Genomic DNA, 72089 nt, shown 5'->3' on the forward strand with positions numbered 1-72089 from the left:
AAACCCTATCATAAACTAATTAAAACTCAAAACATGGAGTTAGGACTTACCAACACTATCCTCTTGTAGCTAAGAACAAGGAGAACAACTTTAATTCTTGCTCCAAGGTTTGATTCACAAATCTCCACTCTCAAATTTCACTTGAAATCAAATGGGTTTTTAAGTTTTGAGAGAAATTAGAGAAAGAAAATGAAAAAGAAATGAATAAAAGAGGATAAGTGGCTGAGACTTAAAGTCTCCATCAGATCTATACGCGAAAAGAGGATTTTACTATTGAACCACTTATTTTAAAAACAAAATCCGGAACCAGTTCACCCAGTGGGTAGCGGCGTGGCCCCAATTGTCGCGGCGCGACAATTAACGTATTTTATGAGCTTTCTTAAATCATTCCTGACTCAGATTCTAATTACTGGTCGTGGCGCAGCCATCTTCTCCGCGGCGCGACATATAAAGGAAAACTCGACCCTTCTTATCATGCCTCCTGACTCTGGTTTGAGTTCAATGTCGTGGCGCGACAAAGGCTTCCACGGCGCGACAATTGCCTTCAACTGAGCCATTCGACAACTTGCACAACTTAACGATTTATTCAACTTGTACACTTTGTTCACGCTTCCTATGCACGTCTAAACTTCATCTTTTAGTCTCACGAGACTTAACATCGACAAGGACTCATGCATATACCTATACATGCATATATTCTAAACACACATATATATATACATACATATTCGTATATATATATATATATATATATATATATATATATATATATACACACAATAACTAACACTTAGGTCTTTTAATCATATAAATGCACAAGTTATAAGCGTACTAATAATTAAGTTTGTACCTTTAAATATGTACGGGAAAAACGGGATGTTGCATATGAACATAGTTAATATTCTAAGAAAGAAATGGAAGTAGCATGATCTTGATTTGTCAATTTACTAGAAGTCACGGGAAAGATAGAAAATATGTTCTTGATATGTTTATAGATTAGATAGAATGTAAGAGTCGTGTAAAATGGCACATGATGACGTTATGGTCTGTGAATCATCATGTTTCATTATAAACTCAGCATGATTTACTGTAATATAATCATGTTGATCAAGTGTCATTATATTATACTAATTCATGCTTCAATTTCCAACACTACTTCAAAAACATTCAAATTTTGATTCGAATTTTTCAGAATTTAGAAACGAAAATAGTTTCCTTTCTGATGTAACGCTGATAACGCGAGAAGATAAATGATTTCGGATAGGAATAGTTATGAAATTATCTTCAGAAATATCGAGGATATTTATAATGAACGATACGATGATATCTTAGAATTTCTAATATCGATGGATGATGAAGAAGATTTGTTCGTAAAGGTTTAGAGTCAGGAGCAAGGTATTCGTTAATAACTTCAGTAGATATTGAATCATTTGGATTCTTTGAAGGCAGGTTTAGTCTTTATGATTTGTCCACAGCCTCCTTCATGGTTTGCTCAATTCTTTTTCCAATTCCAAACCTTCTTTTGAGCTTTTTCAACACATAATTCTTTATCATCAAACTTTTGGCTATTAAGGTCGTTTACAATTTTTGCTGCTTCATTTAACTTTTTCAATATTCAAAGTATTGGTTCATAGACTGTGTGCTTTTCAGAATTTCAGAATGGAAGGTCATAATTCTAATGGATAGATGTTATATGTATACATATAACTGTTGATGTAGACATGCTGGGAGATTTCAAAACACTGATTGCTGATTTCTGGTAATTGATGTGGTAATTCGTTTGTTTCTAACAAATTTTATTTTGTCCAATATTTTCTTCATTATGCCACTTGTTGGATTCTGATAAATCAAAATCCAAATATGAAATTGAATAAAAATGGTTATTTTGCAGTGAACGGATACGTATATCGGTGGTTGTAAATATGATAGTAAATAATTGTTGAATTAGATTTGAAAGAATGTACAGTGTAACTTATTAATGTAAAATATAAATATTCCTCGGGTATTACCTACCCGTTAAAATATTTTCACCATTAACAGTTTGTACCAAAAGAATTTTTAATTATAATCTTTATGAAAATATATATACATATATATTTTATTCAGATGTAATCATGGATTTAATGAGTTAATATGATATTAACCTCATTTTCTTTTCGGTTTTGAGCTAGAATAAATAACCTCTAAGACTTTAGAGATTACATAATCGCCGCCTAATAGTTCTCCAGTGAAGTTATGAATCAATACTTCATCGTTGATTCTTATTAGTATTCCTTGATATCTATGGTGCGTACGACGTTGATGCTCGAGGTACCGATTGTGATGTCGAGGTGTGGGATGCGGATGTTGCTGTAGCTGGTAGGTTTTGCACTATATTCTCCAAATTGATTACTCGAACACGAAGCTCGTTGACTTCTTCCATTATTCCGGGATGATTTTCGGTCGGAACTAGTGGATGAATAAGGTTTAGAATTGTGGATAGAATATAATCGTGTCGAGATACTCTGGAGATGAGGCTAAAAAAGGTGTTTCGGATAGGTTCGCCGGTAAGTACTTCAGGTTCCTCGCCAAGAGGTGAATTCGGTTGATGGAAAGGATCACCTTTTTCTTGTCTCCAATGATTAAGTAGACTACGAACCCATCAGATGAATTGGGGATGGCTGATTGGTTGATTCATTCTGGTGATGCTGCTTCCGGAGTTTAGGTGAACATCCATATCGGAATAGCTACCAGGTTCCGAAGAACTTGAACTAGTGGCGAGTTCCATTTCGTACGATTGAGTAAAGGGTTTTTCGATATGAAATGATTTCCGGCTATCGAATGGCATTCTAGTTACATAGAATATCTATATATATATAGAATAAAAGATTTCGTAGATTACGATTATAGAGGGATTATGGAATATGCCAGGCAAAGTTTACAGTAACAGATACGCTAAGATATGAATTTTTGTCTATACACTATTTATGCAATCAATGCAGTAAGATGTGTGTAGACTAAGAATGATAAACAGGTAATTTCCTAAGGATGATAAGCAGATGATTTTCGACTAGAAATGATAAGCAAAACTTTTGACATGCAGACACGGTCGAAGTCCAGACCCACTAATGCATCTGAACAACTACCAGTTAGACACACTAATACAAGACCTGGTTCGCTAAGACCACCGCTCTGATACCAACTTTAACGACCTGTCCTAATCCATCTAGACGAATACATTATATTTGGTTACATCGCGAGGTACTTGACCTCTATATGATACATTTTACAAACATTGCATTCGTTTTTAAAGACAAACTTTCATTACATCGAAAGTTGACGGCATGCATACTATTTCATAATATATCCAACTATAATTGACTTAATAATAATCTTGATGAACTCAACGACTCAAATGCAACATCTTTTGAAATATGTCATGAATGACTCCAAGTAATATCTCTAAAATGAGCAAATGCACAGCGGAAGATTTCTTTCAAACCTGAGAATAAACATGCTTTCAAGTATCAACCAAAAGGTTGGTGAGTTCATTAGTTTATCGTAATCAATCATTTCAATCATTTTAATAGACCACAAGATTTTCATTTTCATTTCTCATAAATATACATCTCATACCAGGCATTTCACAAACTGCATAGAGATAAAAATCATTCATATGGATTGAACACCTGGTAACCGACGTTTACTTTTGTAGTGACCCGAACTTTTCCATGTTTATATATATTAATTGAGATTGATATTTACATGATTAAATATTTCCAACATGTTAAGCAATCAAACTTGTTAAGACTTGATTAATTGAAATTGGTTTCATATAGACAACTGACCACCCAAGTTGACCGGTGATTCACGAACGTTAAAACTTGTAAAAACTATACGATGACATATATATGGTTATATATATAGTTAACGTGTTTTTATTATAAGTATTTATCTCATTAGGTATTTTAACAATGAGTTATATACATAAAAATGAGACTATTAATTTAAGAACTCAAAAACGATATATATAACGATTATCGTTATAACAATGTCTTACTAGGTACATATGAATCATATTAAGATATTGATACACTTGGTTAATTATGTTAAATGATAAGTAAATATATTATTAAGTGTATTAACAATGAAATACATATGTAAAAATAAGACTACTAACTTAATGATTTCGAAACGAGACATATATGTAACGATTATCGTTGTAACGACATTTAACTGTATATACATCATACTAAGATATATTATATATCATAATATCATGATAATATAATAATTTAACATCTCATTTGTTGTAATAGACAATGGGTTAACAACATTCAACAAGATCGTTAACCTAAAGGTTTCAAAACAACATTTACATGTAACGACTAACGATGACTTAACGACTCAGTTAAAATGTATATACATGTAGTGTATTAATATGTATTCATACACTTTTGAAAGACTTCAAGACACTTATCAAAATACTTCTACTTAACAAAAATGCTTACAATTACATCCTCGTTCAGTTTCATCAACAATTCTACTCGTATGCACCCGTATTCGTACTCGTACAATACACAGCTTTTAGATGTATGTACTATTGGTATATACACTCCAATGATCAGCTCTTAGCAGCCCATGTGAGTCACCTAACACATGTGGGAACCATCATTTGGCAACTAGCATGAAATATCTCATAAAATTACAAAAATATGAGTAATCATTCATGACTTATTTACATGAAAATAAAATTACATATCCTTTATATCTAATCCATACACCAACGACCAAAAACACCTACAAACACTTTCATTCTTCAATTTTCTTCATCTAATTGATCTCTCTCAAGTTCTATCTTCAAGTTCTAAGTGTTCTTCATAAATTCCAAAAGTTCTAGTTTCATAAAATCAAGAATACTTTCAAGTTTGCTAGCTCAGTTCCAATCTTGTAAGGTGATCATCCAACCTCAAGAAATCTTTGTTTCTTACATTAGGTTATCATTCTAATACAAGGTAATAATCATATTCAAACTTTGGTTCAATTTCTATAACTATAACAATCTTATTTCAAGTGATGATCTTACTTGAACTTGTTTTCGTGTCATGATTCTGCTTCAAGAACTTCGAGCCATCCAAGGATCCATTGAAGCTAGATCCATTTTTCACTTTTCCAGTAGGTTTATCCAAGGAACTTAAGGTAGTAATGATGTTCATAACATCATTCGATTCATACATATAAAGCTATCTTATTCGAAGGTTTAAACTTGTAATCACTAGAACATAGTTTAGTTAATTCTAAACTTGTTCGCAAATAAAAGTTAATCCTTCTAACTTGACTTTTAAAATCAACTAAACACATGTTCTATATCTATATGATATGCTAACTTAATGATTTAAAACCTGGAAACACGAAAAACACCGTAAAACCGGATTTACGCCGTCGTAGTAACACCGCGGGCTGTTTTGGGTTAGTTAATTAAAAACTATGATAAACTTTGATTTAAAAGTTGTTATTCTGAGAAAATGATTTTTATTATGAACATGAAACTATATCCAAAAATTATGGCTAAACTCAAAGTGGAAGTATGTTTTCTAAAATGGTCATCTAGACGTCGTTCTTTCGACTGAAATGACTACCTTTAAAAAAACGACTTGTAACTTATTTTTCCGACTATAAACCTATACTTTTTCTGTTTAGATTCACAAAATAGAGTTCAATATGAAACCATAGCAATTTGATTCACTCAAAACGGATTTAAAATGAAGAAGTTATGGGTAAAACAAGATTGGATAATTTTTCTCATTTTAGCTACGTGAAAATTGGTAACAAATCTATTCCAACCATAACTTAATCAACTTGTATTGTATATTATGTATTCTTGAGATACCATAGACACGTATACAATGTTTCGACCTATCATGTCGACACATCTATATATATTTCGGAACAACCATAGACACTCTATATGTGAATGTTGGAGTTAGCTATACAGGGTTGAGGTTGATTCCAAAATATATATAGTTTGAGTTGTGATCAATACTGAGATACGTATACACTGGGTCGTGGATTGATTCAAGATAATATTTATCAATTTATTTCTGTATATCTAACTATGGACAACTAGTTGTAGGTTACTAACAAGGACAGCTGACTTAATAAACTTAAAACATCAAAATATATTAAAAGTGTTGTAAATATATTTTGAACATACTTTGATATATATGTATATATTGTTATAGGTTCGTGAATCAACCAGTGGCCAAGTCTTACTTCCCGACGAAGTAAAAATCTGTGAAGGTGAGTTATAGTCCCACTTTAAAAATCTAATATTTTTGGGATGAGAATACATGCAGGTTTTATAAATGATTTACAAAATAGACACAAGTACGTGAAACTACATTCTATGGTTGAATTATCGAAATCGAATATGCCCCTTCTTATTAAGTCTGGTAATCTAAGAATTAGGGAACAGACACCCTAATTGACGCGAATCCTAAAGATAGATCTATCGGGCCCAACAAGCCCCATCCAAAGTACCGGATGCTTTAGTACTTCGAAATTTATATCATATCCGAAGGGTGTCCCGGAATGATGGGGATATTCTTATATATGCATCTTGTTAATGTCGGTTACCAGGTGTTCACCATATGAATGATTTTTATCTCTATGTATGGGATGTGTATTGAAATATGAAATCTTGTGGTCTATTATTATGATTTGATATATATAGGTTAAACCTATAACTCACCAACATTTTTGTTGACGTTTTAAGCATGTTTATCCTCAGGTGATTATTAAGAGCTTCCGCTGTCGCATACTTAAATAAGGACGAGATTTGGAGTCCATGCTTGTATGATATTGTGTAAAAACTGCATTCAAGAAACTTATTTTGTTGTAACATATTTGTATTGTAAACCATTATGTAATGGTCGTGTGTAAACAGGATATTTTAGATTATCATTATTTGATAATCTGCGTAAAGCTTTTTAAACCTTTATTGATGAAATAAAGGTTATGGCTTGTTTTAAAATGAATGCAGTCTTTGAAAAACGTCTCATATAGAGGTCAAAACCTCGCAACGAAATCAATTAATATGGAACGTTTTTAATCAATAAGAACGGGACATTTCAGTTGGTATCCGAGCGTTGGTCTTAGAGAACCAGAAAATTTGCATTAGTGTGTCTTATCGAGTTTGTTAGGATGCATTAGTGAGTCTGGACTTCGACCGTGTTTTCTTTAAAAATGATTGCTTAACATTTTTGTTGGAAACTATATATTTTTAACATATGAATATTATGTGATATATTAATCTCTTAACGTGTTTGATATTATGTAATAGATGTCTACCTCTAGAACAAGTCCCATTGACTCACCTAATAATAATGAAGAGTGAAATGTAAATTGGAATGATTCGTGGACTGATTCACAAGTTCCCGAAGAGGAACCGGAAGAAGAGTCGGAACCGGAAGAAGAATCGGAACCGGAAGAAGAATCGGAACCGGAAGAAGAAATAGAACCGGTGGGGGAAATAATAAAACGGTTAAGTAAAAGAGAATCCTCAACCAACCGACCAAGGTTAATTATGGTCAATGGTGTTTCCGCCAAGGAAGCAAAATATTGGGAGGATTACCAATTCTCCGATGAATCGGATTCCGACGAGAATTCCGATGATGTTATAGAAATTACCCCAACTGAATTTAAAAAGGCAAAAGAAAATAATAAGGGAAAGGGCATAAAAATAAAGAAATCTAATTCCAACCCCGATGAACTTTATATGTATCGTCAACCCCCGAAGTCCTTAAGTTGTAACAATGACCCGGGAACCTCTAAACCACCAGGTTTTTCAAAACCAATGTGGACAACGACGGCTCGTATTAGGGGAACATCATATATCCCTAGAAACTTGGCAAAACGCACCAAAACCGAACAAGAAGAAACGAGCGAGTCGGAATAAGATAGTTGTATTCGTGTGGTGTAATATATGTAATATATTGTGCTTATGCTTTATGATATATGAAAAAATTGCTTGTATTAATAAGTATTTTTTTTTTATGAATCTAACTCTTGTCTATTTTACAGTATAAAAACACAAAATGGATAGACAACCCAATATTTTAAGAGACCTACCCGGAGACATGATTGATGAAATCTTGTCTAGAGTCGGTCAGAATTCCTCGGCACAACTATTTAAGGCGAGATCAGTTTGTAAGACATTCGAAGAACGTTCCAAGAATGTCTTGGTTTATAAGAGACTTTCGTTTGAAAGATGGGGGATATCACATTGGGAAACCCATAAGTTACGATGTGTTTACTTTGACGCATATATTGCGGGGAACCCAAATGCTATTTTACGCAACGGGTTAAGAAATTATTTTGACTCAATATATCCGAATATTGGACTTCGTGATTTAGAAAAAGCGGCTAACATGCAACATAAAGAAGCATGCTATGCTTACGGGTTAGTAATGTTCGCTTCTCACCAAAGTGAGAAAAAGAACATCGGGCTACAGCTATTAAACAAAACGTTCCCACAAGTGACGGAGTCGGTAATTGGGGTAAGAAATGAGGTTTTTAGATTGTTACGGGACTGTTGGACATTACGTAACCCTCGTCCCTTTGACGACATTACAACACGCTGTCTTATCAACGGCCATAACGGTTATGTTCCACAAGACCAAGGATGGGAAGTAGTCCTAGTAAAACCAGAATGCATGACTTGTTTCTGGACGTATGAATTACGTGTCTTTATTGCCTTTGCCGAACGACTTGTGTACTAGCTAGAATTATCTTCACAACTATCTTGTATCGAAGTTATTGTGTGCTATATTTCATGCTTTATGTAAAATAAGCGGTATTGTAAGTTTGTAAAATATTGTATAAAAGTTTGAACGCGAAATATTATTATAATCAGTTTTTCATATAGAATTGTAGTAGTTGAATTGTATATTAGCTACTAAGTATGAACTTAACGGGTAGGTACTACCCGAATTTAAACTTATAAAACGCTAATATGAAGAAAAAGCTTTTATAAATGAGTTCATATTATGCTACGAAATACTATTAACTACTCTTAATATTCTGTATGATTAACTTGTTCCATTTGACTATTTTGAAGGAAATGGCACCGACTACTCGACACACCGTGAATATGAATGAAGAGGAATTCCGTACTTTTCTAGCTTCAAACATAGCCGCAGTACAGGCTGCGCTACATACCAACAATAACCTTGGATCTAGCAGTACAGGAAATCGTGTAGGATGCACCTACAAAGAATTCACTGCCTGCAAACCTTTGGAATTTGATGGAACCGAAGGACCGATCGGATTGAAACGGTGGACCGAGAAGGTCGAATCGGTGTTTGCCATAAGTAAGTGTACTGAAGAGGACAAAGTGAAGTACGCTACGCATACCTTCACAGGTTTTGCGTTAACATGGTGGAATACCTATCTAGAGCAAGTGGGACAAGACGATGCATACGCACTACCGTGGTCAGCATTCAAGCACTTGATGAACGAGAAGTACCGTCCCAGAACCGAGGTCAATAAGCTCAAGACAGAACTTAGAGGGTTACGAACCCAAGGATTTGATATTACCACGTACGAAAGACGATTCACAGAATTGTGCCTATTGTGTCCGGGAGCATTCGGAGATGAGGAAGAGAAGATTGACGCGTTTGTGAAAGGATTACCGGAAAGAATCCAAGAAGATATAAGTTTACACGAGCCCGCCTCCATACAACAGGCATGTAGAATGGCTCACAAACTAGTGAACCAGATTGAAGAAAGAATTAAAGAACAGACTGCTGAAGAGGCCAATGTGAAGCAAGTCAAAAGAAAGTGGGAGGAAAACGGTGATAAGAATCACCAATACAACAACAACAGCAATTACAACAATAATCGCAACAATTATCCCAACAATCGCAACATCAATCGCAACTACAACAAACGGCCCAACAACAACAACAACAACAACAACGACAACAACAGCAACTACAACAATCATCCCAACAACAATAATAACCGCAACAACAACAACAATCAGAAGCAGCTATGCCAAAGGTGTGAAAAGTATCACTCGGGGTTCTGCACCAAATTTTGCAACAAGTGTAAAAGAAATGGTCATAGCGCGGCGAAGTGTGAGGTCTACGGACCAGGGGTTAATAGAACGAAAGGAACAAATGGTGTCGGAACGAGTAATGGCGGAGCAAGTAGTGTCGGAGCAAGTTATGCCAATGTAGTTTGTTATAAATGTGGAAAACCGGGCCACATTATTAGAAATTGCCCGAACCAGGAGAACACGAATGGACAAGGCCGCGGAAGAGTTTTCAATATTAATGCGGCAGAGGCACAGGAAGACCCGGAGCTTGTTACGGGTACGTTTCTTATTGACAATAAATCTGCTTACGTTTTATTTGATTCGGGTGCGGATAGAAGCTATATGAGTAGAGATTTTTGTGCTAAATTAAGTTGTCCATTGACGCCTTTGGATAGTAAATTTTTACTCGAATTAGCAAATGGTAAATTAATTTCAGCAGATAATATATGTCGGAATCGAGAAATTAAACTGGTTAGCGAAACATTTAAGATTGATTTGATACCAGTAGAGTTAGGGAGTTTTGATGTGATAATCGGTATGGACTGGTTGAAAGAAGTGAAAGCAGAGATCGTCTGTTACAAAAATGCAATTCGCATTATACGAGAAAAAGGAAAACCCTTAATGGTGTACGGAGAAAAGGGCAACACGAAGCTACATCTTATTAGTAATTTGAAGGCACAAAAACTAATAAGAAAAGGTTGCTATGCTGTTCTAGCACACGTCGAGAAAGTACAAACTGAAGAAAAGAGCATCAATGATGTTCCCATTGCAAAAGAATTTCCCGATGTATTTCCGAAAGAATTACCGGGATTACCCCCACATCGATCTGTTGAATTTCAAATAGATCTTGTACCAGGAGCTGCACCAATAGCTCGTGCTCCTTACAGACTCGCACCCAGCGAGATGAAAGAACTGCAAAGCCAATTACAAGAACTTTTAGAGCGTGGTTTCATTCGACCAAGCACATCACCGTGGGGAGCTCCTGTTTTGTTTGTCAAGAAGAAAGATGGTACATTCAGGTTGTGTATCGACTACCGAGAGTTGAACAAACTTACCATCAAGAACCGCTACCCACTACTGAGAATCGACGACTTATTTGATCAACTACAAGGCTCGTCTGTCTATTCAAAGATTGACTTACGTTCCGGGTATCATCAAATGCGGGTGAAATAAGATGATATTCCAAAGACTGCTTTCAGAACACGTTACGGTCATTACGAGTTTATGGTCATGCCGTTTGGTTTAACTAATGCACCAGCTGTGTTCATAGACCTTATGAACCGAGTGTGTGGACCATACCTTGACAAGTTTGTCATTGTTTTCATTGATGACATACTTATTTACTCAAAGAATGACCAAGAACACGGTGAACATTTGAGAAAGGTGTTAGAAGTATTGAGGAAGGAAGAATTGTACGCTAAGTTTTCAAAGTGTGCATTTTGGTTGGAAGAAGTTCAATTCCTCGGTCACATAGTGAACAAAGAAGGTATTAAGGTGGATCCGGCAAAGATAGAAACTGTTGAAAAGTGGGAAACCCCGAAAACTCCGAAACACATACGCCAGTTTTTAGGACTAGCTGGTTACTACAGAAGGTTCATCCAAGACTTTTCCAGAATAGCAAAACCCTTGACTGCATTAACGCATAAAGGGAAGAAATTTGAATGGAATGATGAACAAGAGAAAGCGTTTCAGTTATTGAAGAAAAAGCTAACTACGACACCTATATTGTCATTGCCTGAAGGGAATGATGATTTTGTGATTTATTGTGACGCATCAAAGCAAGGTCTCGGTTGTGTATTAATGCAACGAACGAAGGTGATTGCTTATGCGTCTAGACAATTGAATATTCACGAACAAAATTATACGACGCATGATTTGGAATTAGGCGCAGTTGTTTTTGCATTAAAGACTTGGAGGCACTACTTATATGGGGTCAAAAGTATTATATATACCGACCACAAAAGTCTTCAACACATATTTAATCAGAAACAACTGAATATGAGGCAGCGTAGGTGGATTGAATTGTTGAATGATTACGACTTTGAGATTCGTTACCACCCGGGGAAGGCAAATGTGGTAGCCGATGCCTTGAGCAGGAAGGACAGAGAACCCATTCGAGTAAAATCTATGAATATAATGATTCATAATAACCTTACTACTCAAATAAAGGAGGCGCAACAAGGAGTTTTAAAAGAGGGAAATTTAAAGGATGAAATACCCAAAGGATCGGAGAAGCATCTTAATATTCGGGAAGACGGAACCCGGTATAGAGCTGAAAGGATTTGGGTACCAAAATTTGGAGATATGAGAGAAATGGTACTTAGAGAAGCTCATAAAACCAGATACTCAATACATCCTGGAACGGGGAAGATGTACAAGGATCTCAAGAAACATTTTTGGTGGCCGGGTATGAAAGCCGATGTTGCTAAATACGTAGGAGAATGTTTGACGTGTTCTAAGGTCAAAGCTGAGCATCAGAAACCATCAGGTCTACTTCAACAACCCGAAATCCCGGAATGGAAATGGGAAAACATTACCATGGATTTCATCACTAAATTGCCAAGGACTGCAAGTGGTTTTGATACTATTTGGGTAATAGTTGATCGTCTCACCAAATCAGCACACTTCCTGCCAATAAGAGAAGATGACAAGATGGAGAAGTTAGCACGACTGTATTTGAAGGAAGTCGTCTCCAGACATGGAATACCAATCTCTATTATCTCTGATAGGGATGGCAGATTTATTTCAAGATTCTGGCAGACATTACAGCAAGCATTAGGAACTCGTCTAGACATGAGTACTGCCTATCATCCACAAACTGATGGGCAGAGCGAATGGACGATACAAACGCTTGAAGACATGCTACGAGCATGTGTTATTGATTTCGGAAACAGTTGGGATCGACATCTACCGTTAGCAGAATTTTCCTACAACAACAGCTACCATTCAAGCATTGAGATGGCGCCGTTTGAAGCACTTTATGGTAGAAAGTGCAGGTCTCTGATTTGTTGGAGTGAAGTGGGGGATAGACAGATTACAGGTCCGGAGATTATACAAGAAACTACCGAGAAGATCATCCAAATTCAACAACGGTTGAAAACCGCCCAAAGTCGACAAAAGAGCTACGCTGACATTAAAAGAAAAGATATAGAATTTGAAATTGGAGAGATGGTCATGCTTAAAGTTGCACCTTGAAAAGGCGTTGTTCGATTTGGTAAACGAGGGAAATTAAATCCAAGGTATATTGGACCATTCAAGATTATTGATCGTGTCGGACCAGTAGCTTACCGACTTGAGTTACCTCAACAACTCGCGGCTGTACATAACACTTTCCACGTCTCGAATTTGACGAAATGTTTTGCTAAAGAAGATCTCACTATTCCATTAGATGAAATCCAAATCAACGAAAAACTTCAATTCATCGAAGAACCCGTCGAAATAATGGATCGTGAGGTTAAAAGACTTAAGCAAAACAAGATACCAATTGTTAAGGTTCGATGGAATGCTCGTAGAGGACCCGAGTTCACCTGGGAGCATGAAGATCAGATGAAGAAGAAATACCCGCATCTATTTCCAGAAGATTCGTCAACACCTTCAACAGCTTAAAATTTCGGGACGAAATTTATTTAACGGGTAGGTACTGTAGTGACCCGAACTTTTCCATGTTTATATATATTAATTGAGATTGATATTTACATGATTAAATATTTCCAACATGTTAAGCAATCAAACTTGTTAAGACTTGATTAATTGAAATAGGTTTCATATAGACAATTGACCACCCAAGTTGACAGGTGATTCACGAACGTTAAAACTTGTAAAAACTATACGATGACATATATATGGTTATATATATAGTTAACATGTTTTTATTATAAGTATGTATCTCATTAGGTATTTTAACAATGAGTTATATACATAAAAATGAGACTATTAATTTAAGAACTCAAAAACGATATATATAACGATTATCGTTATAACAACGTCTTACTAGGTACATATGAATCATATTAAGATATTGATACACTTGGTTAATTATGTTAAATGATAAGTAAATATATTATTAAGTGTATTAACAATGAAATACATATGTAAAAATAAGACTACTAACTTAATGATTTCGAAACGAGACATATATGTAACGATTATCGTTGTAACGACATTTAACGGTATATACATCATACTAAGATATATTATATATAATAATATCATGATAATATAATAATTTAACATCTCATTTGTTATAATAGACAATGGGTTAACAACATTCAACAAGATCGTTAACCTAAAGGTTTCAAAACAACATTTACATGTAACGACTAACGATGACTTAACGACTCAGTTAAAATGTATATACATGTAGTGTATTAATATGTATTCATACACTTTTGAAAGACTTCAAGACACTTATCAAAATACTTCTACTTAACAAAAATGCTTACAATTACATCCTCGTTCAGTTTCATCAACAATTCTACTCGTATGCACCCGTATTCGTACTCGTACAATACACAGCTTTTAGATGTATGTACTATTGGTATATACACTCCAATGATCAGCTCTTAGCAGCCCATGTGAGTCACCTAACACATGTGGGAACCATCATTTGGCAACTAGCATGAAATATCTCATAAAATTACAAAAATATGAGTAATCATTCATGACTTATTTACATGAAAACAAAATTACATATCCTTTATATCTAATCCATACACCAACGACCAAAAACACCTACAAACACTTTCATTCTTCAATTTTCTTCATCTAATTGATCTCTCTCAAGTTCTATCTTCAAGTTCTAAGTGTTCTTCATAAATTCCAAAAGTTCTAGTTTCATAAAATCAAGAATACTTTCAAGTTTGCTAGCTCACTTCCAATCTTGTAAGGTGATCATCCAACCTCAAGAAATCTTTGTTTCTTACAGTAGGTTATCATTCTAATACAAGGTAATAATCATATTCAAACTTTGGTTCAATTTCTATAACTATAACAATCTTATTTCAAGTGATGATCTTACTTGAACTTGTTTTCGTGTCATGATTCTGCTTCAAGAACTTCGAGCCATCCAAGGATCCATTGAAGCTAGATCCATTTTTCTATTTTCCAGTAGGTTTATCCAAGGAACTTAAGGTAGTAATGATGTTCATAACATCATTCGATTCATACATATAAAGCTATCTTATTCGAAGGTTTAAACTTGTAATCACTAGAACATAGTTTAGTTAATTCTAAACTTGTTCGCAAATAAAAGTTAATCCTTCTAACTTGACTTTTAAAATCAACTAAACACATGTTCTATATCTATATGATATGCTAACTTAATGATTTAAAACCTGGAAACACGAAAAACACCGTAAAACCGGATTTACGCCGTCGTAGTAACACCGCGGGCTGTTTTGGGTTAGTTAATTAAAAACTATGATAAACTTTGATTTAAAAGTTGTTATTCTGAGAAAATGATTTTTATTATGAACATGAAACTATATCCAAAAATTATGACTAAACTCAAAGTGGAAGTATGTTTTCTAAAATGGTCATCTAGACGTCGTTCTTTCGACTGAAATGACTACCTTTACAAAAACGACTTGTAACTTATTTTTCCGACTATAAACCTATACTTTTTCTGTTTAGATTCACAAAATAGAGTTCAATATGAAACCATAGCAATTTGATTCACTCAAAACGGATTTAAAATGAAGAAGTTATGGGTAAAACAAAATTGGATAATTTTTCTCATTTTAGCTACGTGAAAATTGGTAACAAATCTATTCCAACCATAACTTAATCAACTTGTATTGTATATTATGTAATCTTGAGATACCATAGACACGTATACAATGTTTCGACCTATCATGTCGACACATCTATATATATTTCGGAACAACCATAGACACTCTATATGTGAATGTTGGAGTTAGCTATACAGGGTTGAGGTTGATTCCAAAATATATATAGTTTGAGTTGTGATCAATACTGAGATACGTATACACTGGGTCGTGGATTGATTCAAGATAATATTTATCAATTTATTTCTGTATATCTAACTGTGGACAACTAGTTGTAGGTTACTAACAAGGACAGCTGACTTAATAAACTTAAAATATCAAAATATATTAAAAGTGTTGTAAATATATTTTGAACATACTTTGATATATATGTATATATTGTTATAGGTTCGTGAATCAACCAGTGGCCAAGTCTTACTTCCCGACGAAGTAAAAATCTGTGAAGGTGAGTTATAGTCCCACTTTAAAAATCTAATATTTTTGGGATGAGAATACATGCAGGTTTTATAAATGATTTACAAAATAGACACAAGTACGTGAAACTACATTCTATGGTTGAATTATCGAAATCGAATATGCCCCTTGTTATTAAGTCTGGTAATCTAAGAATTAGGGAACAGACACCCTAATTGACGCGAATCCTAAAGATAGATCTATCGGGCCCAACAAGCCCCATCCAAAGTACCGGATGCTTTAGTACTTCGAAATTTATATCATATCCGAAGGGTGTCCCGGAATGATGGGGATATTCTTATATATGCATCTTGTTAATGTCGGTTACCAGGTGTTCACCATATGAATGATTTTTATCTCTATGTATGGGATGTGTATTGAAATATGAAATCTTGTGGTCTATTATTATGATTTGATATATATAGGTTAAACCTATAACTCACCAACATTTTTGTTGACGTTTTAAGCATGTTTATCCTCAGGTGATTATTAAGAGCTTCCGCTGTCGCATACTTAAATAAGGACGAGATTTGGAGTCCATGCTTGTATGATATTGTGTAAAAACTGCATTCAAGAAACTTATTTTGTTGTAACATATTTGTATTGTAAACCATTATGTAATGGTCGTGTGTAAACAGGATATTTTAGATTATCATTATTTGATAATCTACGTAAAGCTTTTTAAACCTTTATTGATGAAATAAAGGTTATGGTTTGTTTTAAAATGAATGCAGTCTTTGAAAAACGTCTCATATAGAGGTCAAAACCTCGCAACGAAATCAATTAATATGGAACGTTTTTAATCAATAAGAACGGGACATTTCAACTTTAATGTATAGAATATCCCCACAGACATCTCGTCTGTATAATAATAATCTCGAAGTACTAAAGCATTCGTACCCCGAATGGGACTTGTCAAGGTCCATAGATCTATCTTTAGGATTCGCGTCAACTAGGGGCCATTTTCCTAAATTCTTAGGTTACCAGACTTGAAGGGCGATATTTGATTTAGATAATCTAACCATATAATGTAGTTTCGATTACTTGTGTCTATTTCGTCAAACATTTATAAAAGCGCATGTATTCTCAGTTCCAAAAATATATAGTGCAAAAGCATTTAAAAGGGGAGTAATGAAACTCACGATACAATATTTTGTAGTAAAAATATTCATACGACGATACTGAACAATGCAGGGTTGGCCTCGGATTCACGAACCTATATCATTTGTATATATATTAAAACATGTAATCGTAATCAAATATATATATATATATATATATATATATATATATATATATATATATATATATAGTTATGTATTATGATTAATATTTATATATGATTTTTATTAATACTTATACTATATTATAATGTTTATTTGATATATGATTTAATTAACGTTACATCAATATAAATAATATTATATTAGTTAAACCATAATATTATGTAATATTAGTATACATAATTATATTTTTATATAAATATTTTATGTTTGCAGAAATTAATAATTGTAATAATATTAAGTTAAGGATAATAATAATAATGATAGTAATAATAATAATAATAATAATAATAATAATAATAATAATAATAATAATAATAATAATAATAATAATAATAATAATAATAATACTAATAATAATGTTACTTTTAATAATGAAAATTTTTATTAAAGACAATGATAGTTTTTAATGATAACAAAATAATAATTTTAGTAGGAATGATACTTTTAATAATAATAGTAGTTTTTAATAAAAAGGTAGGTTTATTAGTAATGATAATGATAATAATAATTATAATACTTATGTCGGTATTAATAATACTAATAATTATAAAATGATACCAATACTAATGAAAATAATAATAAATTGTATTATTTTCATGATAATAATAATAATAATAATAACCCTAATCATAATAATATTAATACATATATTAGTAACAATAGCTATAATACATAATGTTAAATTTTAACAATAATGAACATATTAATAATACTTTATAGCAACAATAATAATAATAATAATGATTATGATATTTATAATTATGATAATATTAATAATAATGATAATTATAATACTAACACTAATAATAGTTATAATTCTTATAGATATAAATGTGATAATAATTATAATCATAATACTAATAATAATAGTAATAATAATAATCATAATAATAACAATAATAATAATAATAATAATAATAATAATAATAATAATAATAATAATAATAATAATAATAATAATAATAATAATAATAATAATAATAATAATAAAAGAATAAAAGATTATACCCTTGTTGAAAGCTTTTTATAAAAAGATTACCCCAGCCCGGGCTCGAACCCGTGACCACTCGCTCACCCGCACACCCCTTAAACCATTTCTCTGTCTTGTCATATCTGATTAAAACCCTCACCCAAATTTACTTAACCCTTCCTATCTGTTATTCTATTTCTTCATCTCCTAAATCGATCAGAGACCAAAAACAATAAACCAATCCTAAAAACAATTTAAGTGTTATTTTACAATGCTAACTGAAACAGAAATCAACTGGATGTGTTTGAAATTAATTAAAACAAAAAAAATAAAAAAAATAAAAACTGGAAAAGCGTATTATGAACCCGTATGAACTCAAACTTGATTTTTGATTTCTAGATGTTTTCAGCTCACGATTCCTACACAAGATATGTTTTAAATCCCTCATGGAAACTTTTTGGATAATCAATTTCATCAGAAACATAAAAACGATTGCGAATTTTCTCAAGAACAATTTGGTTGACTTTTTGAAAACAAACTTTGACTCATAAATTTGGATTCGTTAATGGAAATTGGAAGTTGTAAATTTGCAGATAGCTTAAACAAAATATTCTTAACAAGACCACATTTATACTTTTTGAAATATATTTCGAATTCAAGCATTTTGGAAAAATAAAGCAAGAACAGAGGTAAAGAGTTCGTTTTGAACTTTCTTGGTTTTATTCACTCGAATGAAATATGTAGTAGGTTTAAATTGATAAGGAAAATAAATAATTGAATGGTTTTCTTTCCTATGTCGAGTTTAAACACTTGTTTATAGTGAAAAATCGACAACAGCCGATTTCAAGTAGACAAGAATCTAAAAAAATATATAAAAGAATTAAAAGCAGATGTTGACTGCTAACAGATTTGTTATCGTACTGTGATTGAATTCGATCTTAAAATAAAATCAAAGGTATGAGACAAAAGAAAAAATATTCGATCGTGATGTTAAACAAGAATTGTACTGGTTCATGACTTTTCCCAAATTATTTAATTAAAATAATATTAATAATTAATAAATATATTATTAATTATTATTATTATTATTATATTAATAATAATAATTAACAATGCCACTAAAATCATAAAATGATAATAGTAATATTATTAATGATAATAAAAATGTTAATAATGATAAAGGTTTTAGTTACTAATAATAATATTAATTTATAATAATGATAATAATATATAATAAAACAAGTGATATATAAAAAAAATATCAAGTTACATGTATTCTGTTTTCATATTAGAATAATGATACTAAAAATGATAATGTTAATAAGTTTAATAATAGTAATCATAATAAAAATGATGTCACTAATATTATAACTAATACTAGTAATAACACTACTTATAAAAGAAATGATATTACTAATAATATTTAGAATAAATTGTATTACTTTTATAATAATGATTCTGAATGGTAATGGTAATAAAAATTTCTAATATTAATCATAATATCAAAAGTTAAAATTTTACTACTAGTTATAATAGTATTAACCATGATAACAATAATATTAATAATAATAATAATAATAATACTATAACAAATTAAATGTATCGTATTTCATATTATAATCTTTATTAATATGTATAGTACTAATATTGATATTAACAATAATGATGAAAATAATATAACAACTATAATTCAACTTGTAATTACATTTAATTTATTAATTATGTAATAATTATATTATATATGATATGATAATTTTTATTGAATATTTAATATTTATATATTTCATATTTCTTTCAATATAATAGTTATAAAAAGAAATCATATATATATATTCATATATAGGTTTATATTATATATATATTTATATATATATTTATCCTAATAGAACTTAATTATTTTATTTATTATTTTTACATTTTAATTCTATTGATTCATTTATATTTTATTATTTTCAATACCCTCATTTATATTTATTTAGATATATATATATATATATATATATATATATATATATATATATATATATATATATATATATATATATATATATATATATATATATTACAACACTTGTTCGTGAATCGTCTGGAATAGTCAAAGGTTAAATGGATATATGAAATAGTTCAAAACTTTCGAGACTCAACAATACTGACTTTGCTTATCGTGTCGGAAACATTCAAGATTAAGTTTAAATTTGGTCGGAAATTTTCGGGTCGTCACAGCCTTAACATATTTTTAACCGTTCAATTAATCGACCGTTAACCGACCAAACTTTTCTTCACTTCCATTTTTTCACTATCGTTTTTATTCCTTTATTTTTTAAACGTTCAGTTAACCGACCAATAACCGTTTTTTAAACGTCCAATTAAACGGTCGTTAACCGACCAAAACAACCCCGCAACAAACAGTGGCGGAACTTGAATCCCGATACATATGGGGCGGGTGTAAAATTTTAATTAGTACATTTAGTTTTAAAAAAAAACATTCATGTTGGGCATAAGATTGGTTTTTGTATCGGCATCAACATCTCTTCTTGAACTCTATTGATGGTATGTGGTTATGGGTTGATGAAATTCCTTTGATTGGCAATCAATGTCTCGCCCACAGAACATACCTCGATGCATTGAAACATTTGGCGGTTTTGTAATAGTTTCATCTTCAAGGACTCTAATTTCAGTAAGTCTCACATCATTGATCGCATTTTTGTTTCAAGTTTCAGTTGATTGTTTATCGTTTTCATAAACGTAGTATTAATTTGGTGGAGTGGTTACAACGCCTTATGAACTCTCTGTAATTTTGTTTTGCTAGCTCATCGCTAGATTTAAATAAAAAATTTGCCGCCATTTCAAAAAAAATATGTGCACGTATAGATTAAGAACTTTAAGTGCAAGAGAAATAATTTAAACTCTATTTATTTAAGTGAATAAAAACACTGGGGTAAGTGTAAGACAAATAATTTGGTTGCATAAGTTTATATATTGGCATAGTTTTTACTTGTTATCGTTGTAATACATCTATCTATTCCTCACATAAAGCGTGAGGGACCCAGCTGAGTTGTAACATCAAGATTAACAACACCAGCAAATTACACGTGTCTTGCCTCTCTTATTTTCCTTTATTTATTTATTATTATTTTTTTTAAAACGACATAAAGACACGTGTCCCATACTCATTCCACATTCAACATGTTTGTTCTTCTTCTTTCATTTTTTATTCGTCGTGTTCACCCTTTTCTCCTCCATCTTCTCTCTTACTACCACACCACATCTCACCGTTTTCTCCTCCGGCAACCATAAAGTCAGAGATCCTGGTTTTTTACGCAAAAAAAAAAAAAAAAAAAAAAAAAAAAAAAAACAAAAACCTCTTTCTTCCTTAATCAAAACAAAACTTCTCTCTCTTTCATTCATTCGTTGCTATTTCATCCACTCGTTGCTATTTCATCCTCAATTAGGGTTCCAATTTATTCTCCAATTAACAAATAAAACTAGAATACAATTGCTCAAGAAATTCACACAGAAAAAAACGCGACATAGTGAGATTCCTCTATTCATCTTCATCTTTATCGCCTTAATATAATCGATCGATAGGGTATCCCTAAATTATCCGTCATAATTTTTTTCACAAAACGGTACCAATTATATAACATTTGAGCGAGTCTGTGTTCATCAGTTATCCCTAATCCACCACAAAATCCAACCATATTCATGTTTTTCTTTATTGTGTTTCTATTACATCCAATGATACGCTTTTCAGAAAACATCGAACGATTATTCAATTCAAACAACCATTGATTTAATCTGTGTTTTTAGGGTTCTGCGGCATCCACGATTTGAGAACGGCTCAATTCAAACAGATTTGTAAACCGATTCAGTAAAGGTATGTGTAAAACGTTTTTTTGATTTCCAATCCGTACATTAAGAAACACACGTGGTTCAGTTTGAGGAAGATGATGGAGATTTAAAACGGACGATTGCAGAACAGGACGATTCAGTTGAGGTATGTTTTAAACGTTTATAAGATTTCCAAATTTATACATGAACAAACATTCATTGTTCTTATCCTGTTGACGATGATGGAGATTCAAAGAGATTATTTAAACCTATTGATTTTTTAAAGCTTGCTGAATATAGATGTCTATTACGTTACTTAATTTCATCTTTGCGTTATGAACAGTTATAAGGCTAGAAATACTATAATTGGTCACTGTAAAGAGTATATTAAAGAATGCGCTTATGCTGAGAAGTTAGGGTTCTGGTGTAGCCTATATTACTACCAAATTAGGATTTTAGTAGTTGAAAACCAAGTTATTTGATAGATAATTGGGTGTGTTAATGTTTGTGCAGAGCTAAAACAAATTTTAAGCTATAGTTGATATATTTGATAGATAATTGGGTGTGTTAATCTTCTATCACAAGTTTTGTTTTTAAAGCTACTTAGTTTATAAGTTTTTTTCTTATAAACATCGTCTAGCACTCCGTATCTCTTCTATTTTTATGGCGTTTGTCAAAACCAAGAGGTCAAGATCTTTCTTCAAGAAGTTTCAAGTTCAAAAAGACAAATGTGTACAGATTTATAATTTATGTGTCATTATGGCTACTGATCTAAGTGTAAGTGGTACATTATGAAGAGAATATTAAAGAGTATATTAAAGAATGCGCTTATGCTGAGAAGCAGCCATATACTGAAGGTTAAGGTAACTAAAGAAGGTTTTTTCAAGTTATTAAAACCCAAGACCTACTGATAGACCTGTTTGGTTCTAGGTACCACCACTCAACCACTCAACCACTCAACCATGAATATATGTATATCTATTGATCTGTCAATAATTTGAATGTCTACTTTGAGATCTTTTTGTTTGGTTATGTTCGTATATATCTTTTGATGAACCTATCGTACAGATTTAGTCAAAGTACTAACTTGCAGCTCCCATTCCATTCCCACCATAGTGCATGAATAAGGAATTCAAATTTCAGACAACTCTTTTCTCAACGTTGAACTTGACGATTGCAATATTTTGTATAATCATGGTGGACCAATCTCGAATTTAAAGTCTTCTCCTCTCTGAATCATTAGTTTGACTTCGTATTTTTTTACATTGGAATTCCCATGTTTTTTCGTGATTTATAACTGACTGATATATACGGTAATGTCGACTGGGTGAATCAATGTCAGACTTCGTAGTTTTCAAAAAAAAAAAATTTGAAGTTGAATTTTTATGAATAGTGTTCGTCGAATGTTTGCGTTAAATGTATTAGTAGAATATAGTATATCATATGTTTATTAAATTAATGCTATTGTTGCATTTTGTTGTAGGTCAGCTTCGATATTTCCTTCAACGGCTTTGTGTACTAAGTGCCTTTTATGTTTTTTTATTACTTTTCTGCACTATTTAATTACTATTTGTCGTAGTAATTTTTTATGGTATTCGAATGTTTAAGATGGTTTATGAGAAGACGATGAGGCTGCTCTAGAGATGGCGTCTTTGTCTTCGAGACAAATAGCTGTTAGAATGTCGTAACACTAGGGAAAGTGGGAGTTCACATCATATCTTCTGCTGCTGTTGTAGCTGCTTCTCTTTATTGCTCAAGATATTTGTGTCTATATTACCTTTGCACGGTTAATTTGGGTCATTATTACCTCTGTGTAGCTGAACTGGGTCAATTTTACTGCTGCATTTCGTTAGAATAATCATGGACAGCCTAAAAAATGCAAAACACCTTAGAAAAAATGAGAAAGAAATATAATTTGTATACATAACTACTTAAGCTTGAAACTTTAGACACTAAATAAGCTGGACATCATAAAAATTAACACTAAATAAATTTTTATAATACTAAATAAATTTTTTATAAAATTTTCATAAAAATTAACACCAACTTTAGAGCATAATCTCTCTTTTTGTAAGTTGGCGGAACTCTATTGATTTTCATAAAAATTTAGACACTAAATTTTTATAAAAATTTTTGTAGTGTTAAATAATATGCTATTGATTTTTTCGTCTCTATTATGTGTAGAATTTGAGCTATATCCAGTACGCTGTCAAGTAACTGAAGTAACAAGTGTCGCGTGTGGAGCTGATTTTACGGTTTGGTTGACTTCCGTTGAAGGCGCTTCTATACTGTACGATCAATTTATTTACTGAAATACTTGATTTCTTTGAATAAAGATATCAATTTCAACCTGTCAGCTTAAAATGGGCTGATTCGGGCCAAGATTTATCTCTAATGGGTCAAATGAGGGGGTCAAATTGGCTTCAAGTTGTCAATAGTTAATGTCAATCCATAAAATCCCTTAAAGTTGTTTATGGTTAAAAGTTGGATCGTCACCGAAAATAGTAAAGTTTTTTAAATCATATTCGAGACAAAATATATCTACAAAAGGTCAATTATTTGACTCAACGTGTTTATGCTCTTTGACCAAAATAACAGACACAGTGAATTATTTGTACATGGCCTTTTTGCATTTTTTTATTATAGTGTTAGATTTTTTTTTCATTGTAACTGCAAGCTGCGGATCGATTATAAGTTTAGAGTATTTTTTTATTTATTTATATTTAGAACTGCTGGTCTTCCACAGTATGGTCAACTTGGACATGGAACTGATCATGAGGTATACTAAGTAACTATATTTCTCACGTTTCTATATTTGTTTAGAATATTTAATTTTAATTTCTAATACCTGAGTGAAATATTCAATACAAACTTAATTTCAGGTCAGCATTATTGTTGTTGTTACCTTTCGGGTCAAGCTTTTGTTGTTGTATTATTGTTACGGGTCAACTTTATCGTTATTTTTGGAATTTGGGTCAAGATTGTTGCTGGTTCTGTTTATCGGGTCAAATTTGCATACGTATCAGAGTTTTGGGTCCTGGTGTTATGTCGATGACTGATTGGGTTGTTATTGCATCTGTTCAACTGAGATGGGTCAATATTATCATTGAAATTGTAATTTGGGTCAAGATTTTTTGGTGATGAATTATATCGGGTTTATATTTGGTGTTGGATCTGTATTTTGGGTCAACTTTGGTTGCATAATGAAATGTTAGGTATTTATTGCTACTTCTCTGCTGATATGGGTCAAGGTTGCATGTATGATTTTGAGGTGGATCAATTTTGGTTCTATAATGATACGTTTGTGATTTGGATCTGCCTTAATGGTTAACTGAGGACATCAATGTATATTTATAATTATGGGTATCAAAATGGTATTGCAATGCTCAGTTTTATTTTTTTATGATTATGAAGGCAGTATGTATTGTTTGTTAGTGAATTTTTGCACTGATCCATTCTCATTGAAGTGGGTTGAATCTCAAGTGGGTTGAATCTACCCTTTCAAAATAATAATAACAAAACATCATTTTCCCGGTTACAGTAATAACATATGTTGTAAAACTATTACGTTATGTAAAACTATTTAAGCAAAACTATCGTGCATTGTAATTGTATACACTAACGTTACGTTTATGATACTAATGTGAACAATTGAGAATTATCTGATCAAGCATAGAATAGAAGTGTCGGGTTCGGTTCATGCTTATCAACAAAACACAAAATTTATTAAACCTCTAGTGAACCTAAAAAAAACAGAATTAGGTTGTTACTATAATATTATAAGCTTTTATCATCAACATATTTGAATTCTGAAAAATTAATTATGTTAAGAAGTAATCCATCTTTATAAACCGTTACTCAACCTTGTGTGTATACTCGAGGTATTTATTCATAGATTTTCTTATGTTTTCTCAATCAGTCATCACGAACAAACATGGTAATGCATGGGATGAACTTAGTGAGGCATTAAGGGAAAAGAAATTAGAGATATTAGAGATAAATGAAGAGATGAAGAAAGATTCAGGGAGGAACAAATGGTCATATAGAGCTTTAAGAAGTAGTGCACTTCGTCCAACAATGGCTATGTTAAAATCTACTAATAACATATAATCTCGGCGCACTAAGTTTCACATGATCTGATTTATCATACCGTTAATTGATATAACATTATACGTTTCCAGTTTGTTTGATTAAGAGTCGTCGTGCAACGCACAGGCTCTTAAAGGCTAGTATAACTATGTACAGCAACTACTCATCAATACTTAGCAATTAAACATAAATTACCACTACTAATCATCCCCACATTTCAATCTCAAAACATAAATACCACAACAATGATATAGGATGGTGGTACCCCAAAAGTTCAATCTTCACAGATAAATAAGATGGTTGTGTTTATAACTACTTTTAAGCCACCATTCATAACTGCGTTAACCAGAATCAACCTACTGTGATGACTGGAGCCCATGTGAAAAGCTAGCTCTGGTTATTCCCAATCGAAAGATGCAGGTACTAAAAATGTAAATTTCCCACGATACATCAAATGATTGTGGTAACAGGTTAGATTGCACAAACGATACCTGCAACCTGCATTTCCCCTAAATGCAACAAACAGCCACAATTTAAAGATAGATGTAAAGACAACACAGAGATTCGACTACTAATATGACCAATAAAACTATGCCACCATCATACACACCGAATATCTTCATGTATCAAACTGTATAACATCAACAGGAACTAGAGATGACTCTATATGTCAAGTTACAAAAGACACAGGAAACAACATACTTTGTTAGGAATCTTTACCATGGTTGAGTCTCTTCTACACGACAACCATTATCCGCTGCTGCTGCCACTTCCCCCTCTGCTTCAACCTCTTTGTTCATTCCATTCTCCTTACCTGCATCAGCCAAATTACCTTTCTGCCCCTCTTCAACAGGGGGGGTGACAGTGGCATTGCCGCCATCATTCTCCGCCTTATCTTGATCATGCACGTCTGGCATTACTTCTTTTGCAACTTCTGTAGTTCCTGTTCCACCAACAATTTCAGCCTTATCTTCATCTTGTGCAACATGGGTTTCTCCTTTGTTGTTGTCTTTGGTTTCACTGATATCAACAACAATTTCAGCCTTATCTTGATCAACAAAGGTTTCTCCTTTGTTGTCGTCTTTGGTTTCATTGACATCAGCAACCTCGCTTACAGGCTTAGCGTCTTCCTCTGACAAGGGTATTTCTGAAGTTCCATCCTTCTCAGCTTTTTCCTCAGGGGCGTTTTTGTCCTTTTCTTCTTCTTTCTGGTTATCTTCTGCAATGGTTTTTTCAGGAGCTTCAGTTTTTTCAGCATCATGCATTTCAACGTCTTTTTCAGTGTTGTTTTCTTTCTCTGGGGTTTCCTCAGGTTGAGGTGGTTGTGGTTCTTCTTCTTCCTCCTTTTGTTTCTTCTTTGAAGAAGACCTAGCCCGTTTCTTGACTGGCTCTGGCTCAGTTTCAGGTGGTGGAGCAAGCTTTACTTTCTCAACAATTCTTGAAGACCGTCTTGGAGTTTCACCAGTTCCCCAGTCGAATTCTGAAAGTTTGGGGCCACCAGGGTGTGCTTTTAGGTACTGATCTAGCTGTTTCCTGGTGGTGATCTCTTCCCCTGTTGGTGCGGTGAACACAATCTCATTTTTCTTTGGTGTCCCTGTTTTCTTTGGCAAGAACTACATGCATACAAGCCAACGGATTAGCAAGGTGTGAGAATGTCATAATTACAAACCACATAATTAAGAGCCAACAGTAGAGTAAATAGAGCATGAGCGAGCATATATGATATATCCTCACAAAATGAATAAAGAAAAGACCTCCCATAAATTCAAGTGATGAGAAAGGTAGCAGCAAATAATGAGCCATTCAAGCATTCAGCCCCAAGTAGTTGTACATTGTGCATACTAATAACAAAAGCCCAATAAAAGAATCGTGAAGGGAAGATAACTGCTGTAAATGAATCTTAACTATTTCACCTGCTCAGGATCTTATTTATTTAGTTTGTAGCGTAGGTTTTGTAGTTTAAATCTATAGCAAGCAAAGTAATAGTAATTAGTTTTGCAGAAAATTAATAAACGGATCAGATTATAACCTTACAATCTATAAACCAAGATAAACAAGATTTATATCTCACATGCTTTCAGAGTCATTAGTAAATATTTTGTTCACATTCAAATAAGTGCACGGGTACTGATTCTATTTGACTGCCTAAACAGTCGACACACTATCAAAATCATTTCTAGATCAATGGTACTCAACAAGTAAACCTTATTCATTTTCTCCTATAAATCCTTTTATAACTTATTACTTATCTAATCGAAAATAACCACCACTTCCAAGCTCCCTAATATAAAATGCTTTGGATTTTACAACAAACTACTCTAGTATCTGAATCTTTCTTTAAGGTTCCTTGAAGAAACAAAGGCCGTTCCCACTAACAGGGAAGAGCAAATCTAGAGTAAAAGACTCCCTTCAACTTCAAGCTTAATCTGTAGTTCTCAAGGAACAAAAACATACTTCAAGTAAGTGCAAATTCTCCTACACACAAAAGATGAATTCAGAACAATAAATCTGTCACCAGCTAACACACAACCAAGAATCGCTTATCTAAAATCCAGTATTCCATAAGTCACCCATTTACCATAACCCATAATATATAACTCATCTGACTTCACAATGATTCATCTACACAGATAAGAACTTTCAAGCTTATATTGGAAGCTAAACAAACCCCAAAATATTGAACAGTTAACACACTAGAAGCCTCATTGAAATCCTATCAAAACGGAATACGTACCCTACTAGGAGTGACTTGTATACTTAAACTGCAGATTCAACTGATACCTATTCAAAATGTTATGTGCAGCATTTCTTATGTCGTCAAACTTCACTGTATTCATCAAAGCAAGAAACACCGACACCTAGGATGAAAGAATACCCCACAATATGATTAAAGTATAACTCTAGGTAGCTATAAATGTTTTCAATCCTCTAAGCTACTAACAAACAGTAGCCAAATTTTCATATAAGGCTTTGCATACTCAATCATTCAATCGCACTTGCATAGACTCTCTTCCCATAGGAAGAACGACTAAGAAGGCCTCTATATTATAAAATAAGTAAAGTTCAGATAAATTATTGCTTAGAGAATAAACTAATAAAGCCAAATAATATTGCTATAGGAGCTAAAATATATAAAAATTTAAGTTGAAATAATAATGCAATACATGCAGTCAAATCAATTTTAACGCCAACACACAATACAACTACCTCAAATAACATGTTACGACTCTGAAGCATATGATGTTAATTAACAGGAAAACGACAATTACAGCAAGCTGCAGTGGCTTTGAAGGACATATGCTATATCAATGACATGATAATGAAAACACATGACCTAGAAAGCTGTTTCAGAACTACATAAATCTTTTAAGACAGAAAAACACGAACGCCATCCAACTCTACCTTCACAGAGCTCTGTTTACTCACGTTTCAGTTATTACCTTATAAAGCTTCAGCATTCACAAATTGTCTTTAGGATGTCACAAAATGTCTCTCAGACATGAAGCTGTGGCCTTAGTCACATCACTACATAAAACTTTTACTGTCACGGGAATATTCATAAAGCAGAATGATTTCAGTAGCACAAGTCAGAATAAGGTATACATGAATCTTTATTAATTCACAAAAAGCCAATTTAATTTTGAAAGACACTGTACTTGTGATTGTATTGGGTTAGACGGTGATAAGAAGCACCGATAAAATCTCATCGTTTCTTTTCAACTTATTATTTGAGGAACTTGATGTTATAAGGACTAACTTTACTACTCCCTCAATATCAAAAATGAACACACTACTAGAGTTTCAAATATGTGGTTTATAGTTAAAAATTAATAAAAATTCTGCATCTAATCTAATACAACATATAAAGCTATATATTTTTAGTAAAACTATAAAAGTTTTGGGTAAATATTGAATTTTTTATAATTATAAAAAAAAAATTAATAAATAAATAATAAATAAGTTGAGAAGTGAACTTGCAATGACAGATGCTAATACCGTATCTTTTGTAAATTACCCAAAAAACTAAATCAATGTAGCCCAAAGTGAAACAAAGAAAAAGGAACTGTGTAAGATAGCATACCTTCCACTACATGATTAAGCACAATTATTTTAACTTCAATGGCAGTGATGGATTTTATTTCTAGTAGAATAAAGTAGAGAATCAAATGATCACATCATTAAATATAATTGTAGTGACTGTTGAGCATTGTTTGATAATGAGAGGCAGAAGACTGCATTATTTGGTTAAGGGGAAGAAGAAGCCTTGTTTAGCCAGCCCATATCCACGATGTAATAAAAGCCTCCATACCAATTAAACTGCAAGAAAACTCATACAAACAACATGCATAATATGAACAACAATAATATGAAAATAGCATTCCCTGTCTGATCATGCAACACTTTTTTTTTTTGGATAAGCATCAGGAAGAGACACCCTTGTAAAAATTAAGTGCAACTGCTATGAAGCAAAGTTAGAATTTACCATATCAAAACAAACATAATAACATTAAAACGTTAAAAAACCTACATAGCACTACCAAATCTTTTAGAGAGTCAATATCACTAATAAGTCAAACTGGTGTCACCTTATCAATGAGTTAACATTTTCATCTTAAATATTCTAATAATCCATATTCCTTATGCAACCACACAGTCCACCTTAGGTCATGTTGCACCTAGATAACTGGTCTCCAAGCGACTTAACATTACAACTTGCAAAACATAAGTGCTCACCGCCCTATACACTTTTCAACTTCAATTTAAATGATGGTGAGCATACTGATTAATTGGTCATGCTGTACCTCAACTAAACCACCAACAGTTTTTCCTTAGTGCAGTAACATGCATCTAGTCATCATTATGTATACCCTAAGAAAAACAACATAGAGTATGAAAACTCCAATTCCATTCCCATCCATTATTGAAAACGTCAAAGCCTACATTTGTATTTGCCTTGGTGAATCGAAAACACTTTTTAGAAATACTTCATGGATCTAAGTAAACTAGAACATGTTTCTTTGACTCACAAGTTAGCACTAGAACAATTAACGATTATTGTAGCCTTTGATTTTGTTAGGTTCATACACGGAAAGCCATTACTCTATGAGTACTCCTAAAAGTTAGATCCGTGTTCACAAAACTTGACGATTAAGCAAAGAAGTCATGAACCCCAACTTGAAGATCGTAAATGTACCAGATCTACTATATAACCTGTCATTAGTTTATATATTAAGTTAAGAAAAGATCATTAACAATTATCTTCTCATTAATTTTATATATGTTGTGAAGCAAAAGCTATATTTACGAAGTGATAATTGTTTAATGTTAGCCAATAAAACTCAAACGCTGTTCGCTAAAAAAAACATTAGAAGTGTCATTTGCTGCACAAAATATAGTCAAGGTTAACATTTAAAAAATAAGGCTGCAGCAGAAAAGTAATTAAAAAGGTAAGTCAAAACAAGAATTTCAAAATGACGTTATTGTTTTTGTGCTGCACGACATAAACAGCACATAATTGAAGATAAAAAAAAAAAAAACTTGACTGCTATATAATTCAGTTAGAAAGGGAAAAAAATCAACTTGTTTTGTCATATCAGGAACTGCGTATATATTAGCGATTACCAAGAGACTCTCACTTCAAATCAAATGTATTTATTATAAATACTTCCGAAAGAGAAGAAAAAAAACAATCGAACACAAATTTTTTGCAGTTCACTAATACGCAAGTTAGTTTTTCCAGCCTGAAGGTGGCTGATTATTGAAAGGATATATAGGGCTCATGTAAAGTAGAAAAGTTGTCCAAATGATCTCTCGGAGATATATATTTGACGATAAAACCTCAAATTTGTCAAAATATAAATTTAACGCAGTTATGCTCATAAACCCTAACTTTGAAACTCAGAAAAAAACCCAAAAAAACGAGCGAAAAGTTCGACTTGTTGTACAAGTTAACTAGACCTATAGCCCAAATCTATAAACTTCTACAAAAAGTAACGAAAAACCTACAATGATATAGCAAATTTAAACAAGATAGCTGAGTTAAACCTTAATTTCCCCAAATTCAATATAACAAGCTCTACAAACCCTAATCACAAAATTCCAACGAAAAAAAAAATTCCCCACAATTAACTCAAGTTTTGTTTAAATTAAACTACGAAATAACTCAATTCAAACATTTAAACAAGAATTCGACCATAAAACCCCAAAAATAATCACCAAAACAGAACTTGCATACAAACACGTGTATGTACTGTGTACATGTTAAAATTAAAACTAAAATAAAGGAGAGAGAGAGAACCATCTTCTTCCATCCAGAGGGTGCAGGAAGCTCCACTGAAACAACTTCATCGTTGGCCATTTTTTGATGGAAACCTAGCAAGTTACGAACATAATATAATATTAATATATATCACTATAATAACATGTGAATAAATTAACATATTAATAAATATATATGAGCAATTAATTAGTGAATTTGTAAGATATTAACGTAAATAAATTGTTGAAATTGAGACTCTGTAGAATCGAGTATGATTTTACCTTTGCTTTTCTCTCTCACGTCAAAGAACTTGGATTTCGTTTTTGCGAAATTTTGGGCGTTTGGGAACTGAAAACTATACATATAACCGAGAAAAAATAGATACAGAATATATAGACAGTTTTCATCCCTTTAATTTAGGTCAATGACTTATTTGGTCCCTACACTTTCTTGATCATATCTTTTTTGATCTAACTTAGACTATCCAGTATCCACTTTATTCATACTTTAATAGTGTAAACAAATTTTATACGACCAGTGAACTTGGATGAATGTTTTGAGGGGGCGAAGTTATTTACGCGTAAAGCATATACTCCGTACCACGTATATAGTAAAATTGAATGATATTATCTAACTTTAAGCCTTGCTATAAATTAGTCGTAGGTAAAGTAAACGAACTTACGAGCTAGGTTCATATTACTACTGTACATATTACGTTAAAAACATACATTATTAAATGAAAAGATGTAAGAGTATAAATTATGAGAAAAACAAAATCAAAATATTTACTCGGTAAAATATATATGTACTCGGTATTACAGAGTATTATACATTCATATAGACAAGTATATATAAATTATACCATATACCCTATGTATGAAGAAAATGACAATTCAGTAATTCAGAAAGTACTTTTTATTACTTTCTATCGCGCAAAGCGTACCCGAAATGCTTTAGGTTAACTGTTTGGCCCGCACAGAGTGAAGAATACCAGAGGCACAACCTTGAAGAAAACTGTCTCCCAAAATTTGAACCCGCACCTATTTTTCAAGGATACGAATCAAGAACCAACTAAAACTTTTTAACACTCAACCTGTCAACCAATAATTTGGTGATAAAAATAGGGAAAATGGCACCAAAATGCATTGAACTTTCATCAAAATCCTATTGTATGCATTCAACTTTCAAAAATTCTATTGTATGCATTCAACTTTATATTTTCTCATATTGTATGCATTTAACCTGTTATAACACGTTACCTTCTAGGTCACCTTCTAAATATTTACATCTTTAGTCCCTCATATTTGTAAATTCTAATTTCATTAGTCCTTCTATTAAACAAAACATTTATATCTTCATACATTCATCATCTTCATCTTGTCTAAACTCTAAAGAAAGGACTCACATTATAATGCTTATGAGACCCATAAGGCTGTCCAATAAGATCACCGAGATTTAAATCCACCATCACCTGTTACAATGCCAAAGATTAGAAAAATTCAAAAATAGAGAATACAATTGAGCATCGGTAGGAAGCTTAAGTTAAACATGAGAGCCATAGTTGATTGCTTTTAGGTCCTATAAGTGCAAACAGGCATGTGTTGTTACTAATGTCTTCAATTTCTACAACAACAACAACAACACACCCAATCCCATTTTGTGGGATATAGAGAGGTGGAACGTAGACAATCCTTCCTCTACCCTAGAATAAAGTACCTACAGCAAAAAATATGTACCTACACTCCCAATATAAATATTTTATAAGAAGATCATTAGATGCTGAATATATATTAATATGTGTTTACTCGTATAATATCTTTTTGGACAAGTTAGCAAGTATAACATCAATATTAAAAAAAACCTATAATACCATATATAATAAATGTGAAACGACGAATTAGTAAATACAAAAGAGTAGTTACATACTTCCTGAGCATTTCAATGATACTTCCAGTTGTTGATGGTGATACAACAAGTGTAATAGCGGTTTTCTGCAAAATCAGTAACACTTTTAAGTCTTAAAAACTTTTGAAGCAATTTATAGAAAATATAGGGGAATAATATTACCATGATCCATGCATGTGCAATATCAGTTGTTCGAGCAGTTAGAGTTACAAAGACAGTGTCACATCCTTACAAGATTCAGTAACATTATTACATGAACTTCGACAAGAGTTACTACCACGAATAGCTCAACAGCACATCTAAATTAATACCTCAAAGACTTACCCTTCCTTCGGAAAGTGCTTTAAAGTTTGCGGTACTTTGGTTGTGAAGAAATTGAATACGATCTTCTCCGCTGACTTCAAACCAATTGAAAGGGTTTAAAAGAAAGAAGATTTAGTAAGTTACAACATATTACAGAATACTAATACAGATCGGAACTAGTCCTAAAAGAAATGAGTTATATGTTCTTCTGCAACTAATGTTCAGGAACCAATCTTAAAGACATTCATCATTTTGTTGTAGTGCATCAACTTGACCAATAAAACATGTATATAAATCCAACAAAATGATCAATATTACACACTTATTTATGGATATATAATTAATATATAATTTAGACAAGATGAAGATGATGAATGTATGAAGATATAAATGTTTTGTTTAATAGAAGGACTAATGAAATTAGAATTTACAAATATGAGGGACTAGAGATGTAAATATTTAGAAGGTGACCTAGAAGGTAACCTGTTATAACAGGTTGAATGCATACAATAAGATAAAATATAAAGTTGAATGCATACAATAGGACTTTTGAAAGTTGAATGCATACAATAGGATTTTGATGAAAGTTCAATGCATTTTGGTGCCATTTTCCCATAAAAATATAAGCTTTTTACCGCTCAACTGAGGTTTCAAAACCTGCACCTGTTATTTTACTTTAAGTTTAATTAATAAAATATACAAGTTTTCTATATTTTTATTTAATTACCTCTACACAATCAAAACAACCCAATAAATACTAACTTAAAATAAACGTGTATGTAAATTTATAAAATATATCTATTACTCTCTTTGTCTTAAAAAAAGAGAAAATAATATTTCACATTAACACATACACACACACACACACACACACACACACACACACACACATATATATATATATATATATATATATATATATATATATATATATATATATATATATATATATATATATATATATATATGTGTGTGTGTGTGTGTGTGTGTTTCTATATGTTTCGAAGTAACTAACCTTTACTTAATATAATTCTTTTTAACAGCAGTTTTGGATTATCCAGTGGGACTAAATCACCCACGTGTTCATCTCTCACAGTTGCATAACCCGCTCCCATTTGCTGTCCTGGAGGAAACCCGGATCAAATCGAGGGCATTGCCCCCGCAACGCGATGTGCGAAAAGAACCCTTGGGTGGAATTCAAGGGTAAAGGGACAACCTTGTGTGCAATGATGCACTCCACGAGAGTTGAACTTCTGACCTCTTACTAAGAGAGACAGACTACTACCACTTGAACTACAACACAAAGTTACTTTTACTCAATCATTACAAAAAAAATTAAAAATAGCGCTTCATTATTGATGGTGTTGTATGTAGAGAACGGATTTATTTCTCACACACACACACACATACATACATACATACATACATACATATATATATATATATATATATATATATATATATATATATATATATATATATATATATATATATATATATATATATATATATATATATAGTAGTGGGATCAAATGAGAACTTTTTTGTGTAAGAACCCTGAGAACTCAAAAATACACTGAAATTCGAGCAAAAAGAGAAATTCGAGCAAAAAAAGGGAAATTCGAGCAAAAATGGGACACGGGCGAACAAAAAAAGAGCAATTCGAGCAAAAAATGGGACAAGGGCGAACAAAAAAGTGATATTCAAACAAAAAAAAGGGTGGCGAACAATTTTGTGTTCTACATTTTTGATAGTCGAGCAAAAAAATGTAGAACACACGGGTAGTCGAACAAAAATGCTGATATACGAACAAAAATGTGTTCTACATTTTGAAATTCAAACAAAAAAAAAATATTTGCTCGACTATGAATTTTTTGTTCGTCCGTGTTTTTGATTTTTGCTCGAATTTCTTTTTTTTTTTGCTCGCCCGTGCACCTTTTTTGCTCGAATTTCAGTGTTTTTGGAGTTCCTAGAGTTCTCACACTAAAAAGTTTTCAATGGATCATCTCCATATATATATATATATATATATATATATATATATATATATATATATATATATATATATATATATATATATATATATATAAAGTCAGTAGGATGGAAAGAGGTTTTTGGAGTAGTGCTAGATGAGATAAAGCAATATCTAGGATGGAATTACATAAGATACATACCATACAAGTTTTTTGAAAATATACCACGTTCTACAGGAATCACATTTGAATAACACACAAACAAGTACTTTCAAATTAAACAAACCAAACATACACCAACAAATTATCATTGCAAAGTATACCACCGTAATCGCCAACTAGACTCTAACCTAAAAAACAACCTAATCGGAACTAAATTATGCAACATGAAACCCACTTCACAACCTTTTCAGACAAACGACCTCATCTCAAAATCCATATAACATAAAAGATGCCATGAACATGCATATTTGTATTTGTATGATAATAGTACAAGGGTTATAAATAAGTATACGTAAAAAAAAGATAAGTGGAAAATGTAAATATTTGAATGTTTGAGGGTACGTGAAAACAAGGATCGAATTATGAGGGTCTTGATGCGCCCACTCTAAAATTTCCAAACCCTAAAAATGAAACATTTGTATAGCATAAAACACTTGTCACCTTTAGAATTAAAGAGAAACTCTTTTTACACCAATGGATTATGGATAATAAAACAATTGTCTTTATTAAAATATCGAAGTCGAAGTTATACATGAAAATAGAAATTATTATCCTGTTAACATATTGTGTTTTTAATATATATAACTTAAAAATGTGAGCCACTGTTATAAAAAAAACTCGATTACTTCTCGATTAATCACTGATTATTCATTTATAAGAATAATCCGTTCCAATTTTTCATAATCCATTTAATTAATCGATCAACGTCGATAGTGGGTCAATAACGGATTTGTTGATCAAAGTTCGTCAAAGTCAAAATTTATCAACATTTTATAATGAATCTAAACTAAACTTTTTGAGTCTTTGAACAAAATTAACGATTTTAAACTATTATATTTAAGTTTATGTTTATAGTTTTCTTCTATATTTACACATATGATTTTAAAATTTATTATTTAAATGTATAAAAAGTACAATCCGATTTACTCCTTCCAAAATCCCACCTGATTAATCCACGAATAACGAATTTTGCAATCTTGATGTGAGGTTTAACTAGTTTAATGTATATATAGAATTGAATTACGCGAAATTTAGATAGATAATAAAATAATACCAAATGTACAAGTTAGACCAAACAACAAACGAGCAATAATACTACTCATTAGAAGTGGTGGTAACGCAAACAAAGCCTAGGTGGCATGTGAGTTGGATACACTAACGCTGCTAACACCAGTTGACTCGATGTCAGCGGTGACAATTTTTTGGCATTAGTCAGTTGCTCAACGGAGGAAGAATCTGGCGTTACATAATATTTTAAACCAATCACCATTCGACATGGATATATTCATATTATTAATTTATCTTTTTCTTACCTAATTTCCAATCATATTTTACGACATTACTCAACTCGTATTTAACACTTCACCACTATTTACCTTCACTCCATGACATTGCCGTGTCACCATCATAAAATCAATATTCTTCAAAAAGTGCATCACCTCACCTGACTACACCTTACTGTCACTTGATGTCACGGTTGAAGATGATCTAAGCAAAAGCAAAAGTTGATATGGTATTTTGTTACTCGGGTATTGGGACATATGTTTAGAAACTAATTAAGAGTATTATTTTAAACATCATTATCAATTTATCATGTTCATACTTCAATTTTGTGATTCGTCCGAGTGAGGACCATAAACATTGATCAGAATTAAATCATGATCGATATCTTTCCATTTTCTTTGACTGCGATGAAAGAATCCCTTTTTACCACTTGACTAGCAGCAAATGGATTGGAGTCCCAAAACAATAATGACCCTCACGAATTTCCGTTTGATATTTTATACGGGTAACTAAAATCAGAGTTGCTGCATAGTTTTTCAATCCAATTATCATAAAAAGATTTCTTTTTTGTTTCATGTAACGTGATTATGTTAGGTTTTTCTTTTTCACATAGCTTTTTAAACCAATTTAATTTGTCATTTTCACACTTCTCGATCCTCATAATATTTAAAGAAATAATCCTCATTAATAAGATTACTTATTGAATCACGGATATAAGTAGGAATACAGAGGCGGAGACAAGGGGGGACATGGTAGTGCTAAGCCTCCCCCAATGTCTCTTATATATATCTAATATACTACTAAGTCCAAATACATAAAGAGTCCTATTATACATTGAATTTTGCACAAAATATATCTCAAGTAAACAAACACTAGTATATTGATTAAACAAGCATATTATACGTCAATTACATCTAATTAACAGAGTTAGTATATACATTGCATTTTAATTTCAATTTATGTTTTATCATTACTTTACAGAGCAATTTAAACTTCTCTCCGTATATGAATTAGTCAATTTTTATATTAGTTAATTTCACTTGTAAACTTTCCATTTAATTTTTCTTCTTTAAAAAATTTCATTTTATGTAACAATTGTGTTTGTTTTATGTTTATTACATAAGATAAGATAATCTTAATCATAAACATTTTTTTATATTAGATGTATTTTTCTAATAACAATTGTTGCTATTAATGGAGTGTTACCATTTTATGATTAGTGAGTAAAACTTGTTTGATTCTTTATATTGAAAGGGAAATTGATGATATAATTATTACAATTGCTTTTACTTTCAATAAGCGTGAACACGTTCAACTATTAACACAAAAGATAAGAGTTTTCTAAAAGATGTTTTATTTTATTGTAAGTTATATGAATTATATGAATAGTTATCTGAACATAACTAACCTTTTTTAACTATTATCGATAAATTAGTTCGTAATAAATGCATCTTTGTGTGCATAATTAACTAATTTTCATAGATTAAATTTGATAACATTAATATATTGGTTCGGCACATATATTTAAACTATCTAAAACGGTTATGATTGTTAACTTATTTTCTCAATATAATATTTTGTTAAAATTGTTAAATAAAATTGTTATTGTAATTAGCTTAACTGTTGGCTGATGTCACAGCTCACTAAACTTGTGGCTCTACCCATTCAGCTTGTAGTCTAATTGTGAGATATTAACTCAAATTCGAAAGATCTAAAAATTCCATGAAAGTTTTTGTAGAACTCTCTCCTTAATTCATCTTTAAAATTATGTGAATACTCAATGGATTTCTCTAGAATTATATACATATTTGAAGTTTCTAATACCTTGATCCTAGTCATTTATTTTTTTTAACGACGATTTTTTGGTATCAGTAGATCATTTCTTTTAACGAACCTCATCATTTGCACGTAACACACATGTTCGGGCGGAAACCTGAACCTGATCGACGGTAACCGGGAACATATCCATTCGGGCAGTGTTCCAGAGTAGAGGTCCATGAACGAATCCGGTAAAACTTCCCTATAGGTTCAATATATACCACCATTATTGATGTTCAATTGTTTTATAGAAAATCATGTCCTCCCTAAGGATCGAACCCATGACCTCTCCCTATCCCATGACACAAAGTACATGGGAAGAACCGTTGGGCTCTGCCTGCAAGTTCTGATCCTAGTCATTTATGTCATTTAATCTAATTCATCCATTATTTAGTAAGAGTAGTATAAATATGGGTAACCTCATTTGACATAACACGTATCCAATTTCATGTATTTTTTCTTGTAAAGTTCTTTGAATCAATATAAGTACTTTTCTTTATTCTCATTTGTTATCTATTGGTTACTTAAATCGTCGAAAGGTCCGTATAAGGTTGACTTAGTAGTGACTAGATGTCGCACGAGGAGATTATCGAGATAAGTTTGTGACATTTTGAGTCCCCATCATCATTAAAACCTAGCTCCGCCATCCTAAGGAATACCTCAAGGTTTGAAGGAGACCCGTTTGGACAATTGATAATGCTAAAAACGAACATATATTTCATAGCATTATTCCTCAAGAAAGACAAGCTTTTAGTTGCAATTGTTCTATTTACAAGTGATATTCGTTTAAATAATAAAAGGTGAAGACAAAAGACAGATTCGACGAATTGAAGACGCAAACGACCAAAAAGCTCAAAAGTACAAAAGACAATCAAAGAGGTTCCAATTATTGATAAGAAACGTCAAGAAATTACAAGAGTACAAGATTCAAAACGCAAAGTACAAGATATTAAATTGTACGCAAGGACGTTCGAAAATCCGGAACCGGGACCAGAGTCAACTCTCAACGCTCGACGCAACGGACTAAAAATTACAAGTTAACTATGCACATAAATATAATATAATATTTAAATAATTTTTATAATTATTTAATATATTATATTTATTTAAAACCGTCGGTAAACAAAGAGCCAAACTCCTCTGAGCTGTAATTTCAAACTCCGCGACTCGCGGAGTTTGAAGGCAAAATTGGCCGCGAGTCGCGGACCCCCAAAATGAGAAACTCCCTATAAAGCCAACCGAATTCTGAGCATTTTTATCATCTTTTTCTTCTTCTCCTCATTCATACGTAAAATATATATATATATATTTTTAATTTATATTTTAATTTTAATTATAATTCTAATAATAAGGGTATGTTAGCGAATGTTGTAAGGGTGTAAGTCGAAATTCTGTCCGTGTAACACTACTCTATTTTTAATCATTGTAAGTTATGTTCAACCTTTTTACATTAATGTCTCGTAGCTAAGTTATTATTATGCTTATTTAAAACGAAGTAATCATGATGTTGGGCTAATTACTAAAATTGGGTAATTGGGTTTTGTACCATAATTGGGGTTTGGACAAAAGAACGACACTTGTGGAAATTAGACTATGGGCTATTAATGGGCTTTATATTTGTTTAACTAAATGATAGTTTGTTAATGTTAATATAAAGATTTACAATTGGGTGTCCCTATAAATTACCATATACACTCAATCGGACACGATGGGCGGGGTATTTATATGTACGAATAATCGTTCATTTAACCGGACACGGGAATGGATTAATAACCACTAGAATAATTAAAACAGGGGTGAAATTATGTACAAGGACACTTGGTATAATTGATAACAAAATATTAAAACCTTGGGTTACACTCAGTCGACATCCTGGTGTAATTATTAAACAAAGTATTAAAATCTTGTTACAGTTTAAGTCCCCAATTAGTTGGAATATTTAACTTCGGGTATAAGAATAATTTGACGAGGACACTCGCACTTTATATTTATGACTGATGGACTGTTATGGACAAAAACCAGACGGACATATTAAATAATCCAGGACAAAGGACAATTAACCCATGGGCATAAAACTAAAATCAACACGTCAAACATCATGATTACGGAAGTTTAAATAAGCATAATTCTTTTATTTCATATTTAATTTCCTTTATTTTATATTTAATTGCACTTCTAATTATCGCATTTTTATTGTTATTGTATTTAATTGCACTTTTAATTATCGTACTTTTTAATTATCGCAAGTTTATTTTATCGCACTTTTATTATTCGCAATTTCATTATCGTTATTTACTTTATGCTTTAATTTAAGTCTTGTATTTATTTTTAATATTTTACATTTGGTTTTAACTGCGACTAAAGTTTTAAAAATCGACAAACCGGTCATTAAACGGTAAAAACCCCCCTTTATAATAATAATAATATTACTTATATATATATATTTGTATTTTTATAAAAACTAATATAGCGTTAAGCTTTGTTTAAAAAGATTCCCCGTGGAACGAACCGGACTTACTAAAAACTACACTACTGTACGATTAGGTACACTGCCTATAAGTGTTGTAGCAAGGTTTAAGTATATCCATTCTATAAATAAATAAATATCTTGTGTAAAATTGTATCGTATTTAATAGTATTTTCTGTAAAAATATAAGCTATTTTATATACTACTCTGCTAAGACATCAAGTATTTTTGGCGCCGCTGCCGGGGAGTCTCTTAAAAGCCGGAAGCGTAACGCTAATATAAAAAAAAAAAAATTTATGTATTTTTAAGATTTTGTTAAATATTTAAGTTTTATAAAGTTTCTTTATTTTTATATAAGTTTTATTTAAGTATTTTGTTTTTATTTAAAAACATATAAAAAAAATATATATATAAATCTAGTTTTAAGATTTTTATTTATAAAATTATAAAGTAATTCTATTTTTATTTAAGTTTTAAATATAAGTTTTTATTATACACATATTTTTTTTTTATAAACAGAAAAAATTAAAAACAGAAAATAAAAAAAAATAATAAATAAAGAAAAACGCGTTGAATTTAATTAACCTGTCAGTTGGAAACTGGAACCCCGCGACTCGCGGGGTTTGATGCCTTGAATACCGCAACTCGCGGAGTTTCTCTGACGCTGACAGAAACCCTAATTCAGTATTAATTACGAGTAATTATTAATAATTATTATTTTAAACCCTAATTAATTATTATTATTATAATTAGTTTTATTATAATTAGTTTTACTTTTTATTTAATTTGTTTTATTTAGTTAAATTAGTTTAATTAAATTGTAAAATTAGTAGTTTTATTAAATAAATAATATAAAAAATAATATTTTTATAAAAATTGTACTTTTTACAACTTTTTGTATATTTTTATATTTTGTCCCTTTTTAATCGTTGTAGCGTAATATTTGTATTTTTAGCTCATATTTAGTTTTAAACTTAGTTTTTGCCATAGTTATTTTTACTTCTAGATTTTTAGGCTTTGCCGTAGAATTCCTTAAGTGCTTTTTCTTTAGACTAAGATTTAGGTGCTTTAGAATTTTGCGACGCCTTTTTAAGTTTTAGTTTCTTTTTAAGTTATTTCCATTTGGGATATAGTTTTTCCAGTAAGCTTTAATATTTTTAGACACCTTTTACTATGTACCAATTATCATTCCAATTAGTTATCTCAATTTGCGATTATAATTTTAAGTTAGTTGTAGTAATAAGGTTAGGTTAGTCAAGTATTTTTAAGTTTTATAAGTTTCTTTTATTTTTCCGTCACCTTTTATTTTTCAACCAATTTTCTTTTTCGACCTTTTCCGACGAACTCTTTTTCTTTCTTATTTCTCGCTATTCTAGTTTTAGGACATAGATTTTTATTCTACTTCTTATCTAAATTTTCTTAAAATTACGAAAATTTATTTTAAGTGGTTAAATTGATAGACATCAAAATTTTCTGGTTCGTAGTAATAGTTGGATTTGTACGTGGACCGGGTTATTGGAGCCAAACAGTCCTCAATTATATTGAGACCAAACGAATCCTGCCCCTCTGCTGCATCTTTTGGCTATTCGAAACGTGGGCAAAATCAGAAAAGTCTATTGAATGGATAACTTATTATAATTTTTCTTTCCTTTTAAAAACTAATAGGATATTCAGTGAATGCACCGAGTAAGACGTTCACCACCTTTTGTACGTTCACCACCTGTAACTAGATCAAGACATTTAGCAAATATTACTACCGTTGATTTTTCTATAGAATCGTCATCCAGTCGACCAAGTACTTCAGTTCAAAATTCCGATAATCCATTTTTTGAACCCGACATCACAATTGAGAATCCGGAGAATATTCAGGAACGATTCGTAGATCCTGAACCACTAAACTTTCCTCCGGAACCACCAATCATTCAAACAGAGATTGTTGAGGAATGAACCATTAAATCAGAATCATCTAGTGATACCGATTCAACAAATTCAATTATGGAGAATCTGGAACCTTTAAGTATGGAAGACCGAATGAGAGCTAAACGCACTGGTCAAAGTCACGCAATTACTCATCCAGACATTAATGCGCCAGATTATGAAATCAAAGGACAAATTCTACACATGGTGACTAATCAATGCCAATTTAGTGGTGCGCCGAAGGAAGATCCAAATGAACATCTACGTACCTTTAATAGGATCTGCACACTATTTAAAATCCGAGAAGTGGAGGATGAACAGATATATCTCATGTTATTTCCCTGGACTTTAAAGGGAGAAGCCAAAGATTGGTTGGAATCGTTACCTGAAGGGGCGATTGATACATGGGATGTTTTGGTTGACAAATTTCTTAAACAATTCTTTCCTGCATCTAAAGCCGTAAGACTTCAAGCAGAAATTGTTACGTTCACACAGAAACCGAATGAAACTCTATATGAGGCATGGACTAGATATGGAAAGTTATTAAGAGGATGTCCGCAACATGGTTTAGACACCTGTCAAATAGTACAAATATTCTACCAAGGATTCGACATCACTACAAGAAAAGACATAGATATAGCAGCTGGTGGTTCTATTATGAAGAAAACCGAAACTGATGCTTACAAAATTATTGATAACACTGCTTCCCACTCACATGAGTGGCACCAAGAAAAAGATATCGTTAGATCATCTAAAGCAGCTAGAGCCGATTCTAGCCATGACTTAGATTTCATTTCCGCAAAGATAGATGCTGTCGAGAGACGAATGGAAAAGATGACTAAAGATATTCACTCAATACGAATTAGTTGTGAGCAGTGTGGAGGACCACATTTGACAAAAGATTGTCTCAGTATTGAATTAACAATGGAACAAAGAGAGAATATTTCATACATAAACCAAAGGCCTGGAAATAATTATCAGAATAATTATCAACCGCCAAGACCGATTTACAATCAAAACCAGAATTATAACAGAAATATTCCATACAACAACCAACAAGGTCCTAGCAATCAACAAGTATCCAATAATACTTACAACCAGCAAAGACCTAATTTTCAAAACAAACCACCACAACAAACCGATGATAAAAAGCCGAATTTAGAAGATATGATGACGAAGCTAGTTGAAACTCAAACGCAGTTTTTCACATCTCAGAAACAAACTAATGAACAAAATGCTCAAGCATTTAGAAATCAACAAGCTTCTATTCAAAATCTGGAACTAGAAGTAAGTAACCTAGCAAGGTTAATAGGTGAAAGAAAACCGGGAAGTCTACCTAGTGATACAAATGCTAACCCCCGAAATGAAACAGCTAAAGCCATTACCACAAGAAGTGGTACAACACTTAAACCACCTGAAATACCTGTAACTTCTGATGAAGCTATTCCTACTCCACAAGAACCACAACCTGATCAAGATAAGGAAAAAGAACCGGTAGTTGAAAAGGTTAATGAAGATAACACAGTTAAGGCTAAACCTTATGTTAAACCATACCAACCACCACTTCCTTACCCGAGTAAAATGAAGAAAGAGAAACTTGAAGCCGAGCAATCCAAATTCTTGGATATGTTTAAACAGATAAATGTAAATCTTCCTTTCATTGATGTGATTTCAGGAATGCCTAGATATGCTAAATTCTTGAAAGATCTAATTTCAAATAGAAAGAAAATGGAAGAACTCTCGGCTGTTACTATGAATGCTAATTGTTCAGCAGTGCTATTGAATAAGATACCAGAAAAACTATCTGATCCAGGAAGTTTCACAATTCCATGTTTTCTGGGTAGTCTTAGTTCAATAGAAGCATTGGCAGACTTAGGTGCTAGTATAAATCTAATGCCGTATTCACTATACGCTAAACTAGACCTTGGAGAATTGAAACCAACCAGAATACGCATACAACTAGCCGATAGATCAATAAAATATCCTAGAGGGATAATGGAGAACATGCTAGTTAAAGTTGGTACTTTAGTATTTCCAGTAGATTTTGTTGTTCTGGACATGGAAGAAGATTCTCAAGTTCCTCTCATATTAGGAAGACCATTCTTAAACACGGCTAAAGCAATGATAGACGTGTTCGGTAAGAAATTGACCCTAAGTATAGAGGATGAGAGTGTTACCTTTTCAGTTGATAGAGCAATGCAACAACCACAATCTGCAGATGATACATGTTATTATATTCAAACTATAGATGCACATGCAGAATTATTAGAAGAATTTCCAGAATTACAAGGAACAGGAGAATGTTCTTTAGGAGAAGGTAATGAACCAATTGATGAAGCTGAAATGTTAGCTACACTTATAGCTAATGGATATGAACCAGCAACAGAAGAAATTCAAATGCTAAAAGAAGAAGACAGATATCGATACAAATCATCGATAGAAGAACCTCCGAAATTAGAGTTAAAGCCACTTCCAAACCATTTGGAATACGCTTATTTACATGGTGAATCTGAATTACCTGTAATAATATCGTCTTCTCTTACTGAAAATGAGAAATCACAACTCATTTCTGTGTTGAAAGCTCATAAACCAGCCATTGCATGGAAGATTCATGATATTAAAGGAATAAGTCCTTCGTATTGCACACATAAAATCCTTATGGAAGAAGGTCATAAAACGTATGTGCAACGCCAACGAAGACTAAATCCTAATATGCAAGATGTAGTTAAGAAAGAGATTATTAAACTGCTAGACGAAGGTCTAATTTATCCAATCTCTGATAGTTCATGGGTAAGCCCAGTTCAATGCGTGCCTAAGAAGGGTGGCATGACTGTCATTACAAATGAGAAAAATGAGCTTATTCCTACTAGGACTGTAACAGGATGGCGTGTATGTATTGATTATAGAAAATTAAATGACGCCACCAGAAAAGATCACTTTTCCTTACCTTTCATAGATCAAATGTTGGAAAGATTAGCCGGAAATAGTTACTATTGTTTTCTAGATGGATTTTCCGGATATTTTCAAATTCCAATAGCACCCGAAGATCAAGAGAAAACCACATTCACGTGCCCTTATGGTACTTTTGCTTACAAACGCATGCCATTTGGACTTTGCAACGCCCCTGCAACCTTTCAAAGGTGTATGATGGCGATTTTTCATGACATGATAGAAGAATGCATGGAAGTATTCATGGATGATTTTTCAGTCTTCGGTGATACATTTGAATCATGTCTAGTTAATCTGGAACGAATGCTTCTTAGATGCGAACAATCAAATCTAGTACTTAATTGGGAGAAATGCCATTTCATGGTTAAAGAAGGCATCGTTCTTGGTCATAAAATTTCAAAAGAAGGAATTGAAGTGGATAGAGCTAAAGTAGATGTAATTGCTAAACTTCCACATCCCACCAATGTTAGAGGAGTTAGGAGTTTTTTAGGGCATGCCGGTTTTTACCGACATTTCATAAAAGATTTTTCTAAAATTGCCACTCCTATGAATAAACTCCTAGAAAAAGATGCTCCATTCATCTTTTCAGATGAGTGTATCAAATCTTTTAATATTCTTAAAGAAAAACTCACTAATGCACCGATCATGATAACACCAAATTGGAATCTACCATTTGAACTAATGTGCGATGCAAGTGATTTTGCAATGGGAGCTGTTTTAGGACAAAGGATTGAAAAACGATTTCAACCTATATATTATGCTAGTAAGACGTTACAAGGAGCACAAACTAACTATACAACTACTGAAAAAGAACTCCTTGCTATTGTCTTTGCTTTTGACAAATTTCGATCATATCTCGTTCTAGCAAAAACGGTGGTCTATACCGACCATTCTGCTCTTAGATACATATTTTCAAAACAAGATGCTAAACCAAGATTAATCCGTTGGATCTTACTCTTACAAGAGTTTGACATTGAAATCCGAGATAAAAGAGGAGCAGAAAATCTCGCCGCTGATCATCTTTCTCGTCTTGAAAATCCCGAATTAGAAGTTCTAAATGAATCGGCCATACAAGACAACTTTCCTGATGAATATCTATTGAAGATAGATTATAAAAAAATTCCATGGTTTGCAGACTATGCAAACTATTTAGTATGTGGATTCCTTGAAAAAGGATTATCGTACCAAAGACGAAAGAAATTCTTCAGTGATATAAAACACTATTTCTGGGAAGATCCACATATGTTTAAAAGTTGTCCCGATGGAATAATACGCCGATGTGTATTTGGAGATGAAGCTAGTAAAATATTAAACCATTGTCACACAGGACCAACAGGAGGGTATTATGGGCCTCAACTAACAGCAAGAAAAGTTTATGATGCTGGATTCTATTGGCCTACAATTTACAAAGACACACACCTTCTTTGCAAATCCTGGGATGCTTGTCAAAGGGCCGGAAAAATAAGTCAACGTGATGAAATGCCACAAAATGTCATCCAAGTATGTGAAGTATTTGACATTTGGGGTATTGACTTTATGGGTCCATTTCCAAAATCTCATAATAATCTATATATACTCGTAGCCATTGATTATGTATCTAAATGGGCGGAAGCACAAGCTCTCCCAACTAACGATGCACGAGTTGTAGTCAACTTTTTAAAACGTCTTTTTGCAAGGTTTGGAACACCGAAAGCTTTAATAAGTGATCGGGGTACTCATTTCTGTAATAATCAACTTGAGAAAGTTCTTAAAAGATATGGAGTAACTCATAAAATCTCCACCGCATATCATCCACAAACAAGTGGACAAGTTGAAAATACCAACCGAGCTTTAAAACGTATTCTAGAGAAAACCGTAGGATCAAATCCGAAGGAATGGTCCATTAAATTGGAGGATGCACTCTGGGCTTTTAGAACAGCCTACAAAACTCCAATTGGAACCACACCTTTTAGACTTGTTTATGGAAAAGCATGTCATCTTCCAGTAGAAATTGAACACAAAGCATTTTGGGCTTTGAAGACATGTAATCTTGATTTACATGAAGCCGGACGTTTACGATTAAGTCAACTAAATGAATTAGAAGAATTAAGACATGAAGCATACGATAATTCGTTAATCTATAAAGAAAGAACGAAGAAATGGCATGATAAAAGAATCAGAAGTTCAAAAGAATTTAAAGAAGGAGACAGAGTTCTTCTTTTCAATTCACGATTCAAGCTATTTCCTGGAAAATTGAAATCAAGATGGTCTGGACCATTCATAGTCAAAAGAGTTTTCCCATACGGAACGATAGAATTAATAAATTCAAATGGGATTGAATTTAAAGTTAATGGTCACAGAGTTAAACATTATATAGATAGTCCGATGGAAGTCGACAACGAAGTTAATCACAATTTCGACACCACAGCTAACTAAGTGTGGGAAGAATTAAGTCTTTAAAGGATAATATGTATTTCTGTTAGAGTTAGATTATCTGTTTTCGTGTAGTTCTCGAAAATGGAACCCGAATGGTCTTTCCCTAGCAGACCCTAAAGAACTAGTCTTCTCCCCCCATTCTGAATTTTTATTTTTTTAGGTTTTTACAAAATGAAGACTGCCTGTGAACTAAACCATGGTCTAATGCTACACGCTTTGATCACTAAAAGAAATAATGACATACTACCGAGTGAAATAGTATCAGTAATCAGAGAAAGAATGGACGGAGTTAGAAAAGAATCCAGATGCGAAGATAATAAGTTACAATTTGGTAAAGGAAAATCAAAATCCGTAGCGAAAAGAAGAGCACGACACCTAGAAAGATGTCACAAATGCGGAAAATGGTCACATGGAGGTAAATGTTCAAATAATCAAACCTATTCAAATACCGAATTTGTTACTTTATGCAGAGACGGACCGTTCATATGTTTAGAAGAAAAGACACTGAATGCTCGAGGTTACGCCTATGTAGCCATGGAAAACCAATTAAACCGACTATCTTATGAATGAGATAGATCATATAACTAAGAAATCTGTTTCACAGGTAAGTCTGTACAGTTTTTTATTTTTTTTTATTTTATTTTTAACCTTTTGATAATAAACGCTAATTTGTTCGCTAAAAAGTATTAAATTGGTATTGAATAAAATTAGGTTTGGCGACCGAAATTATTGATATCATTCAAAAATTTATTACATCACTGCGAAATTTAACGTTTATTCTTAAGGTATAAATATCTTTAATCAATCAACCCAAAATATTTCAAAAATTCGTCATGAGTTAAATTAGGTCTTGGAACCGAAATTACTTTACCGAAAAGAGGGGCGCATATTTTTGATAATATTTGATTGATTAAAGTGGGATAAAAAGCCAAAAAGATTTTTAATTTTATTTTTACCATGTTTTTAAAATTAATATTTAAATCTTAAATTAATATTGTAAACTTTGTAAAATCAATATATTTAAAATTGTAAATATTTGAAAAATTAAAATAAGTTTGGTGTGAATTTATAATATGAATTTTTAAATTAAGTTTGGTGTGAATTTTTAATTTTTAAAAATATGAATTTTTAATTTTTAAAAATATGAATTTTTAATTTTATGCATTTCAAATTTTAAGTTTGGTGTGAATTTTTAATATTAATTTTGAATTTTATAAAACAAAAATTTACTTTATCTCATTAAGTTAAAAATATGATTTTTAAAATTCGTCGTAAGTTGAAGACTAGGTCTTTGAACCGAAATTGCTTTACCCAAGGGAGGGACGAGAACTTTTAATATCATTATTTTTAATCTTATTGAATTAAAGTATGCCAAAAACATTAAAAAAAGCCCAAAAATCTTAGCTTTTAAAACAATCGCTACAAAAAGACAAATTTTAAAATTTTGTCGAGGGACGGACTAGGACATCAATCCGAAACGACCTCGTCCTAAATAACAAGGTAAACAAAATTTTAAAATTAATTACTTAATTGTTTTAATTCGTTTAAGTTAAAAAAAAAAAAAAAAAAAAAGCAAACTCCGCGACTCGCGGAGTTTGGAGCTTTAATCTCCGCGACTCACGGAGGGGTCGGATTACAGAAAAAAAAATAAGAGCTGAAACAGCTCAGTCCACACAACCCACAACACAAAACACTGCGAACATACTACCGCAAAAACCCGAAAAATACACCCCAAAATCACAATTTTTAACCGTTAATCACCAAATTTTTTACTAAAATCATGTTGAGAAGGATGCTATCTAGGAATTACTCAAGAAAAACGGTAAATTTCTACACCTAAACACCATTTAATCTGAAATTAGTGTTCTTGAGCAATTTTTTCCCCAATTTGATTTTGATGCTTTTTAGTGTAATTAGGCTTAAATTGTTTATGTATTATGCTTGTATAACCTAGATTGATGCTGTTTAACATGATTAGAAGCCTTAAACTTCAAATTTTGAGTAATCTAGGGTTTGTGTTCTTGAGCAAATTTGGGGCTTTTTGATATAAACAGGTTATGGCCAATTTTTGTCATGAATTGTTGCTAAATTAAGTAGTGTAACATATTTAGGTAGTTAAATGATCCAAACTTTGAGCCTAAACATGATTTTGAGAATTAACGTGGACTTTTTCAAAGTCTAAAACTCATGAACTTGATTTTTGAGAGATAATGTCATTTGAGACTTGTTTAATTGCTAGTAATGATTATTTTGACATGTTATTTGAGTTAAATGCTTATGAACTTGGCGAACATTTTCGTATATGCTTATTTGAAAAAGTGTAGATTTGATAAAAATGTGAAAATAAGCTTAAGTTTGATATAAATTGATCATGTCATTGTAATTATTTTGATTGATGATTTTGCTGACACTAATGCATATTTGGATGCACAAAAATTGTGTTTGATGTGTTTTGCAGACTGAAAGGGGTGAATCTTCATCCCAAGCCCGCAATGCTCCTGCTGAGAATGCGGAACAACAGGAGGTGGATAACTACTACAAGCAGGATATACCTCATCCAGTCATGACCTTTTCTGATATGCACTTGGAAGAGTTGCACCCGAACCTGAGATTTGACAGACTTTGGATAGATTATCCAAAATACCAAAGGGGTTTGCATACTCTTCATTCTAAGGTTGTTGAGGTACCGAGGGTCATAGAATGGGGACCCTTAGAAGCTGTAGAATAGGTCGAGCCAATTAGAGAATTACTTGTACAAAGGTATGATAATTCTACTTTTAATGACTGGGTACGTTTATTCACCATGCGTAGACCTGTATATAAAGTATGGTGTGAAGAATTGTTGTGTAGTATAGAGTTGAATGATCGGGTAGCTAGTTTAACCGATCGTTCTTTTATTAGATTTTTGTTAGGCGGTTCGATGCGCCACATGTCTTTACTAGACATGGCTCAGGCTTTACGTATATATACGCCTGAGGAGTTAGCATCTGCCGATTGTAGAGGGTTGATACTAAATGGTAGAAAGATAGATGAAAATTTTGATACACACGGTGTGTGGAGTCAAATCACAAGCCATCACCGTTTCAAAGGGGGAAATTACTCTTATTTGGATATAGATAGAGCCGAATTAAGAGTGATTCATAGGTTTTTAGCTAATTTAATTACACAAAGAGGTAAGAACAAGGAAAAGGTAAATGAACATGATTTGTTTTACCATATGTGTATTCGAGACCCACAAAGCGCTGTAAGTATACCTTATTGTGTGGGTTATTATTTATCAGCTATGGTTAGGGGGATGCGACCGCATAGCATAATAGGAGGTGGTATTTTTATTACTTTGATTGCTGAATATCTCGGTGTGGATATAAGTCGGGGGGGATTATTAGTAGAAGAACCAGAACCCCGCGATACTATAGGTTTAAATGTATACCATGGTGCGAAAGTTTTGAAGAGGCGAAATAACGGCGCAGTACCATACCATGGTAGACATCCACAGGTTGAGAGAAACCAACAGCAAGGTAATGTAGGAGGGGGGAATGAGATGCAAGAAATGCAAAGGTTTATAGCTTCTCAGGAGTACAAAAATGCTAGACAGAGAGCATTTGAAGATTGGCAAGTTCATCAGAACCAAATCATAGCTCATTGCCAACATATAGGTAGAAACTATATTCCTACACCGAAACCCATCTTCCCTCCCTGGTCTATAGAGATGCAACCACCGTATCCTACGTATAACCCTGCCGAAGCATTCTATAGCACCTATGGTTATGCTTGGAACCCCTATTGGTACCAGTATCATCCCTAGTATACTTAGTTTTATTTATTTTGTAATTTGTAATGTTGATACATTTAATACTTATGTTAATATTGTAATAGTTTTTATAATTGTCTAACTTTTATTCTTAGATTTTAATAATTTTTGAATGTGGGGTAATATACCAAACTTCAAAAATATGTATATATGTTTGCAGTTTATCTTATGTACACAACAGGGTAAAACAACGCATTTTCAAAGACTGGCATTAAGTTCAGCAAAAGCAACTAATTTTGACGACAAGATGCAAAATATATGTGAAATAACAACAAGACGGAATGAACAAATGATGTGCACCATTTATCATTCAGCAAACAAACGCCAATATATTTGGAAACTTTGGTAAAAATCTAATCATTTTCACAAAAATCACCCTCAATAATTTAAATTGTTACTGATTTCTTGCAAATGAGGGCATTGCAAGATCTTAAGTGTGGGAAGGGGTTAAATTCTTTCGGATTTTAACATTTTTATCTTAAACACTTGGTTACCATTAAAAATACTAGTAAAGCAGTAGTTGTATTAGAATCTAGTGCTCTCTGATAATAAAGAACAGCCCTAGTCTTATATACTGACTACCCAATTCTAGTAAAATTTTAAAATTTTTTTTTTTTTTTAAATGAACTCAAAATCATGTTTATACATATTTATGAACGATAAAACTAGGTTTTAACACCGAAATTATTGTTACCTCGGAAAGGACATAAATTGAGAAACAAACCAAAATGTTAAAATTCATTTAAAATGGAATAGAAGACGATAAAAAGGAAAATAAAAGCCAAGTGTGGGAAAATTTACCAAGTTATCTTAAACATATGTCACATATATCTGTAACAAATAACTGAAAATACTTTTGCTTTGGACTAAACTAAACTATTTTACCCGATGAAAGAAAAGAAGAGATGGATCTACACGATGAATCAATTCCATCATTAAAAGGAAGTAAAGTCTTCCGAAAAAGAAACGAGCTTCTTGATTTAGGTCAAGAAGTTGTCGTCCAGACCAGCTGCAGGTTGACGAAAAATCTAGAAAAGTCATCACTAAAATCAGCAGGAAATCCACGGACCTCAGCATTAAACAGGGTCGCTAAGTGGTCAGAATTATCCTAACCATGAGAAGGATTTATCTTGTAAAATGGGGGGGCACCATGCAAATTAGCTGGATAAGACTAATGAATCAGATCCCCAGAAAGGATAATCTCCTTAAAGATTAAAAATCAGCTTTTAAGACTGATATTACTCAATCCTAGAGATTGACCTTAAAGATTGAGAATTCAAACTCATGGAATTCAATGATATCTAAACTCGAGCTTGAACGAGAAAATATTTTGATCAAAATTACAAACCGATTTGTTTTCTGAAAACCCTATTTTCAATGCGTTCATTACCATTGAACGTAAAATCCTAGGAATTCACCTGGAATTCATTAGGTCACCTGAACTAAATCGGGTGTCAACCGTAAGAACGGTGGTTGCATAGTGGTCAAAGACAGGACCTTGTGCCATACCGAAAAATTATAAGGGTGAGCTTTACTATTGCTCCTACCAAGGATAGTAATTGCGTCTGACACATTATAGACCATAATTAAAAGCATGTCAGGGGACATTGCCTTAACAGTTGCTTATTCAACGCTTTCCTTTACAACCGGACGGTAGTTTACCGAAAGGTAATATACGGGACAAGTAAACTAGACGTGTTGCTTTCCAAATACAAGGTTAGCAAGTGGGTGACACAAAACCATAAGTTTTGAGCTAAAATTTTCAAATCTGAAACCCACCAAACCCACAAAAATATTTTGCAAACACCGGTAAAGGGTTATTCCGGAAAACTTATCTAGGGTAAAAACTAGATTTAATTTTTAAAAGATCAAATGTTTTCATAAAGATCCAATTTCCTTAATGGATCTAAATTTTTATAGTCATGTGAGACTGTAAACCATATCGTTACTACCATTGTTTATACCACCGTATAGAAATCACTGATGTACAAAGTGTGAAGAATAAAGAAGTGATTCTAGTATTTCAAGACGATATTGCTTGAGGACAAGCAACGCTCAAGTGTGGGAATATTTGATAATGCTAAAAACGAACATATATTTCATAGCATTATTCCTCAAGAAAGACAAGCTTTTAGTTGCAATTGTTCTATTTACAAGTGATATTCGTTTAAATAATAAAAGGTGAAGACAAAAGACAGATTCGACGAATTGAAGACGCAAACGACCAAAAAGCTCAAAAGTACAAAAGACAATCAAAGAGGTTCCAATTATTGATAAGAAACGTCTCGAAATTACAAGAGTACAAGATTCAAAACGCAAAGTACAAGATATTAAATTGTACGCAAGGACGTTCGAAAATCCGGAACCGGGACCAGAGTCAACTCTCAACGCTCGACGCAACGGACTAAAAATTACAAGTTAACTATGCACATAAATATAATATAATATTTAAATAATTTTTATAATTATTTAATATATTATATTTATTTAAAACCGTCGGTAAACAAAGAGCCAAACTCCTCTGAGCTGTAATTTCAAACTCCGCGACTCGCGGAGTTTGAAGGCAAAATTGGCCGCGAGTCGCGGACCCCCAAAATGAGAAACTCCCTATAAAGCCAACCGAATTCTGAGCATTTTTTATCATCTTTTTCTTCTTCTCCTCATTCATACGTAAAATATATATATATATTTTTAATTTATATTTTAATTTTAATTATAATTCTAATAATAAGGGTATGTTAGCGAATGTTGTAAGGGTGTAAGTCGAAATTCTGTCCGTGTAACACTACGCTATTTTTAATCATTGTAAGTTATGTTCAACCTTTTTACATTAATGTCTCGTAGCTAAGTTATTATTATGCTTATTTAAAACGAAGTAATCATGATGTTGGGCTAATTACTAAAATTGGGTAATTGGGCTTTGTACCATAATTGGGGTTTGGACAAAAGAACGACACTTGTGGAAATTAGACTATGGGCTATTAATGGGCTTTATATTTGTTTAACTAAATGATAGTTTGTTAATGTTAATATAAAGATTTACAATTGGGTGTCCCTATAAATTACCATATACACTCAATCGGACACGATGGGCGGGGTATTTATATGTACGAATAATCGTTCATTTAACCGGACACGGGAATGGATTAATAACCACTAGAATAATTAAAACAGGGGTGAAATTATGTACAAGGACACTTGGTATAATTGATAACAAAATATTAAAACCTTGGGTTACACTCAGTCGACATCCTGGTGTAATTATTAAACAAAGTATTAAAATCTTGTTACAGTTTAAGTCCCCAATTAGTTGGAATATTTAACTTCGGGTATAAGAATAATTTGACGAGGACACTCGCACTTTATATTTATGACTGATGGACTGTTATGGACAAAAACCAGACGGACATATTAAATAATCCAGGACAAAGGACAATTAACCCATGGGCATAAAACTAAAATCAACACGTCAAACATCATGATTACGGAAGTTTAAATAAGCATAATTCTTTTATTTCATATTTAATTTCCTTTATTTTATATTTAATTGCACTTCTAATTATCGCATTTTTATTGTTATTGTATTTAATTGCACTTTTAATTATCGTACTTTTTAATTATCGCAAGTTTATTTTATCGCACTTTTATTATTCGCAATTTCATTATCGTTATTTACTTTATGCTTTAATTTAAGTCTTGTATTTATTTTTAATATTTTACATTTGGTTTTAACTGCGACTAAAGTTTTAAAAATCGACAAACCGGTCATTAAACGGTAAAAACCCCCCTTTATAATAATAATATTACTTATATATATATATATTTGTATTTTTATAAAAACTAATATAGCGTTAAGCTTTGTTTAAAAAGATTTCCCGTGGAACGAACCGGACTTACTAAAAACTACACTACTGTACGATTAGGTACACTGCCTATAAGTGTTGTAGCAAGGTTTAAGTATATCCATTCTATAAATAAATAAATATCTTGTGTAAAATTGTATCGTATTTAATAGTATTTTCTGTAAAAATATAAGCTATTTTATATACTACTCTGCTAAGACATCAAGTATTTTTGGCGCCGCTGCCGGGGAGTCTCTTAAAAGCCGGAAGCGTAACGCTAATATAAAAAAAAAAATTATGTATTTTTAAGATTTTGTTAAATATTTAAGTTTTATAAAGTTTCTTTATTTTTATATAAGTTTTATTTAAGTATTTTGTTTTTATTTAAAAACATATAAAAAAAATATATATATAAATCTAGTTTTAAGATTTTTATTTATAAAATTATAAAGTAATTCTATTTTTATTTAAGTTTTAAATATAAGTTTTTATTATACACATATTTTTTTTTATAAACAGAAAAAATTAAAAACAGAAAATAAAAAAAAAATAAATTAAGAAAAACGCGTTGAATTTAATTAACCTGTCAGTTGGAAACTGGAACCCCGCGACTCGCGGGGTTTGATGCCTTGAATACCGCAACTCGCGGAGTTTCTCTGACGCTGACAGAAACCCTAATTCAGTATTAATTACGAGTAATTATTAATAATTATTATTTTAAACCCTAATTAATTATTATTATTATAATTAGTTTTATTATAATTAGTTTTACTTTTTATTTAATTTGTTTTATTTAGTTAAATTAGTTTAATTAAATTGTAAAATTAGTAGTTTTATTAAATAAATAATATAAAAAATAATATTTTTATAAAAATTGTACTTTTTACAACTTTTTATATATTTTTATATTTTGTCCCTTTCTAATCATGATAATCTTAATAATAACGATACTTTTTAATATTAACTGTAATAGTAATAATATTTTTTTATAAAAATAATAATTCTATTCAAAATAATAATTTTTAATAATAATACAAGAATGATAATAATAATAATAATAATAATAATAATAATAATAATAATAATAATAATAATAATAATAATAATAATTAGATAATAACAATAACGACGATCATAACGACGATAGTAATAATAATAATCATTTTAATAATAATAATAATACTAAAATTTGTGATAATTCAGTTGACTATATCTTCTAATCCGTTCATCGAAACCATACGCTTTCTAAATGAAAAGTTATTAATTTTTCACCAGCTTTCCAACAACATGCATATCATATACCTTATCTTAGTAGCATATGTATTAAATTCATGATTATCATAAACTATTTAACGATGAAACTAAGCATACAAGCATGCATAATCATATATACTCGAGCACTAGTCAGGGATACACTATTAATATATAAAAGTTAAGATATTAATGCTCACGTATCAATATTGTGATTCAATATTGTAGGAAAGTACGTAGACGCAACGAAAATGATAAACGTTAGGTTGACCTCACGAGCAATACCCTCGAACAATACCCATAACCTCCATAGCTATAACCCATAATTTCCTTAACTCTCTCCCGTTTGAAAACTTATTTTGAAATCGCCTGAACATAACTTCGTCGTAGTATTTTATGTATACCAATAATATCTTGAAATAATACCGAGTAAATATATATATGTAAATCAATTGAGAGAGTTTAGAGAAATATATTTTCAAGATTCTATGAAAAAATGAAACCTATTGAATTCTATTTATAATAGATTTTTGAATTATTAAAGTGAATTATTAAAGTATAAATTATTAAAGTGAATTATTAAAGTATGAATTATTAAAGTGAATTATTAAAGTATGAATTATTAAAGTGAATTATTAAAGTAAGAATTATTAAAGTGAATTATTAAAGTATGAATTATTAAAGTTAAAGTAAAGTAAAAGTAAAGTAAAAGTAAAGTAAATGTAAAGTTAAAGTATAGTAAAAGTATAAAACTATGTACGTATAATACGCGTATAAATATATATAATATTAATTTAAATCATTATATATATTTAATAAAATAAAATATAAATATCGTTATCTTTATCATACAGGTTAAGAAATGAGTTGTCAAAAGTGGTTCTAGATATTTATAAAAGTTATATACGTTTTAATAATAAAGTTCTTTTTAAACTGAAAACGTTTTTGTACGTTTGAAACTAAATCAAATAAATATGATAATTTTGTTTTCCAAAACTAAATATATTTAAGAATCATTTTGTTAAAAGGTTAAAATAATGGAAATCGTTATATCATAAAATATTTTAGAAAAGTAGAATTATATATATTCATAATAGGTTTCAAGTTTTTAAATTACAGTCTGTTGGTGAAGCATGAGATAAAGTCCAAAAGTTAAATAAACGTATGAAATCATCTTAATGAAAAATGTCGATTTACTTAACTTGTCGATATCCAACTTCTAAGTTATTTACACTCCACGTTCTTACTTTCACATTAAATAAAATGAAAGTTAACATAGTTATCTTATCAAGATCACGAGGAAAATATTATAAAACATGAATTAGAAATTAAACAAGAATTTCCACTAACCCTTGTCTAGTTCCCGTTAATTGACACATTTGTTCTTACTTATAAATCACTTTACCATTTTCCAAATGTTGTCAAAAAGAATATATTTCTTAAATCACAGTGGACCTCATAACATAGACCCGTAATCATATCACAATGTATCTGATAATTCAATCATTTAATATTATCTTTTAATTCCGTCGATAAATATATTAAACATATATTGAAACAAATACGTTTATGTAAAGTATTATACATCTAATACTTTGTTAACGTTTTCAATTAATATAACTATATCATATATACATATCTATATACACATAAATGTTCGTGAATCGTCGAGCACAGTCAAAGGGTAATTGATTACATGAACACAGTTTAAAACCCTTGAGATTCAACTTAACAAACTTTGCTTATCGTGTCAGAATAATATAAAGATAAAGTTTAAATTTGGTCAGAAATTTCTGGGTTGTCACAGTACCTACCCGTTAAAGAAATTTCGTCCCGAAATTTGATCGAGGTCATCATGGCTAACAATAAAAATGTTATTATGACGAATATAGGTTGATAAATATAGTTTTATCATCATTGAGTAATATGGATAAAACAATTTGTTTATGTGAAGCGTACGAGTGAAGTTATCACAAAAGAATGAAATGAGTAAATGCAGGTTCGTCTTAACCGGTGACGTAGTCACGGTTGATTTCCGAAATTCAAGGAATTTAGAGGAAATCTTCATAATAAGATTTAGTTCTTCGGTAATTAAGGAAATTAGGATCTTTTTTGGTTAGATGCAATAATCTGTTTCTATTTCTCTGTCGGATATTTCACTATAAATCCACTCCCTTCGTTTCTTTATTTTCACAGCTCACACCTTTTATTCTTCCTCCCTCATTTCATACTTTAAAGCATTCGTTAATATGCTCCACCCGGTTCTAATTCTTGATATATTCCTAACTTTCATATCTGTTGTTCTTCTTTTTCATCTGTCGCCAAAGGAATCTATTCATTTCTACTATATTATTGGTTTTATAGTGTTTTTAGTTCTCCCGTGTCTTTATATTGCTATACATATCGATATACATGGTTTGTAACTTCTAGGTTGTTGTTGAGCTTTACCTCTTTCCTTATATTTCGGAGTCCCTGCTGCTGTCTTCTATAATCATTATCATCCACAGTTAATGCTCTCTCTCCAATTTACTGTGATTTATACTCCTCTTTATAGTTCGTAGCTTCATGTTTTTGTCTTCTCTTCTCAACCTTAAGTACGGTAAGTAGTTGTCCAGAATTCGTGGGTATGGATTTCAAAATGAATATAGTTAATGTTCTAAGAAGGAAATTGTAATGGCACGATCTTAACTTGTCAAATTACCAGAATATCCGGAAAAATAGAACTATCAAGAAGATATGTTTGAAGATTTGGTAGAATGTAAGAGTCGTGTAACATGGCACATGTTGACGGTATGGCCTGTGAATCATCACGTTCCGTTTAGAAACTCAGCATGACTTACTGTAATATAATCAAGTTGATCAAGTGTCATTATATTATGCTAATTCATGCTTCAGTTCCCAACACTACTTCAAAAACATTCATATTTTAAACTCGAAGGTTTCAGAATTTTGAAACTAAAATAGTTTCTTTTATGATGTAATACAGATAGCGCGAAGAGGTAAATGATTTCGGATGACAATAGTTATGAAGATATCTTCAGAAACATCGAAGATATTTATAATGAAAGATATGATGATATCTTAGAATATCTAAGATCAGAGGATGATGAAGAATATTGTCCGCAGGAATTGAGAGTAAGGAGCAAGGTATTCGCTAAAGACTTCAGCTGACACTGAATCATTTGAATTCTTTGAAGGCAGATTTAGTCTTTGTGATTTGTCCACAGCCTCCTTCATGGTTTGCTCAACCGTTTTTAGCACCAAAATTTTCTCATTTTCTGAACTTTTTCAACACAATACTCTTTATTATCAAACTTTCGACTGTTAAGGTCGTTTACAGTTTTTGCTGCTTCATCAGCATTTTTCCAAAATTTGGAGAACTAGTTCGTAGTTTAGGGTGTTTTTCAGAAACTTCGAAGTATGTAAGTCTAGGAGATAGACGTTATATGTATATATAACTGTTGGCGTAGAATTGCTATGAAATTCGAAATACTGATTGCTAATTCCCTGTAGTTGGTATGACAATTATTGTTACAAGATGTGGATGAGTACATGATAGAGTTTCAATGAGTATAATGATTTTTTGGAAGGTCAAAGATCAATGAAGTTGTTGGTAAGTTTACTGCTAATATGGCGAGATATAAAAGGTTCCCCGGTAATAATGATGAAGGGGTAATCGTTATAATATGGCTTATTCGAATGAAAAATTGAAGTTGATTTCCTGGATGATAGGTCAGATCATGTTGAGATTGAGAGAAATGATAAGATAAAGAGAGATTCGGTATGTAAGCATGAGACTCGGTATTATAGAGAATCGGTACAATTACATTCCACAGCTTCTAGAACTCAGTTACAATGCAATGGCTATCTAATTAGGACTACTTAGGTTCCTTATATAGCCCTCTTCTAAAGAACCTTCATTTAAGCTTATTTTCACATTAACACTATATAACTTCGGGGTCCTAACAATCTCCCCCTTAGTGTTAAATGTAAACTTTACAACATAATCCTATTTTGAAATCTTGAGAGGTCCAAACGTTAGTTTCCATCGTATGCCATCTGGTTTCGAAACTTCTACTTGATTTTCTGAAACTTGTTTAGAAGTTTTCCAGACACCCCACGCTTTTCTTGGATCTCCCTCATATAATGGATATTCATCCATTTCCTTGAAATATCTTCTCTTTCTCTGTCCACGAAGTATCTCAAACTATCTTGTACGAACTCGGAGTTTCAGACGATCTCTTATATGCTTTATGAATTCTCCAAGACCCATTATCATGTCAATGTCATGGAACTTGCTTTGATGAATCTTAAGATACTTCAGTACAGCCTTAAGTGTTCCATCTGAATATTTGTTCAGCTCTTCAGTACGAATGAACACCTTTTCTTTTTGAGAATTTACAAAAACAAACCCTTCGGGTTCGAATTGCATTTGAAACATCCTCATATCCTTTAGTCCCTCTGTAAATTGATTCGGACACGTAATTTGAATCTTTTTCCTTTTTGCTTCGAGACCTATTTGAAAATCTTCACGTCTTATCAGTTCAATTGTCTCCATCATGTATCTTTTCACAGCTTCCAAAGCTTGAGCCTTAGCAAAAGGTCGAATGATGATGATGATACTGAGGTAGTTGTAGATGTGAATGATGTCAAGCATGTCAAGATTATGAAAATCTGCTTCTGTGAACTTGTACTCTTTCTCATCTTCTCTAATAACTTGGAACTGACTGATGACGTCTTTCTTTTCGCTTATCTCTACTCCGACTCGAGTAATATTCAACACTTCTGAAATACGATATTTTCTTTGAAGCCACAAATCATCTTCATCTTTGTTGATATGTTTTCTCCACATAAACTCATACCAATTCCTTTCACTTACTGGAAGCAATCGTGAACCTATATAAGTAAACCTTTTACTCCTTGGTAATTCATTGATGCGGAAGATCTTGTAAGCATTTTCCTCGATGAATGTGTTTCGTAATGTTATAAAATCATGTTCTACTCCCAACAATAATCTTTGCTCCTGATTCTTAAAGAATATTCCATGATTGTATTTGAATCTGGAATTCACTGTTTCACTTGATGTTGGTGTACCAGAAGTTGAACTTTCATTAGCATTTGTTGGATTTGAACTCGATGAGGGTGTAGAATTTGATGAATTACCAGTAGGATTTGTTGCATCATCATCTTCAATATGATCAAAGATCTCATCTTCATTTGGATTAACATAAAGATTGTCTTCATCGTCATCAGAAGAATCCATTTTATCATCACTTTCTATTACTGGTTCAGGATTCTCTTCATCTACAATCTCTACATCTTCCAGAATTGAAGATACTGATGATAACTTGCTTAGAATGACAAATCCATCGTCATCCGTCTCTTCAAGATAGAAATCACTCAAGTTCAAATCCTCATCTACCAGTCCACTATCAGCCTCATTATGAACAATTGGAATTATAACTTGCTCAGGCTCCTTATCATCAATTTCATCATGTGTAGAAACCATTTCTGATTCCATCTGAACTTGTTGAGCTTGTGAAGCTGATGAAGACCTTACACCACCACCCTTAGTTGAAATGTTTACCATTAGATATTCTCCATCTACTCCTATCTCCCCCTCATGGCTATTCTGAGGATCAGAATCGTCATGTTCATCATCACGGTGAGGACTCAACGGAGAAGAGCAGGAATTAAGTGGATATCGAACACGAGCACGAAACAATGCTTGAAGCGAAGTGCGTCGAAGAACATCTAGATTGACTCTAGAAAACATACGACTGAAATATTCTTGCTCCAAAGCATCATAGAAAAGTGGTAAACGAGAAGGTGATGGTGGAAAAGTAACAATAGGAACACCAGCAGTAGCAACTGTTGAAGGCGATGTCGGTGGAAGTGTTTGAGTTGCCGTGAGGGCAGGTAAGGATGGTTATGCGGTATTATTCTTATATGTAGGGCTGTACATACTATTAGTCAGATTCGTGATATCCCCTTCTGATGGAGGTTGGGTAACAACCGGAGTTGTCACCGGCGAAGTTTCTTTCGAAGCATCCGCCTCCATGACTTTGGTATCATGGGACTCTGACAGAGTAGTAGAACTACCCATCTGTTTAGTTCTCACAGAGATATTGCTATCCCCGACTCCTGAAATCGTTGATATACCATGAGGTGGCACATCTCTTTCAGTTAAAGACTCTTCCTCCAGACCCTGAGATTCAGAATCCGAAAGAGAAGTGGTTTGAACCAATGGATCACTTTCATGAACCAAGGGAACAGTCTGCTGGAAGTCTGATAAATATCCCGAAGGATTGTCATGTTGACTCGTTTCCATGGGACGTGGCAGATCTTCCTCATCAAGATAAGCCGGACCTCGAGACCCTGTTGTACGTTAAAGTACAGGAGGATTTTCAGCCGATACGCAGGGTTCCTTTTCAAGATTTTTCGGCTCCCCTTCGGCCGTTCTGGACTTCAATGATTGAGTTTCCTCAATAGATTGAGTCAACGCAGACTTTACTGCAGAGGAAGACTTTACTTCCTTAGATGCCGAAGCACCTTGCTTTGTAGGATTTATTATTAAGTCCTGTTTAGATTGGATGGGCTTAGTGGTCATTTTACCATCCGTGCGTTTAGATCTCTTGCCTACCGAAGCTTGCACTTCATTTAGCGTAGGGCTTACTGTTATTCTTGAATGTGATACGAAGATGGGTGAAGGTGACCTAATTGGCTCTAGGTCTTGGTCCGTATCACCACTGGTTGGAGTAACTGTTTGGCGGACGATGGGTGTCGAAGTCTTAGATCTAGTTACTCGTTGGGTTGGCGGAGTCTGAATCATCTCATCAGGCATGTATCGAGTTCTCTTAGGAGAATGTTCAGGAGATGATGCAGATGATGTTGCTGAAGTGTCACTGCTTACTTCGGGTGTTGTGGAAAGGGTTGGTTCAATCCTAGTTGGACTAGGTTCCCTGATCCTCACGGGTTGAGCCTGGTGTGCTACCCTAGATCGTTTGAGGTTCACCCTAAGTGGAGGATTAGCTGGCCCGGGTGGTTGAACTACAGGTTCCTCTACAACCTCTGGGGCTGGAACCATGGCAGGTTCAACTTGTTCTTGTTGTACCGGGTTCGGAAGATGTATTCCTACAACCTGAAAATAAGAACGCATACGAGCGTCTTGGGGTTCAGCTAGCCTCACTAGCCAATTTGGAATTGGCGCAGTGAATTGATTATCAGACACCATAGGGGTGTTCATCTTCAGCTCTCCAAACCTTTTCATCTGTAATCCATGTGTACCTGGTATAAAGATATTTGCATTTCTGCAAGCATTGATAGCATCATGGATAAAGATACAGAAAAACCTTTCGCAAGGGATGTATGAACCCCTTGGCTTTTCAACCTGTGCCTGAACCAAATCCCATATAAGTTCTGCATAATCAGGATTCTCTACTCTTGTGAATGAGTAGAAAAGTTTGAGCATCGGCACAGTTAAGCTATCAGATCCACTTCTTGTCATCAACAAGCATCTGTTGATGATTGAGAAGATCACATACCACCTTGAGTGCAGATATTTCTTCTGAAACTTAGCTGGTGGAACATTGGTAGCTCCCACATAACCAAGATCAAAGACAGAAGTCATCATTTGCTGAGTAGCAGGAAAAGCAGGAGCATTCTGTACAAGAGGAAGTCTGAATATCCTCCTGAAGTCTGCTTTTGTGATACTCCTGAATCCTTGTACTCCTCTCAGCCTAAATTCAAATCTGGCTGGTTCACCCTGTGGATTAGTAGCATTTGGTTGTGTGGCCTCCACAAATCTGATTGATCTGTTAAGAATATCCAAGTCTGTTTCTGGCACACTAACTGTGGAGCTCAGAGCAGGCCATAAAGTATGCCTCTCTAGAATTGCAGTCCAATATTTGCAGGGAATATTGGTTTCAGAGTTGATAAAGTGATTGTTCGCCATTTAGCTGTATAAATAAGAAATAGAAGACCACAAGATATTTAACAAAAAGCATATATCTCTATTCTTATTTGCCTTTGAAATCCTTTTTATATTTTTAAAATTTAAGATTTTTATGGTTTTTCAAATATAAAAGTCTTTTATTCTCAAATATGAACAAATAATTGACAACCATGACATTCATATGATATTCATCTTAGTACAAAATCATCATGCAAAGTCAATTATATAACACAAGGAATCAAAACAACACTTAGTCAATTTCAGCACAATTAAAGCAGATTCGGTAGTTATGAAAACTTTAGATTCTGTAACCAAATAGGCTTGAGTTTTCATATCAGAAAAATATAGAATAAACATGTTAAGTGTTTGAAGATAAAAATCAGAAAATTTCAAGGTACCAAATTTCAGACTCGGTATCAAGAAGGAAAACCAGATTCGGTATCTTCAACAATTAACAGAAAGTCACTCAAACATGCATATTCTATCACATATCATGTAATTTCACAACCATGATCAAACAACCATTCAATTACAAGCATATTAACATGTTAATTGTATGAACAAATTCGGTATCAAGATAAGAACACATTCGGTAGATACAGAATCCATCAAATAAGCAATTAAACATGTAATCAGGCTCGGTCAAATGATAGATCAGTCAATTTAACTCAGATTAGTCAAGATTTCATGTTGATTTTCCAAATCAATTGAGTTTAATCAAAGATTAATTGAAATCGACCCAGACTCGGTATAATCAACAAGATTTCAAAAATTAAAGATCATAATCCAGTTATTTTGAACTTTTTTGGTTGATAAAAACATAATTATCTCAGATCTACAATAATATATCTTAAACATTGATTAAAATGAACAATTACCAAGAATTTGAAGAAACAGAATGACGGACTCGGTAGGATTAGGCAGATTCAGTATAATCAACAGACTCGGTAGGTAATTAAAAACAGTAAGAGTAATGTTTGACTTTGACTCTCCTTTTATAGATACCGAAGGTAAAATACCGAATGGGCTTTACAGAATGGGCCTAATATACCGAATTCAGTCCAATTTTTCAAAACATAAACAATTTAACTCCAAATCTTGACAAATTGATTTTTCCTCTTGAAATCCATTTCAATATTTTCATGAAAAACAATTCTGAGACAATTTTTTTGAAAACTTTGAACTTACCGAATCTGTACAGTTGGTTGTTAGACTCGGTAAAATGCTAAAAATAGCATTTATTCAGTAAAATTTAAATATTTTTGGATTTTATCTTTTCCAATTTTTATGAATTTTTTCAAAATAAGATTTGTACTTAAAAGAACTTTGAATTTTATACAAAGTACAAATCTCCAGTGATACCAATTGTTGACACAGGTTGCATACTGAGATGTATACAAGCCATAGTGAATTATTTCAGATAAAAACAAAGAAATTTTGAATTCACTTTTGAAAAACAATATTTTTGAATATTTTTCTCATTTTCTCCCCCTCAAAATGTGATATACAAGAAAGTAAATCAACATTTTGATTATGTGCCCAAGAAAATGAATCAACTCCCCCTTGAAATAGGATATCAATGAGTTACCTCCCCCTTGCGTAACCATTGAACAAATGTACCTAGGAAGTTATCATTAATCTAAAGGCAGTCCCTTAAAGAAAAATTATCTAAAGCACTGAAACTTAGTTGCTCCCCCTAGAAAGTATCTACTCCCCCTAAACACAAGATCCCAAAAATAAGTCCCAACAGATCTAAGGAATATCAAGCACTATACTCTACCATGCCAATCTCTTTGATCAAGAATTTTAGCCTAAGTTCATCTAAAGGTTTAGTGAACATATCAGCTAACTGCACTTTAGTAGGCACAAAGTATAATTCTACATCCCCTTTCTCTACATGGTCCTTAATGAAATGATAACGAATATCTATGTGTTTAGTTTTAGAATGCTGAACCGGGTTGCTTGTTATTGCAATAGCACTTTGTGAATCACAATAGATCGGGGTCTTAGAAATCTTAAAGCCATAGTCCAAGAGTTGAGTTTGCATCCACAAAACTTGTGAACAACAGTGAGCTGCAGCAATGTACTCAGACTCAGCTGTTGATAAAGACACACAGTTCTGCTTTTTGAATGACCAACCAACTAGCCTATTCCCCAACATCTGAATTGATCCAGATGTGCTTTTTCTATCAACATGGCAACCACCATGATCCGCATCAGTATAAGCAGTGAGATTGAAATCGGATCCATGAGGATACCATATCCCAAGGTTAGGTGTACCTTTAAGGTATTGAAAAATCCTAACAACCGCTTTGGAGTGAGATTTCTTAGGGTTGGACTGAAAGCGGGCACAGAAAGTTACGGCAAGTGTAATGTCTGGTCGACTTGCAGTCAGATACATTAAAGAACCAACCATGCTTCGATAAAGCGTAATATCAAAGGATTCCCCATTAGTATCAGCATCCAGTAAAGTCCTCATTGGGGTTGTCATTGGTTTTAAAGCAGTCATTTTAAAACGTTTTAGCATATCATTGATATACTTTGTTTGACTGATAAAAATCACATTTGGTAATTGTTTTACTTGTAACCCCAAGAAGAAAGTTAACTGGTCAAGCATGCTCATTTCGAATTTGCTGGCCATAAGGTCACCAAATTCTTTGCTTAAGGCCGGGGACGTGGAACCAAAAATAATATCATCAACGTAAATTTGAACCAAGAGAATGTGACCGTGGTTTTTACGGATGAATAGCGTTGTATCAATCGTTCCACGAGAGAAGCCATTGTCCAGCAAATACTTTGTTAAGGTCTCGTACCATGCACGCGGTGCTTGCTTCAGACCGTATAAAGCTTTCTCCAAGTAGTAAACGTGGTTTGGATGAATGGGATCGACAAAGCCCTCTGGTTGATCAACATAGACTTCCTCTTGAAGATAACCATTCAGAAAAGCAGTTTTGACATCCATTTGAAACATCGTGAACTTCATATGAGAAGCAAATGCAAGGAAAAGACGAATTTCCTCAATCCTAGTAACCGGAGCAAACGTTTCATCATAATCAATGCCTTCTTGTTGTCGATATCCTTTGGCCACAAGACATGCCTTGTTTCGAACCACAATTCCATCAGAATCTTTCTTGTTCTTGAAAATCCACTTTACCCCTATTGGTCGTTGACCCGTTGGTCTTGGAACTAATCGCCATACTTTTAATCGTTCAAATTGATTGATATTGTCTTGCATTGCAACTACCCAGTATGGATCTAGTAAAGCTTGAGCAACCGTTGTTGGTTCAATCTTACTAAAAAAGGCTGTGAATAGACACATATTCTGAGTAGCCCTTCGAGTTGACACTGGAGCAGATGCGTCACCAATAATAAGATCTATTGGATGACTTTTAGTCCATCGGGTGTGTGGAAGAGGTTGTACATCAGTGGTATCCATTGAAACATCAACCGTTGTTGACGTTGAGCCTTGATCCTCTGGATCTGATGTAACATTATCTAATGGATTCAATAGAGTTTCTGGAGAAACAGCTGGAGTTGTATCAACTGATGAATCTTGAATTGGTTCAAGATTATCAGTAACAGGAGGTTGGAGGGAGGATGAAGAAGCAACAGGTGAATCAGTTGGTGTTGAATCTTCATCAAAAAGACTTTGAAGAGTCTCCACAGTAGTTGACTATGATGGTGTAACCGGTACGGCTTGAACATTTGAATCCCGTTGAGGAGTATAAAGACTATCAAACAAGATATCCAGTTCCTCTGATGTAACCGTAGGAACATCCTTCTTCGAGAAAATTGAGTTTTGCGTGGAAGAAGTAATAGCCAGGTTAGGATCGGGTTTTGAACTGAGTTGTTCAAAAGCCATTCCCGAAAATTCATCGAACTTGACGTTAATGCTCTCTTTAATCATCTTTGTCAGCTTATGATAAACACGATAAGCAACTTTGTTCAAGGAATAACCAAGAAATATGGCCTGATCGCCATGAGGATCAAACTTTCCGAGGCTGTCAAAATCGTTAAGCACATAGCATATACAACCAAAAACACGGAAATATTTGACATTCGGGCGTCTACCATATAATAACTCTTATGGAGTTTTATCAAAACATTTGTTTACAATACAAAAATTTTGGGTATAGCATGCAGTTGAAATGGCCTCCCCCCACATTTTTGGAGGTAATTTGGAGTAGGCAAGCATCGTTCGTGCTGCTTCACACAACGTACGATTACGTCGTTCGACTACTCCATTTTGTTGGGGGGTCCGAGCAGCAGAGAACTGACGTTCAATGCCTTTGTCTTTCAAATAACTATCAAGCAGGTCATTCTTAAATTCCATCCCATTATCAGTTCTGATGCTCTTAACATGTTTGTTAAAAGAGCGTTGAATCTTTTTAATGAATTCAATGATAATGGCGGGGGTTTCTGACTTAGTTCGCAAAAGAAAAATCCATGTAAACCGGGTATAGTCATCAACAATGACAAGCACATGTTTCTTGCCACCGAGGCTAGAAATACGCATGGGTCCACATAAGTCCATATGCAATAATTGCAAAGACGATGAAGTACTGGGGTTTTGCTTAAGCAGATGATTAGTCCATTTCAGCTTACCCATCGCACATGATGGACACACATGATGCTTATCATATTGAAAGGTTGGAATACCATCAACTAAATCTTTAGAGACTAGTCGATTGATACCCTTGTAATTCAGGTGTGACATCCGATGATGCCATAACCATGAATTTTCTTTGGTAGAACGAGTGGCCAAACACATGGTTGCATGTGATGGTGCATCATTGAGGTCAATAGTATATAGTGAAGCACAACATTTACCAACAAGAAGATCATTCCCTCCGGTGGATTGCACCGAGCATTGTCGACGTTCAAACAAAACTTTGAGATCTCCATCGCAGAATTGGCTCACAATAAATAAACTGCACCCCAAACCCTCAAAATATGAAACCCGTTTGATTGTTATGCCATTTTGCAAAAAATCTCCGTAACCCGTTATTGTTGCAATCTCATCATTTCCGAATGTAACCGTTCCTAGGAATTTGTCAATGAAGTTGACAAGCAAGGATTTATCGCCCGTCATGTGTCGAGAACAACCGGAATCGATATACCAAACACAGACGTCGAAACCCTGTAAATATGAATTTCCTAGAGTTTAGGTACCTAAAGTTTTTTGGGTCCTTTTCGGTTAGTACCAACAATAAACTTTGGATTAAC

The 72089-nt window shown here is 32.6% G+C and overlaps 1 protein-coding gene across 3 annotated transcripts; it reads right to left on the minus strand.

Annotated features, from left to right (window-relative positions):
- Positions 1 to 27065: 27065 nt before the first annotated feature.
- LOC139855507 (uncharacterized) lies at positions 27066 to 33084 on the minus strand. Of its 3 annotated transcripts, none has more exons than XM_071844734.1 (3): positions 33034 to 33084; positions 32792 to 32865; positions 27066 to 28106 (listed from the first exon to the last, which is right to left on the minus strand). In XM_071844734.1, exons 2-3 carry the CDS (start codon positions 32849 to 32851, stop codon positions 27210 to 27212), a joined length of 957 nt encoding a protein of 318 aa, XP_071700835.1. In that variant the 5' UTR covers positions 32852 to 32865; positions 33034 to 33084; the 3' UTR covers positions 27066 to 27209. The 3 variants fall into 3 exon arrangements, with proteins under 3 accessions (XP_071700835.1, XP_071700836.1, XP_071700837.1); XM_071844735.1 differs by lacking the exons at positions 32792 to 32865; positions 33034 to 33084 and adding exons at positions 29934 to 30018; positions 30575 to 32724; XM_071844736.1 differs by lacking the exons at positions 32792 to 32865; positions 33034 to 33084 and adding exons at positions 29934 to 30034; positions 30575 to 32724.
- Positions 33085 to 72089: the final 39005 nt, after the last annotated feature.

Source organism: Rutidosis leptorrhynchoides, chromosome 6 (assembly GCF_046630445.1).
Source record: "Rutidosis leptorrhynchoides isolate AG116_Rl617_1_P2 chromosome 6, CSIRO_AGI_Rlap_v1, whole genome shotgun sequence".
Classification (NCBI taxonomy): domain Eukaryota; kingdom Viridiplantae; phylum Streptophyta; class Magnoliopsida; order Asterales; family Asteraceae; genus Rutidosis; species Rutidosis leptorrhynchoides.

Coding starts and splice junctions, on each gene's coding strand:
- LOC139855507 (XM_071844734.1), bottom strand. CDS start 32,851: ATGGCCAACGATGAAGTTGTTTCAGTGGAGCTTCCTGCACCCTCTGGA. Junction 28,107..32,791: donor CCTCTGGATGGAAGAAGATG/GTTCTCTCTCTC, acceptor GTATGCATGTAG/TTCTTGCCAAAGAAAACAGG.